General features: G+C 51.7%; 1 protein-coding gene across 1 annotated transcript; it reads left to right on the forward strand.

The window, feature by feature from the left end:
* Window positions 1–39,082: 39,082 nt before the first annotated feature.
* On the forward strand, window positions 39,083–49,272 carry SLCO4A1 (solute carrier organic anion transporter family member 4A1; the record flags this gene model as incomplete). Its single annotated transcript, XM_080924889.1, has 11 exons — window positions 39,083–39,884; window positions 40,880–40,970; window positions 42,296–42,417; window positions 42,794–42,905; window positions 46,323–46,477; window positions 47,171–47,366; window positions 47,507–47,672; window positions 47,763–47,935; window positions 48,170–48,234; window positions 48,576–48,724; window positions 49,132–49,272. The coding sequence occupies 11 exons, from the start codon at window positions 39,083–39,085 to the stop codon at window positions 49,270–49,272; spliced, it is 2,172 nt and encodes a 723-aa protein (XP_080781015.1).
* Between the last annotated feature and the right edge of the window lie 22,183 nt (window positions 49,273–71,455).

Raw genomic sequence — 71,455 nt, forward strand, 5'->3', positions numbered from 1 at the left:
AGGCTAGGATCAGTGGGGCGACTCCAGGAGAACCTTTCCCATGGTGCCTGCAGAAGGAAGAGGCAGAGCCAACACTTCAGTCCAAGGCCAACCTAGACCCGGGTTCAAAAACCAATTAAACAAGCAATCATAGATCCATAAGCCAGGAGTAAGCAGAGACGGGTAAGAAAAATTCAGTGTAAGCAGAAAGAAGGGACTAGCAATGATCAGAGTAGAAACCGGTGAGCTAGAAATCAGAAAACCACAGAGAAAAATCAGTTTGCTCACGATCTGGTTCTTTGAAAAGGTCAGTGAAGTGAGCTTGCAGTCTGTCTATGGAAGGAGCAGAGGGTGTAGGTGACAGGTACAGCAGCAGCTGGGGAGATGGCTGGAGGCTTTGAGGTAGGCCCTATGACTCTTACCAGGACCTTGGAGTTAAAAACAACACAAGGATTCCCTCTCCAGCTGAGCCTCCAGGTTTGGCTGGAGGTGTGAAAATTGGAAAAAGCAAATAAAGTGAGCAAGGTCAGCAGTGAGCAGGGTCAGTAGTGTAAGCAGGATGCTGGTTCCAACCTCACCGAATTAAAAAGGAGGTCCAGCCCAAGCGGTTTGTTTCTATGAGTTCCGAGACTCGAGGTGTCTGTTCCCTACGTGATGATTAACGTTTTGGTTCAACGAGGAAGTAGCCCTGTCTCTGGGATGTCTGGTTATGGTCCCTGTAATCAAGCCCCACTTCTTCAGCTCTTAGAAGCAGATATAGAAGGACTGGTGTGTGCGTGTGCATGTGTGTGTGTGTGTGTGTGTGTGTGTGTGTGTAGAAGCAGATAAAAAAGACTGGTGTGTGTGTGTGTGTGTGTCTGTCTGTCTGTCTGTCATTCATCACACGCACTCTTTCTTCTGAAAGGTGGTCACGTTTTCCTGGTTCTGGGTGTGCTTGAGCACTTGAAAGTCCAACACAGACAGAACTGGGTATGGCCTCTTTGGAGAACACCAAGAGTTCTGTTGGGATAATGGGTCATCCTGAATTCCAGTGTGTCTGAGATAGACTTTCCAACACCAGATTTGGTCTCAGAGCTTGTGCCGAGCCAAATGACCCTCCAAGAGCCCTGTATGGGTCCACGTGTAGACGTAGGGAACTACCTCCCAGCTCTCTCCTCTCCCAGGACCCCTCCTCTTGCCTGTGAGCTCCTCTGCTCAGCTCTGCGATGGGGATCTTATCAGATTTGTCTGTGGGTGCTGCCTGTCCCCTTGGTCTTCAGTTTCTCTGCCTCACGGTGTGCCTGCTGTAGAGACTTCTCAGGGGCCGTCAGCATCCTAGCCATTCCTTTGTCACACTGAGCGGCTCATACCACCTTGACAGAGTTTGCACCTAAGGATAAAATGCCACCATCCTTCTGAGGATTCCTGGTGCGGCCCTCCATGAAGCCAGGTCAACTGTTGCCCCAACTGTGTGCCAGACTGTAGGAAGTGACAAAGTGACAGGACCTGGGGATGCAGGGAAACGGCAATGGGCTCTGTGGGGTACAGGTTGACGCCGTGAGCAAAAAGGAGGGTCACTAGCTGATGGCAAACAGTCACACCCTGTGCAACAGGGAGTTTGTGCCCCTACAGTGACAACGGTGACTTCCTTTCTCATGTCAGTGGCAGGGAGACATACTCAGGCGCAGGCAGTGGTGGGGGCAGCTGCTCTCTTATTGTGTCTTGGAGCAGAGGTTGAGGCATCTCTGAGCCTTAGACCACTCTACCATCATGCAATTTGGCCACTTGGGCAGAACTGGAACCTGTACGGAATGCACCGAGCGCTCCTGAACCAGCTGAGCTGCCTTACATGGGAAAGTCCTTGTCAGATGTGAGTCTCCTCAGTGCCTTGTCCCTAAGGAAGAGCCGATGAGCTCAGACCTGGTGTGGGCAGTCTGGTCCGATGGGGGGACGTGACTGGATGGGATGGAGGCCCCTCACCCACACCCGCTGTCAAGCATCGACAGAAAGAGGCCTGATGCACAGAGACAGCTTAATGGTTTGGGGGTAAAGCGTCTTCAGAACATGCTGGTCTGGGAAAGACTCGGGGAACTGTGGTGTCCCTGCAGTGGCAGCCACTGGCTAGGGCTGCTGGACTAATAGTCACAACAGTGAGCACAGACTCAGATACCCCTCACCCAGCTCCCACCCAGCCCTCGGGGGACTATGGGTACTCTCTGAGGGAGGGCCCATCAAGCAAGGCCCCCAATGCTCTGCTTGGCCCCATGCCTCCTTACCTAGAGCCCACCTTCCTTCTGAGACCCTCCCAAGATCTGTAAGCAGGACCACCAGGAAATACTAGGCAGAGAGCTGAGGTACACTGGCCAGATCAGCCACAGGTCAACTTGGTTTGGCAGGTTCACACAGGGCTGAGGTTTTTCCTACAAGGAACCCAGAGAGAGAGCAACATGCCAGCCCGGCCTCTCAGGCAGCAGGAACTTAAGCAGGAGATGGCAGAGGAGAGGAGGGCTGTAGCCTTGGCCAGCTCCCCTTGGAGCTTGAAGCTTTCTGAGCTTGAAGTCCAAGTTTGCAGTTCCTGCCAGGTGTCTGTACCAGTGACAGAGAGGCGGCCCATTTCCAACCCATGAGGCAAGCAGACTCCCGGCCTGCCAGCCACTGTTCTGCCTCTTGATGAGGATGAGGAGGTTTGGAGTCAGCCAGTTTTGCCCAGATCTGTACACCATCCATAGGCCTGTGTACCTGTGTATCCCTCCCGCTGCCACGATTCTTTGAGACCATTGCTGTTCACTTTGGGGACAGGTGTCTGACAACGGGATGCAGGGCTAGGAGTTAGCTTGGGCAATGTCCACGTATAGAATGGTGGAGGGAGGAATGCCCTGAAGATGGGCTTCCCTGAAAGCCCATCACTTTGGATGACGATCCCTTCCCTAAATCAACGAAGGTTGTAATGCCAGGCTCGTTCGATTAGAGGCCATCTCTAGAAATTCTGGTGACCGGCCCAGGATGCAGACAGGGTCATGTCAAGATGAGACCCAGAACACGGAGTCTGCTTGTCTGCAGAGGGGGAGTTGGGGCATTATGGGGCCCTGGAGCTCTGGATGGTAGGAGGATGTGTCAGAGAACACAGTAACCCTGCAGCCCTTAACAAACACCGTGGGCACAGAGAGACTGCAGGTCTTCTCTGTAACTTCCTCATCAGGACAGTCCTGTTGAACTGGGAGCCACAGTGGAGGCCATGCTGAATAGCAGGGACCATGGAGGCCATGCTGACTATGACAAAAAGCACTAATTGCCTTGGCAGGTCCTTGACCAGCTGGGTGGTCTAGGAAATGTAACCATTCCTACTTACAAAGTTGCAAAGACGGTAGCTCTCAGAGGCGCCTTTATGTAGACGTGAGATGGAGCTAATTTTCATTTGTTTTGACAGGATCTTGTTATGCAGCTTAGGCTGGCCTAGAACTCAGGAAACCCATCTTGCTTCCGCCTTGTGTGCACTGGGATGACAGGTGTGTACCACATCTGGCTCCTCATTTGATTTTAAACAAATGGAAGACAGGATCTGGAATCCCAAGAGAAACAGGTATTGCTGGGTGTGACTGAGGCACACGCAGGCTGAAATGGGTGAGGAAGGTTCAGGGAGAAGAAGGAAGAGGGAACAAGTCACCGAATTAGCCATTAAGAAAGCTTTGTGGGGAACCCCCCAACACACATAAGAATAGCAGGCTACAGTGATCGGCACCTCATGATTCAGGTGGGTAGGTGATGTGTGGGTCCTGCTGTTACAGGGATCTTCCTCTCTCCCGAGCTGGGAAGTGCTGGGCTGGGGGCCAAGGAAACACTCTGGCCCTGACAGCAGTCATTTTTAACTGGTATTATTTCATTAGCAGCTTTACTCAGCCGGTTGGCAGCACCCCAACCCAACCACCAGCCGATGCGAGCCACAGACTCTGCATGAATCTCCCGTTTACACCCCCAGCCAGTGGCTTTAACTAAGCACCTCACCCTCCCAGGCTCAGCCCCAGGAGGGACATCAAACAGTTCCAACTCTGGGAACTTGGGTGCTGGGAGCCTGGAAACAGGGGGGGAGTGGCGGAGGGTGGCTATGCTTAGGCTGAGGTGGCTGACTGAGGGTTATGAGGCCTGTTTTCTGACAAGGAGAGATTCTCCAAGCCCAGCAAGCCAAAGGCCTCAAGGGCCTGCTCTCTGTTGGCCACTGACCACACTAATTTTAGGTGATATAACCAGCAAGTTGCCCCTCCTAAAACAAGTCTTAGATGCAAACCGGCCTCACATATACCACACTCTAAATTAACCATGAATGTGCCTGCTCAGATCCCAAACACAGGACCTGCCTGACGACCAAGGTGACAGGGCCCGTGGCACAAACTCACTGTCTGCTGTGTCCCTTCTCATCTGGCTGAAGGAGAGCAGCTCACAAACATCAGAAAGGACCTTTAGTGACATCTGTCCTAGCTACACAATAAAGGCCTGCGGCCATCAGGGAGATGGTGTCTGTCAGGACATTCGGCTGGAGGCGGTAGTCTAGGTTCTGTCTTAAAGGATGTAGACCCTGCTATACATATACATACACATACATTTATATATACATTATATACATATATATACATATACACATATACACATATTATATACATATACACATACATATACATACACATACATTTATATATACATTATATACATATACATATACATTATACACATATACACATATTATATACATATATACATACATATACATACACATACATTTATATATTATATACATATACATTATACACATATACACATACATATACATACACATACATTTATATATACATTATATACATATACATTATACACATATACACATATTATATACATATACACATATATATACATACACATATACATATACAGATACCCAGTCAGCCACGATACCTCTGAGGATATGGGGTGTCTGAATACCATGCGGGGTCCTGAGACAGGAAAAGGAAGCAGAAAAAGACACTTGATTCCTGCTATGCTGAGACATTCATGAACATGTCACTTGTTAATGTGGGGGTGACTACAGGTTTGTGAACTCTGCATTACTAATCTGAAATTATTCTAAATGAAAAGTGACCTTGGGATGAGGAGAGGGAGTGGAACAGTCTCTGTCCCACAGACTGAAGATCTGGGGCGGACGCCCTCAGGTTTCTTAATCCTGGAAGGGACCCTGAGGAAAGGCCTGTAAAATATGTAACACTCCACTAGGGGGCGCGGTGCTCAATGTCTGCTCCAGGAAAATGTCACAGACGCCTTTTCCTGAATTCTGTGAGTGGGTGGGTGTCAAGTCAAAGCCTGACAATTATCTGAATGAGGTACTGAAGAGTGTGGGGGCTCTGCAAGACAGGCAGCTGCCTCCCCCGCCTCTCCAGGGTCACAGAACAGCAGAATTCCCAGGCAGCCTTCAGCTCTGTAGCGGCTGGGTTTCACCAGACACCCTGGGACACTCAGCCACCTCGTCCTAGTGCCCACCGCCAAGGCTAAGCTCCTGGTTGGCTGTGGCCATCGGGCCTCCTTACAGTAATCGCTCAGATGATGCTAAATGTGTAGAGCGCTTTCCCGGAAAACTGCTGACATGCATGTCTGGGAAAGGGAGGGCTGGCAAGAGACAACCTGATCCACCGGACGCCCGATGGCTCAGACCTTAATCAATCTCTACTCTCGCAGCTAAAATAGTTGTGATTTATGAAATTCTGCGAGCCGGGTCCGTGCTGCCCATGCGATTCTGAGCAGCAAAGAGCAGCTCACTGGACACCTGCCTGCTGCGGTGTGTCCGCCACCTCCTCCTCCAAGTCTCTGAGGTCCCTGCTCTCCCTGGCCTCTCAGTCTCTGAGTGCACATGAGCACAGCATTCTGTATCCCCACTAAGATCTGCCACACCCTTGGCAGCCTTCAAGAGATCTACCTGCCTCTTGGCACTTCCGCCCTCTAGCAGACTCCTGACACAGGTTCACACGGTTTCCCTAGCCCCGGCTTATTCTCTACGCACAGCAAACTGCCAACGGAGGGAAGGGCTCCATTCATGGAGGACAAACATTTGTGTTAGAGTTTTGGTAAGAAGTTGACAGGAAATACCAGCTTTTATTCAACTTCATTATATCTCCTAAGGCTGTGTGTGTGTGTGTGTGTGTGTGTGTGTGTGTGTGTGTGTGTGTGTGGTGTGCATGGTGGGTGTGTGTATGTTGTATCTGTGAGTGGGGTATATGTGTGTTATATGTGTGGTGTGTGTCTATACGTGTGGTATGTATTTGTGTGTGGTGTGTATATGTTGTGTCTGTGAGTGGGGTATGTGTGTGTTGTCTGTGTGGTGTGTGATTATGTGTGTGGTATGTATGTGTGTGTTTTTGTGTGTGTGTTGTGCATGTGGTATGTGTTGTGTATGTTGTGTCTATGTGTGTGGTATGCATGTGTTGTGTGGTGCGTGTGTATGCATGTGGAGACCAGAGATCAATCCGGTGTCTTTTTCTATCAATCTCTACCTTATTCTTTGAGACAGGGTCTGTGGCTGAAGCTGGAGCTTGTCACTCTGGCGAGACTGACCGGCAGCAAGTCCAAGGGACTTTCCCTCCCAAGTGAGCTGCTGCTCCTGGCTGTTTAACTTGGGTGCTGAGAACACAGACCCTGATCCTCACACTTGCATGGCAAATACTTGGGTGAGCCATATCCCCAGCCCAGTGATGCATTTGATTTGAAGACAGGCACGATCGTAGGGAAATGAACAAAAGATTGGAAATAGGCCTTCTCACAAGCTGTGTGTGTGTGTGTGTGTGTGTGTGTGTGTGTATGAATGCATCCAAGGCACAGAGTCAGAGAATTTTCTCTGTCTTACTTAAATTATAACCCCAGGTTTGGTGACAGAACTGATGATGAGCCTTCTGGCAAGAAAATCAACTTCAGTATCTGTCTGGGGATTACACAGAAGGTTCTAAGGGTTCACATTGACTCAGTGCACCACAGTTCCATTAAAATCCCCAGAAACCATCCCCAAGGAAGTAAGTTCTGGCCCCAAGATCTGCACACAGGACCAGCCACTGAATTTAACATTCAGAACTGGGGATGACACACATGAGCTAAATAATTTATGGTAAGAATGTGGGTGGCAACAGATGTGATACACTAAGTGGGTGGGGCCGGGGATAGTGGGTGGGGCCGGGGATAGTGGGTGGGGCCGGGGATAGTGGGTGGGGCCGGGGATAGTTCAGTGGATTAAGGCACTGGCTGAGGAATCCCGGTGCACCTAGCTCTATCCCCGGAACCCACGTTCATGCTTCTTCGGGATTATCCTGAGTACTTTAATGGATATGAGAAGACCCATCTCAATTATAGATAGGGCTATTCTCTACCGTATAAGCAGAGAAGGGAAGCTAAGAATCACACGTGCATTTGTTGCTTTTTCCTTGTGACCAGCCACTTTAAGCTCTTACTGCCTTGACCTCCCTGCCATGCTGGACTGATTGCACCTGTGACAGAGATCGCTCCCTTCTCGATTTTGTTTTATCGCAGCGATAGGAAAGTAACTAAGACACAGACCAAAGGAGAACTGAATCTTAGCGCTCTGCATGAGTTCCTTACAGTGTAGCTCACAACAGCCCAGAGTCCGTCAGTGAGTGAGGAGACAACCAAGTATAGGGTCCACACAGAAGACTGTCTGAGAAGGAAGGGTGTCCTGACAACACAAGGGAGTGCCAAAGGGCGTGAGGAGGAGGGACATAAGCCAGTCACAGGAGGACAAACATTACGTGATCAGCAACTCTGAGTTCCCCAGAGCCACGTGTCCTGTGTGCAGATCTTGGGGCCAGAACTTACTTCCTTGGGGATGGTTTCTGGGGATTTTAATGGAACTGTGGTGCACTGATGGCCCAGCGACGGCTCCCAGGCTCTGGGGAGTGACACAGACTGGTGTCCGGTGGGGCCGAAGTCTTACCGGGGGAGCCAATCACTCTGAAGCTGAATGAATTAGCTGAGTACCATCAGCTGTGCGTTTGAAACATAAGCCTAATGTGTGTCTTCCCAGAATAAAAACCCCACACTGATGGCTTACCTACAACAAAAGCCAAGCACAGATATGACGCGTGACTGGTGCATTTCAGACCCAGGTTCAGCCGTGTTCTGGAAGGGACCACCGTTACCAAATCAGAACACCTGGTTCTGAGCCCAGCTATGGCTCTGGGTCAGATTTCTCAGCTCTCGGGGCATTGCTATCCATCTGCGTGGAGGAGGAGAGAGCACACACTACAGCTTGCTGTAAAGGTCAAAAACCAGACCGCATATGCAATGTGCTGAGCTTGGTAAGCCACAGCTTCCCTGCCCAGCTGTTCCCGCTGCTCTCCACGGCCCATCTGACCCTCGGACATGTGGGCTCCGGACCCTGTGACCTCACTCTACCAAGCAGGTAGAAGTCGGTAGGTTCTGCTCTGAGTCTGTGAACTTGGGTCTTAGGGATCATGGGAGCTGATCCTAGCATGTGCTTCCCATTCGCATGTTAAAACAGGACTTCCATACATGTCAGAGGGAGGCCAAGTATTGAGGGCCGTAGGCCAGCAGCTGCAAGCATCCCTACAACATGCTGAGCACCCAAGTGGTACCAAAGCAGAATTCCCACAGTGTTGGGGATCCCAAACTTTCCAGAAGAGTGAGAATGTGAGCCAGTGACATGGGAGCTGAATGTACAGACAGACAGACAGACAGTGAGATCATGCTGGGGTCCCTTGAAACTCACATGGATTTTTGACCTAGGCAGGCCCAGAATTAGCCTTTAAATCTAGGTCTCATCTAACCCAAACATGCCAACACAGATGTCTGGTGAGTGCTGTCCCAGGGATATACCCATTATTACCCAGAGGGGAGGCCAGGGCTTCCAAGGACCCCTCAAGCATGGCCAGGCCAATTGGGAGCCGGGGAAGGAGCTCTCATCTGAGACTTCTGAAGTACACTGGTCTTACAGACACTCTGGGGTCTCATTAGCCTGTGTACCAGGGTCTTGATATGTGCTGGGCTGGATTCTCTCTGTGTGTCTCTGTCTTTGTCTCTGTCTGTCTCTGCCTCCCTCCCTTCCTTCCTCCCTCCCTCCCTCCCTCCCTCTCTACTTTATATTCCCTCTGCTTAGCCTGTGCAGTGAGGTTCCTGAGGGCCACAGGTAATATAAGATATAAGACCGTCTCACTTCTCCTGGAGATGAAAGCTTCAAGAAGTGTCCTGAACGACTTCTGCCAGGTGCCCCGGATATCCACACAGTGTAGACACCCACATTGGCTCCTTCCAGCAAGGCCGGGTGCCTGGGCTCAGCTGAGACACTTCCGCCCTCTCCTGGCTGAGATGGGTACTACAAGGAGAGACTAGTGAGAAAACAGGTTAGGGACTGAGCGCCTGCAGGAGCCTTAAGGGTTTCCTTCACCAGGCCCTGCCCTGAGAAACCTATTGGGCCCAGGACCAGGAAAAGGAACTAGAACAGTTTACAGGGCCAGGATTTTCTGTGCCACGTAGAGTTCCATATTTTTATAAATGGGAATATGGGCAACATCATTTTCTAGTTGGAAAAACCGAGACTTTGAGAAGCAGACGCCTTCGTGGGTACTGAATTGACGCTCTGGGGCCTGTGACAGGCTTGGGGAGAAGCGTGACCAACAATAGCAGTTAAGCCGGGGACGAAGCTAGCTCGGGGCTGCTGCACTTAGGAACCACGTTCTAGGTGCTGTACCAGCAGCACAGGCCCAGCATGCCCTGCGCAGGGTCTGGCCATGCCCCCTTGATATCTGGAGTCCTTACCATCGAGACCAGGTGATATATAAAACATGCAAGTTTTAGGGTCCACCGTAGCCGTCTGGATGGTGGGGCTCACCTCCATGAAGTTCTCTCTAGGCTTTGCAGAGCACAGAGCCTCAGCTTGATCAGGACACGGCCCTGCACCTTAGAGCACAGGGCCGGTACTACACATGGCTACCAGTCCCTCCTCTGTAAACAAGCCTGGGTTTTAATTCGAGGGTTCCAGGTCATAAGCTCTGGCTAACATCCCTGACTCGATAGCTACTAAGAGAGTTGCCAACCAATGCACAGGATTCATCGCGTACCCAGCTTACTTCTGGAGCTGTGACGTGGTACATGCTTGCTTTGCCACCCACTTCTAGCCTTCCAGAGACGCCAGAGTTCTGAGAATCCCGAATTCTCGGAAGGAAGTGCTAATCACCGACTCCTACCGGTCCCAGATTTTCATACTATTAAAGCAAACCTGGGCCGGTATATAGTCTGCCTCGAGGGCCTCAGGATTCAGGACTAAACATATCCAGCTGTTGTACCCCAAACCCGGGTGTATGGTGGTAGTGTGAGACCCATATGGCTTCCCACTGTACAGAATTCAGGAGATTTAATTAAAATTGTTTTCTCCCCCCTCCCCCTCATGGTTCTGGAGTTAGATTCCAAGACAGCATGCCTGTGAACCAAGTGCTCTAGCACTGAGCCACATCCTGGGCTGAAAAGCTTTAGTATATCCCTAAATATCAGCTTCTATTACCATTCTTCCCCCAGTGAAGCAGACCCTTGAGAATGATTGAAAAACAGCTGGCAGGGAAGGTCCCGTCTCATCGGATCCCAGCTGAACCAGAAAACAGGGAAGATGTTCTTGGGATGGGCCTCAGCAGGAGTCTCCTTTGGTGGCCTTGCAGCCAACTCCATGGAACCCAAGCTGCCTGCTTCGGCTGTGAATCCACTCTGGACCTTCCTGCCGGGATTAGCCGGTGCTGATCACTCTTGCCCCAGCCTGAAAGGTGCCCTGTGTAGATACTGCCCATGTCTGAACTTGCTTTTTCCTCTTCCTAGACAATAGAAATGTGTGCTTCGAGGACCAAAGGGACCTGGACAGTGCCCCTTGTTCACAGAGGGCTGGAAGGGTGGAGCAGGGCCAAGCCAGGCCACTAGGGTATTTCTCTTTGTTCTTTCTCTTGCTGCCAAAGACGCCCTGGGTGTTTGTAGCTCCTGCTGAGGTTGCCTGCACAGGCTGGGATGAGCATAGGTATGGAGGAACAGAGAGATGCAGGATGGGAGAAGGGACAGCACGTGTTAGGTCCAGGGCCACCTGAAGCCCATACTGGCATAACAGAGCCCCGACAGGCAGCTCAGGCTGGGCCCAAGGAAGAACTGGTAGGAGCATCAGTCACTGAGATGCCCACATTCCAGATTCCTCTCAGTACCAAGACATGCTAACTGGTCACCACCTAAAATGCCAGGAGGCAACTCCCGAGTTCTGAAGTGAATAGGGAGAGGCACTGTCTCATGGGAAAGGGTGAGCTAGGATGAGAATTCACTGCCCAGCACTGAGGGCCTCTGGGTCACTGGACAATGATGTCATAGCAAAGAAGGTGATCAGACAGTCGCCCATCATGCATACGATGGCCAGTCTTCCTGTCATAGACAGGAGTACCAACACGTGCATATGGAGAAGGCCATGCCAAGGACGCCTCAAGCAGTTGGACCATTACCTTATGAAATGTTTTGGACAGGTCCCAGGAGACAGCTCAGCCAGCAAGGATACTTGCTGCCACAACCAATGACCTCAGTTCTATCCACAGGGCCTTCATGATAGAACAAGAAACAGACTTGTCCTCTGACATCCATGCTATGTGTGCGTATGTGGGGGCAGCTGTACATATGTGTGTGCAAGAGTGTGCATATGTGGGGGCAGCTGTACATATGCGTGTGCAAGAGTAGACCCGAGGCTGTTGGGTGTCTTTCTCAGTTCTTCTCTGCTTTGTATATTTGGGCATGGTCTCTAGTCCAGCTAGTCAGTTTGCTCTGGGATCCCCTGTTTCTGCCCCCTGAGTTTGTGGGATTTCAGGTGGGCCACCATGACTGCTCACCATTTACTCCTGCTAAAGATCAGAGCTCAGGGCCTTACACTTGCACGGCAAGTGTGTTACCTACTGAGCCATTTTCCCAGCCCCTGAATTCTATACTTTAAAATAGTCACTTGGGTCAAGCAGGGAGGTCGCACATTTGTAACCTCCCACTTAGGAGGTAGAGGTAAGAGGGTGGGGTTTCACTGTCATCCTTAGCCATGTGGCACATTTGGGGCCAGTCTAGACTGTAGGAGACTGTTTCAAAACAAATACAGACCAAACAAAAAGCGACAGCAACAACAAAACAAACTCTGGGCTGGAGGCAGTGCGCCTGGCATGGAGGAGGGCCTGGACTTCATCCCCCATCCCCCCCCCCCCCCCCGCTTCATCCCCCATCCCCCCCCGCTTCATCCCCCATCCCCCCCCCGCTTCATCCCCCCCAGCTTCATCCCCCCCGCTTCATCCCCCATCCCCCCCCCTGGGCTTCATCCCCACCCCCCCCACCCCACCCCACCCCGTGCCAGGTGGTAAAGTAGTAAACCTTTTGGTCCCTCTTATTTGTGACACTGAAACAGCAAGTCCATCCTTCAGTGGCTGATCTGAGGAGACCTGAAGACACAGGACTGTGGTGCCCACAGTAGTGGAAAGATTCCTGCATGAATGTGGGGTCAGGGCAGGTTTCAGCTTCCTTAACCCAAAACAAGCCAGGAACATTCCAAGCTCTGATCCGATTTAGACACACATCGCCAGTCTGGTAGTCTTGGGAAGCAGGCTGTGCGTTTCGTGAGCTGCTCCTGGTGGGCGTGTTTGTGTTTTAAGCATGCCAAGAGCCACTTAGCAAGGTAGTAGGGATGGATGAGGTCATAGGAACCCAAGATTTGGCCCCAAGTAACCTGGGTGGGCTGGGGGTGGGTCTTGCAGAGACTGGTGATGACCTGTGTGTGTGTTCCATGTGTGGGTGTTTAAATGTTTCCAGAACACAATAAAGCAGGAACTGGTGGACAGCACCCACAGGACTCCGTTTCCTCCTGGACCTGAGAGCTGGTCAACTCCAGGCACCCAAGTCTGTCTGTGAGCATTTTGTCAGTGACCCGTGGCACCATTCCTGCTGTGGCATGTTGGAAGCACATTCCTGGTGCCCAGAGAAACAGAATTATTTCTTCCACAGGGATCTGCTGTCTCCTACTGTGTTCCCTGTTGTGGTTTTTGTGGTCTGCAAAGCCTGGCTCATCCACAGGATTGTCCCAGCAAAAAGCAAGAACAGAGATGTGGAGGGGAGCCTGAGACCAGGGGTTCAGAGCCTCCCAGGACCAGAAAACCAAGGGTTTCTTCTGGGACCTGGAATTTTCCACAGGCACATCTGTCTCTCATGTGACTTAGCCACATCCTCATTGCTTGAGATGACTAGAGCTCCAATGCAGGAACGGGAGGAAGGGGTGTGTTCTTTGCCTTATCAGAGAACTTTTCCACTGTGGCATTTGGGCCCTTGGGCCCCTGATTGACACTCCCCCCAACTTCCTGTGGGAACCCACATTGAGCTTCACCACAAGTTTCTGAGACGGCAGCTCCTTCACCGTAGCCTAGAAAATGGGAGTGTCAGAGGTGGATTGCACACGCGAACCTGAGACCTGCGTCTCCTTCCCCCTCCCCATCAGAACCCAGGCCCAGTGTCAGCCCTCACAGAATTCTCATACCTATCCCCAGCTCCATGCTGAGTCCTGGGGAAATGCCCTGTGCACCCAGATGACAGGAAGTATCATTCAAGACCAGAATGAGTTTTCTAAGCGCTTCCTCTGTGACTTTCGTGACAGATCATGGTGGCCTTCAAACACGTCAGTTTTCCTTATGGGGGCCAGGCTCTGAATAATCCTGCCATCATGTAAAGTTTGACCTTCAGCCAGTCAAGCCAAGAGCAGTCAGAGAAGAGAACACCGCTACCCTAACAGAAGGGCAGGGGTGGGAGGGGGAATCACAGATGCCTCAGGTGGGGACATTAGGGGTCATTTTCCTTAGAGAACACTTTCTGCTCAAGGCTCCCATCCGCCCCTACACCCTGGCCTGGAGATTGCCATTCTTTGACCCTGAGAGCTAACACTTTGATCTCAGGAACTCGAATAGACCGCATAGACCGACTCCTCAGGACTCCACATCCTACTTGCTCCTTTGAAACTTCCCCATATCCTAACCACAGGGACCCCTGACACCAGGCTGACTGTGGGGCCCAGGAACTCCTCCAGGCTTCATCTGGTGGTACTGGAGAAGCTGAAACAGGGCCTTATTTCTCCATACAGAGGCCCACTTTTCCCCTGGTTCCTGGTTGCTGAACAGAGTCAGGGCTGCCCACACTGTCTCCAGACATCACACGTAGTTGGTCTGAAGCTTTCAGGTACAAAATTAACCCCCTGGGCACTATGCTGGGCACAGGAACATTTGCCTGTCCCTATGGTGATAAACACCACACCTGGTTGCTGCGCCCAGTGAGGCTGTCCCTGCATCACACCAGGGGTGCCCTAACCCACAGACTTTACACGTTGGGTGTGAGTACTTCTTCTCAGCAGTAAACATGGGAGCACACATGTGATTGTGCTCAGGAAACACACTAGAAAGACTAAAGGCCGTGAAGTCTGTCTCTGTGTGTCATCCAAGCTCCATCCGTGGGCCTCAAGCGTGCAAACACGTGTTCCATCTATAATTCCACCCTTCCTTTTACATTTAATTCAGAGTCAGGGACTCGCCAGTTTGCCCAGCCTGGTGTTTAGCTTACAATCCTCCTGCCGCAGCCCGCCAGGTAGTCAGGATTCTAAGCCTGTGCCACCAGGCCCAGCGTGAAGTTAATCTTGATGTCTCTTATTTAAATCTAACAGAATCATAAAATAAACCATCACGCCGATAAGGAAGCAATGTAAGGAATGACAGATACTCTGTTCTCTTTAGCTTCTACATCTCCAAATGTTTGTACTTTACATCCACTGCCCCTGTCAATTCAAATACTGAGATTTTTATTAGAAACACTGGGCGTGGAGAGCTGGCAAGATTTCTCAGTGGGTTAAGGCAATTGCTAACAAGCCTGGCCACCCCAGTTAAATCCCTAAGACCCACATGGTGGAAGAAGGGAACCAACTCCCACATCTTTTCTTCTGACCTCCACGTGTACATTGTGGCATGCACAAGCCTCACACAAGATGGATGGATGGATGGATGGGCAGATGGACAGACAGACAGATAATAGACAGATGAATGAGGGCTGAGGAGATGGCTCAGCAGTTAAGAGCACTGACTGCTCTTCCAGAGGTCCTGAGTCCAAATCCCAGCAACCACATGGTGGCTCACAACCATCTGTAATGAGATCTGATGCTCTCTTCTGGTGTGTCTGAAGACTGCTACAGTGTACTCACATAAAATAAATATACAAATTAAAAAAATAGACTGATGGATGGATGGATGGATGTACAGACAGATGGATGATAGATGTGGTGAAATTTAAAAAAAAAAAAAACAAATTCTGGACTGGACTTAGAATTCACAAAACCTAGCCAACAAACCACACTGGAACAGCTCAGCCAGGGAGTACTTGCCTTACAAGCACAGGGACCCACTTTAAATTCACAGAACTCACCTTAAAGGTGTGTGTGGGGGGGGGAGTGGGCACAGTGGCTCAGGTTTGTAATCGGGTCCTGCAGAAGCACAGACAGTACACCCTGGCGCTTGCGGCCTAGCTTGCTTGGTGTGCTCCAGGCAAGGAAGAACCCTTGTCTCAGAAATCCGAGGCAGGGAGCACCTGATGAGTGACGCCCAAGGTGGACTTCTGGCCGACACAAACATTTGCACATGTGCACCTTCTTACACAAGAATGCACACATAAATTAGACCCACGTGCCAAATGCGTACATAGATAATGACTGGTTTATTTAAAAAATTTTTGCTGTTTTTTTTTTTTTTGTGACGGAATCTGCCTCTAAGCCTTGTGACACGTGACCGTAGTTCTCGGTCATTTCTGAATGCACACTATCATAAGTCACTGGTCTTTGACGGTCCAGCCTTATCTGCAGGTGTCTAGTCTTCACGGAGCGCTCTGTGTGGCTCCATTGCAGCTACATGTGTACAGCATGTGGATGGAGTCAGACACCAGAGCAAAGGAAGGAGGCCCAAAGCCCCTCACTGAGAACCCCAACCAGGCTTCTGGGGGCTGGAGACAGTCTAGAATCCCCACATCCAGGCCTGCCTGCCACCAGGGGCTGGCACACTCCTTGGGTTGGTTGGTGGCCTCACCCACAGCCTGTGGTTCGTCATAGAGCTCCAGGGCAGTGTGGGGTGGTAAGAGGTAGGTAGGGAACCTATCTTTCTATGAGCTGAAACCCTGGGTCTCAGGTACTGGTCTGTGGAACTTGAGGGTATGGCAGGCCCTACCCTCAAGAGGGAACTAGAGGAGAGAGGGGGAGAGACCCCTGAGAGGAAGACTGAGGGGCTGTAGACTCTAAATGAGCCTAACATAGTGGCTCAGTCACAATCCCAGCACTCAGAAGACTGAGGCAGGAGGATTGACAAGAGGCCTTGTCTACCGGAGACTCCGGACAAAGAGCCAATAATGGCTTCCCCATCAGGCTGGGCAACTGTGTTGGGGGTGAGGGGTAGGAGAGGGTGGGGGTGGGGATTCAGGGTCTCTACTTAGCACTTGCAAGCTGGACATGGGCCTGTGCCCTGCTCCTGGCCCCCCGGACCTCTAGATTGGCACCAGCAGGAAGGCTGGCCAATTATGTCTTAGGCTTTAATGGCTTAGCTGGTACTTAACCCTCCCTCCCAGTTACCAGACTTCCAGGCACTTTGAAAGGAATTTACCCAGGTGAGGGTGTGGAATCTGCTGCCACCTAGGCAGACTGGACTACGGTGTTTTCTAGAAGGAGCTGGTGCGTCCTATAGACACACACTGCTGGAGTCTGCTCCTGACATTGTCACCAAGGGCCGTGCACCCTGACCGTGACCATGACCTTGCGTAACCAGGACAGCCTGGCCCAAGTATTCCTCACTGCCAGAGGCTCCCCAGAAATGGCGGCAGTAAAAGTCACTGGAGCCAGGCATCCATTCTCCTTGTAGGCTGAGACCAACCCAGGAAACTGATCTCCAACATCCCCAGGGCAGAAACTTCCCTCGTTTCCTGAATGTAATTTTCCAGAGTTGAAACTTTCCTCTCAAGTGGGGGAAGCACATTTATAAAGCCACACGCAGAACTATTTCTGTCCAATCAGAAGCCACCCCATCCCAGCCGAGGTCCCGGCACTAGCACAGGCAGAGATGGCATGAGCAGGAGTTGCCTAGGGAGTTCAAGGCCAGCATGGGACTCTGTCCCTAAATAAATAAGCGCTCTCTGAGTGACGGAAGTTTCAGTGCTGGGTGGTTATGGAGGAAGGCCAAGCTCTGGGAATGGTGGAATGCTGGATCTGCTTTTTTTCCTCCAGGTACAGGTCTGGGCACATGTGTGCAGCCCTTATAGGGTAGGGAAAGTTCTGGAGGAAGGAGGCCCACGGGGGGGGGGGGGGACACTTGTGGGGCAGATGCCTGCAGGGGCGCTGTACCTGGTCACAGAGGTGCAGAGGAGACAGATGTAAGGCTGTCATGTGATATGAACATCAGCCGATGGCTCCTTTCAGTGCCAGGCCCCAGGAGTTCAGTCCCTAGGGGAACGTATTGTGGCACATAGCATCCCTCAAAGGGAGCCTAACCAAACCAAAGCCAAAACGCCGAGCCTCTCGCTGGACCCAAATGCCTTCTTGGGGGTACAGGTGGCAAGATTTCACGGCAGCAGACCCATGTGGCTATCACCAACGGCAAGGAGGAGGGAGTGGTGTGCCTGGGATCTGGCAGCCCATCTGCTCAGACAGCAACAGCTCCGCACTCAGACCGTGCCCATGTGGGTAAAGGTCGTAACCTAGGCCTCTACTAACCAAGGAAACTGGTCAACGATGATGCTCTTCCTCCCAGGTGGGAAAGGACTGGAAACACCAAGAACCTAGTAGCTCTTCTCAACAACTGCAGGGCAGTTCTGTGTTGGGAGAGTTTTAGAAGGTCTTTACGACTATTTAGATATGTCGCTATCAGAGAAGGGAAGTAACCGACCCACAGACAACACCGCCCCAGGAAGAGCAGACCATGCCAAGCCAGTGCCCGAGGGAGCAGAACGACCCCTGCCATCTAGGCAGGCAGGAAGGCTGTCCCCTGGCCAGGGGACAGCTAATGGAGCTGGAGAACTCAAACACAACACACTGTGGCCTCAGCCTGAGGGCAGCAGGCAGGTGGGCTTGCAATTTCTCCTGGAACAGTCAGGTGGAGGCTGCCTTTGCCTCTGCAGAAAGAGGGGAGGGTTCACATCATTCCAGACTCCCTGAGCACCCTCCCTCTCTCTCTCTCTCTCTCTCTCTCTGGCTGTGAACCGTGAACAGCTAAGCCAGGGAGGTAAGGTAGATCCACGACAGTAACCCAGTTCACTCTGCTTGGGGCCTCAGTGTTTTTCTTCATAACCAGTAGTAGGAAATCCTCGTCATTCGTCAGGATGAAATTCCAAACATTCTTCATCCGCAGGGTGTTTATCAGTTAATGTTGCCTCCAGACAAACAACAGTAACCTTGACTGGAGAACAGAATCCAGGGCAGGCCATATTCCAAAAGGCCCAGGAAGCATCTGCTGGACCTAGCGCCTCACCAGGGCTGGTTAGGGTGGGGAAACCATTGTGTGTGGGGGTGGGGGACAAGCAGGAGATGCTAACTGTGCCCAATACTGACAAGGCATTGTGCATACAGCACATAGTAGGGCATCTGGGCTGGAGACATTGGCTTGTGAAGCAGGAGGTATAAGAAGGTGGGCCTCAGAGACATGGGAGTCTTGATGTGGTGTCGCCTGACAATCTGACCCAGAGCCTTTTGTGGACACCACAAGGCAGAACAGAGCTAGTCAGTTCAGAGCCAGGGATCTGGGGGCGAGCGGGGGCTGGAGTGGATGCTGCAGGTGCAGGGTAGCCCTCCCTGCAGCTCTCAGGAGGGATCCTGAGGTATGGACTGAGAGGGAGGGACGGCAGATGAGGGGCCCCTTCATGCTCTAACTGGACATGCCTGCTTTGTTAGGACTTCCACAGCCTCTCCGGCCCCCGGCTGCTGGTCCTCCACCATCCTCCCAGTCAGCACTGCCAGTCCTTACTGCTGTGACTTCGTGCCCAGCAGGCATCTGAGAGGATCTGTGATGCTCTCGGCTTCACCCACCGCTTGTGACCCAAAAGTGAGTCCTGGGCACAACCTTGGACGCACTACTGCCTCCTCCTCACTCTTTGTGCCCCATCACCACCATCACCACAACCACTGTCACTCTTATCACCAGCGTCACCCTCCTCACAATCTCCACCATCACCATATTTTTGCCTGCAAAGCAAGAGTGGATCTCAGCCCGGTAGAAACAGACTTCAGCTCCCCAAACTCATGGTCTGAACGTGCCCAGGAAGGAGAGACACCCTCCCCCGCAACCCCTTTACCACAAGGGAACTAAGACTTTTCAGGTCGTTTAGAAATATGGTTAATGAAGTTTATAAGGGAAACATTTATAAACCCTGTTGGGGTTTTTCCATTTCCCTGATTTGTCACGACCATCTGTGAGTCACTGGTCACCAACAGCTGAGTTAACCAAGCTGGGGCAACAGCTCCTACTCTCCTCAGCCAAGCATGAAACCTGCTGTGCAGAACCCCACCCGCCATAATAGCCCCGTGTCAACTTCTCAGCCAGGCACGACCAAGCGCCAAGCACAGGTGAGCGCTATTTATGGGATCTAGGCCCAGGGGCCCACCCGGGTGGGTCTAGCTGGCCCCACTTCCGGTGGCTCCAGCCACTGGTGAGCACTACTCACAGGAAGCCCAGGGGCCCACCCGGGCGCTGCGGGCCGCACTTCCGGTGGCTCCTGCCACTGCTTTGCCGCAGCTTGCCGTCCCAGCTCATACCTTGGCTATCCAACCGTGCTGGAGCCTACATCTGTCCCGCGGTCCTGCTGTATTTTGCAGTGTCGCCTCATCAGTGCCTTGAGTTGGTCCGAGTCTCTGTGGGAGACCCGCATTTCAAGAACCTAGGATCAGCCCAGAGCAAGGGGAGAAGCCTCTTGAATGACACACGCTGTGGCGCAGCATACTACTTGGCCCTGACCCTGGTGGTGACGAAGCCTTTCCATGTGCTATTTGATTATCACAGAGCTCTATAAATTCGAGGCGTTGAGATAGTTGCCCAAGGAAGCACAGTGGGTATCACTCAGATAACCCATCACGGGTCTGCTAAGCCAGATCCTGGGCTGCTAGTGACCGTGCACACCACCCCAGCCTACAGTGGTCACAATGTCTGCTGGACTCATTCCTTCAAAATTATCCTTAAAGTCACAGAATTCCCAGAGACTTCTGGTGACTGGGATCACATGACAAAGGTTCTCTTGTGACTGGTTCCCTCAAGGCCCAGCCAAACAGCTTCAGGGCAAACCTAATAGCCTGAGTCTGATCCAGATCCCTCAGCAGAAGGAGAAAAAGAAAGTCTGCCCTCTGATCTCCACATACACAGCACAGCATACACACTATGGCACATACGGCCACAGGTATATGGCCTACACCTACACAATGAGAATGCTGAGTATAAAAATAGATAAATAAAACTAGAGTCCTCTTGGCTTATTCATCTATGTATCCATTGAGAAATAGCGCTCTCTTTGCTCCAGCTATCATAAACACTGCTGCTATAAATAGAATTGTGTAAATCTTCTTGTGTGTGCCGTCTCCCGTGCTTTTTGCAATACGCCCCAAGTGAAATCGATAGGGGGCACAGAAATTCTATTTTTAATTTGAGGAACCACGGCGCCGCTTACACAGCAGCTGTCTTACACCCTCACCAGCAGCCAGCAGCGCCACAGGTGTATTTCCAAGGAAGCCCTGGGTGCACAAGCCTGCACGCGCACGTGGACAATAGCAAGAGTGGAGAAATGAGGCTGCAGGAAGTTAAAAGGGAAGAAACAACCTCCTGGGACCAGGAGGAAATCTCTGGCAGCTATGCAGACAAGCTGCGATCTGGCATAGCAAGGAGGTGGAGCAGGCACTGAGCGGAAACAAGCAACCCCAGTGAGAATGGGGAAGGACCTCTGTGGACAGTTCCCAGAAGAAAACACAGCCGGGGAAATGATAAAAGACTCACCAAGGAAATGCAAACCCAAACTGGCAACTAGCCTACACCTGCCAGGGCGGTGACAATGAAATGACACAGAAAACAAGTGTTGGTAAGGACTCAGACAAAAGAGAACTCTTGTATACTCGGGGCTGGATGCAAATTCCTACAGTCATTATGGAAAATTTTATGGAAGTTCCTCAGAAGAAACAAAAAACTCAACTACAGCCAGTCAACTACTATGTGGTCCCACTATCCCTTTCGATGAGCTCATATTGGAAGGAAATAAAACAATACACTACAGACCTCTGCCCTCTCATGCTTATAGACACATTATTCTCAGTAGCCAAGAAACGGAATCCAACAACAGATGATGGGGAGGGGGGTAGATATTACAATGGAATAGTATTTGACCTGAAAGGAGGAAATCCTGCCCTTGCCTAGTGACTTAAATGAACGCAGAGTACATTAGGCAAGTGGAAATAGCCAGATGCAGGATGACAAATGCTGAATAATTTCACTTATCTGAGGAATCTATTCAAGACAAAGTCCTAATGTGGTCGTTTCCAGAGTCAGAAGAGGGTGGAGCACCAGAGGATGTTGGAAGGGGAAAGGTTTCAGTTAAAAGATGGTGCAAGTTCCTGAGCCTGCTACTTCTGTGGCCAGATCCTTGGTAACAGTGTAGCATAAATTGTCTACTGCTGAGAGACTGGGCTCCGCACATTCCAGACACACAGACCAAGTGCTTCACAGATCTGTGGAGCTTCTTGCTTAATCCCCTCATGGTTTATCCATGTATCAAAACGCTATGTTCTACACTGTCAATCTATGAAGTGTTTGTAAGTTTTATTTCGCCATTTTATTTAAAAAAAAAAAAAAGAAATAAAGAAATGCCCGGAAGGACAAAGGCTCAGGGTCTGGAAGGAGGTCAGACGTATTCCAGATTCAATATGGAAAACCCTGAGGCATCCCGGAGACACAAGTCTATGCAGTACTTTGCTGTCTTGGTTATTTTTCTATTGCTGTGATAGAACGTTAAGACTGAAACCATCTTGAGGAAGAAAGGTAACAGTGTATCACTGAGGAGAGTCTGGAGGCAAGAACTCAAGGAAGGAACCTGGAGGCAGGAGCTGAAGCAGAGGCTATGGAAGGAGGCTAGTCACTGGTTGTTCCCCATATCACCCAGGACTACCTGCCCAGAGGTGGCATCACCTCCAGTGGGAAGGACTGAGGGGGGACTTCAGGTCTGAAGTTTGGGAAAAGAAGGCAGTTTCTTCTTGGTGATGTGGGGCTGGGCAAGCTTGGAACAAGCTTGGGGATAGCTCGTAGGAACTTCATGAGGGCTATAGCCATGGAGGATGAAGTAGGCTGAGAACCAGGAGCAGCAAGACCCTGTTGCTGGCAGAGAAGGAGCTGGGCACAGATTAGGGCAGGTAGAAGGCACTGAGGACCTGGGGCTAGAGAAGCCCAGGGGCTGATGATGGGGACCCCAGCTGATGTCTGGCTGCAAGACCTGGACACTGTGTGAAGCCCCCTGTAATAGTCAATGCCAAGCTATTCTCTCAAAAGGCCATGGAGGTGAATGCTACCCACCTTTGCTGGTGTGTCCTATACCAGCTCCTTCTGGAGCCTCTGCCCCAGGTTAACAGTACTTTAGAAGATATAATCTGCACTGACTGAAAAATCAGCCCAAGCCATGTGTCTCCACAGGGTCACAGCCCTCCAGGAGAGCATGGTGATGAACAGAGAGAGATGTAGAAATATGCACAAGCCTACAGGGGAACAGCCTGCCTGTTACTTCTACCTCAGCATGGTGTCACAGCTCAGACAGAGGGAAGTATAGGATCTAGGGGGAATGTCCTGCATGTTCCTGTCACACACCACAAGCCCTGTTATAATGTGACCGTTGCAATAAATACAATTTCTGGGATAAAAACAGAAGGCAGAAATGGAGAGAAATGAAGGACACTGGCAGAGATAGAGGGACAGATGCATGAAGTGGGAGGGGGAAGGGAGGAGGGGAGGGAATGGGGAGGAGGGAGAAGGGAGGAGGGGAGGGAAGGGGAGGAGGAGGGGGAAGGGAGGAAGGGAGGAAAAGGGGGAGGAGGGGGAAGGGAGGAGGGGGAGGGAAGGGGAGGAGGGGAGGGAAAGGGGAGGAGGGGAGGGAAAGGGGAGGAGGAGGGGGAAGGCAGGAGGGGAGGGAAAGGGGAGGAGGGAGAAGGGAGGAAAAGGGAGGAGGGGAGGAAAAGGAGAGGAGGAGGGGGAAGGGAGGAGGGGAGGGAAAGGGGAAGAGGGAGAAGGGAGGAGGGGGAGAGCTGCAGCTGCTCACAGGCAGAGAAGGAAGATCCTGGGCGTGAGAGGATGCTCAGGGCCCAGCCAGCAGAGGAGTGAGACAGATTGGGAATGGGGCTTACAGGAGAGGATCAGTGAGCTGAGGCTGTGCCATTGAGTGCCCGCTGGTCACTCAAGTGAGCTGATTACTGATTAAACTCAAGGTGTTAGTATTGTGAGCTGCAACTCTTGCCTCACAGGTAAGTAAGTCTTCATGGGCTCCTGGGGCAAGCAACTCTGTGCAGCTGATATACAAGAGACATGGGGGTCTTCGAGGAGAGACAGAGAAATGATCAGGAGAGGCTGAGAGCCCCTGGCTGGGCCTAGCCTAGGTGAGCAGGACAACCCTGTGAAGATGTGTGCAGACATGGGGCAAAGGCACGAGGTGGGTGTACCAGTGACCAACCGGTCAGGAGGCCATGTCATCTTGGATTTTAAGTATAGTCCTTAGCAGGGCTGGTGAAGAGGTTTGTCCTTCCGTCTTGAGTCAGAAGTTCATGGCCAGGGGCTGGAGAGATGGCTCAGTAGTAAGAGCTCCACCAGATGACCCGGGTTTAATTCCCAGCACCCAGATGGCAATTCAATTCACAGATGTCTGTAACTCCTCTTCCAGGGTCCCAACACACACACACAGACAAGCATGTAGTCAGACAGCAATGTGCATAAAATAATAAATTATTTTTAAAAGTTTAAAGCCAGCCTGGGCTACATAACAGCTTCAAAGTTAGTCTGGGAAATGGAGCCAGATCCTTTATCAAAATAAAAACTTTCAGAAACTATAGGGTTGTGTGGCTCAATGGTACAATTTACCTGGTTCTCACAAAGTCCTCAGTAGCATCGAGGTTGGGGAGAGAGGAAGGAGGGGAGGAGAAGCAGGGGAGGGAGAAGGAGAAAGGAGAGGGCACAGACTTCATTCTTTCACTTAGCCACTGCCACAGCCAGTCTGAGAAAGCTTGCTGCTCTATGGATATACTAGGCTTTGAGCAGATGAGCAAGGCCAGGAGATTGGCTAGGATGGCTAGGGAGAGGTACCGAGCTGCAACTTCGGAGCAGAGGAGGTGGAGAACAGACAGAGAGTCCTGTAGATGCTACAGAAAGTGGTCTCCATATCCATGAAGATGGGGAACTGGGGTGCACCTAAGCTTGAGAGAGAGCAAGACAGTTGACAAGGAATATTTGGGCTGCAGTGTGGTTTGGGGGGTAGATCTGAGACCCATGACCCTCATAGCAGACACAGATGTCTATGCAGGCCAGGTTGTGAAACGGTCCCTGTTGGTCACATGGATAGAAAAGAGACTGTTAGGGCTTTTTCACAGCAGCACCTGCCCCGAGGCTGTAAGAGGAAGTTCTAGAGGCATTGCTGTACTGGGCACCTGGAGGGTGGAGGCAAAGGAAAGCCAGGTAACCAGTAAAGGTTGTAGCATTTTAGAAAGGGAACTGGGGAGTAGGGGTGGTGAAGTTGTGTCTTAAGGGCAAGGGCAAAGGTCTGCTTAGAGGTAAAGGTGATAACCCCAGCTCCTGAGGTACCCAGGTTAAAACAAGCTCTCCGACACAGCTGGACCACCAAGAGCATACAGAAGACTCAAGGAGCCATTTCTAAGGTGTGGGGCATGGTGGGAGGTGGTGCCGGGCCTGGGGCAAGTGATGGGGGGGACAAGGGAGAAGAGGGGCAGACACCGGCCATATTGAATGCCCAGAGGAGGCCCAGTCATGACCCTCAGATCTGGATCTATCCTGATGCCCTGCAGCCCTGGCAAAGCCACGAGCCACTCTCCTTCCTGTGGAGTGGGCAGGCCTCCTCTACAGGAAATTGAGCGTACTTTTCATTCCTTTTTTTTTTTTTTTTTTTTTTTTTGGACCATCTAGCCCCTTGTTTAGCCAAATCCATTTCTGCTCAGGTTAAAGAATTGAAAGGTGACTCTCTCACAGAAAAGATGTTTGTTATCTCTGCCAGCTAACCCTTGGGGCAGCATCTTCTAGGTCAGATTAAGTTGGCACAAGCTGGTCCTGGCTTCCTGCAGGGTGCCTGGGTCTTGGGCACAGCCTGCGATTGTGAAGAAGGAATCTCAGATGCTAGGGAATGCTGTGTGTAGTCAGAGATCTCTGCATACAACCAGGGAGCTGTGCCTACTGCCAGGAAGCCCTTCACAGAGCCAGGGAACCTCTGAAGGACAGGATAAGTCTTCCTCTCTTATACAAGGCAGGGGTCTTCAACAGCGAGAAGGCTAGGAGAATAATGGGAATGTCACCATCTTCTGGTACCTCTGGGGCTTATCCTGAGAGGGGAAGATGCCGTGGCAAGAGCCTTGAAGACAAGACCAAGACCTGCCTGCTGACATCTGCTCAGACCCCCGGCAAAGTAGCCCATGAAGAAATGACTAAAGAACTGCAAGAAACTGCTGATAATTTGAGTATTTATAGTTGATGTTTTTAACATAATAGCATCCCGATGCACTCTAAGCTTGCCTGTCACAAGGCTGGTGCAGGAAGGTGGCTGGGGAAGAAAGCCACCTGCCAACCAAGGAAGGCCTGACGAGGCCTGTCAACAGCACACACATTTGGAAGCTAAGGTAATCACTCACTAAATTTGAGGTTCTCACCCACCTCTACTCTAGGCAGGCAAGAGCTGGGCAGGCTCAGACAGTCTGAATGCCTCCAGCTGGCAAGGACATTTGCTTCTGTGAAAGCTATGCAGAAGACCACACAAGTGGATCCGCAGAGATTCAACTGGAGCAGGGCTTCTAAGGCTCAGGGACTAGAACAGTTGTGCAGGGCATGGAATGCCCACAGCCACCACTGTGGCATGCCCTCCCCCTTACCTTGAAGTTTAGGGTACCCCATGTGGCTACTGTGAGTCCTGTCTGTCCAGCTAGGAAGGTGGGGGCTCCTTCAGTCTCCTCCAAACCTAATTTCTAGCATCAGCCCTCAGCACTGAGCTTCTTTTTCATTTGTGGGTAGTGCTGAGATATCACACTGTAACTCTGGCTAGCCTTGAACTCATGGCAATCCTCCTGCCTCACTCTTCCCAGGGCTATGATGATAGACATGAGCCACAACACTCAGGCCAAATCCTTCTTGTGTGTGTGTGTGTGTGTGTGTGTGTGTATCAAACTTGAGGCTTGCCCAAGGTCTTACATCAAAGCAAAATACATGCCTAGGTGGGTACTAGAGCACAGTACATTATGCCTAGGTGGGTACTAGAGCACAGTACATTATGCCTAGGTGGGTACTAGAGCACAGTACATTATGCCTAGGTGGGTACTAGAGCACAGTACATTATGCCTAGGTGGGTACTAGAGCACAGTACATTATGCCTAGGTGGGTACTGGCTTCTGGCTACATGATGAGAGAAACTGACCTAATGCTCGCACATGTTCTCCTTTGGCAAAGCTTCCACTGCCATCCCAGTAGCCTGAGATCTGCTTCCTGAAATACTGTCTGAGTGGGTCATCTGCACATCTACCTCAGAGCAAGACTCAACCGGTGTCACCAGCCTTTAGGAGGAGGGACAGCTCCAGTGTGCCAGCTCTGAGCTCCTTGCAGCTGCTTCATGCAGTGCAGTCTCTGGAACAAAGATGGAACTGAAGCTTGCCTCTTGGTCATCTCTCTCCAGGAGACACAGAACAGGGACAGTAGGGGTCTGTTGCCTGGAGTGGGCTGCTCACGGCTGCCTGTCACGCTCACCCAGGCTAGTCAACGGCGTTAGTACGGAAGTGGTGACACTCCTGGCAAGAGAGTTTCTCACTTCACATTGACGGATTAGCAGAGTAGCCAGGAAAGAAAATGGGAAGATGGCAGTTCACACAGACAGCTTGCTGTGTGCCTGGCATAAGACCCTGAGAGAAGAAACAAAACCAAGGCTTGGGGTTGCCAATGCAGTGTCTGAGGGCAGGGCCGTCGAGGCAGAATTTTCAGCCCTACCCCTATGCTCCACTGGTGCTCCAGGATGGAATTAGAACTCTGAGGACAGACAACACCTTAAATTTTGCCACCAAAGCCTTTCACGTCACCAGTAGCTGTTCCTCACACCACAGTGTGTCATCCTCCAGACAACTCTGGACTGCTTTTTTTTTTTTTTTTTCCTAATAATTCCAACCCTGAGAGTCTCTTCTCTGGCTTGGCCCCCTGAGGGCCGTGCCTTACTTAAGCACAGCTCCTTATCAAATACAGCAAGGTGTGATCCCACACACCTGGCTGTCAACATCCCCAAGGCTAGGCTTCACCTTTGACCTTGGTCCCCTTCAACCTTCCGCAAGATCTACTTTCTAGTTCAAAATTTTGAGTGGAGCCCTGTAGTTGGATCTGGTGCCTCGGTATAATCCCAGTGTCTGGGAGGCCGCAGGATCGTGAATTCAAGTTTACCCTCCACTTTAAAGCAAATTTAGGGGCACCTGTCTCAGAAAGCAAAACAAACCTGAGGAAAAGCCAGAAAACAACCAAAAACAAAAACAGTCAAGTATTAACTATTTATTTATTTTGCCTTTTTTTTTTTTTTCTTGAGACAAGGTTTCATACTGTAACCCAGGCTGCCTTTGAACTCATGGCAAATCTCTTGCCTCAGCCTCTCGAGTGTTGAGATTGTGGGTGTGCACTATCCCAAACAGTTTAGAAGCCTTAACTTTAACCATTTAACAGGGACTCTGGGGCATGCCACAGCCCACAGCTTGGCTGCCATGTGTCATCATTTCCTAGGAATGGGTCAACTGTCACTAGGTTGCCTCAACCCTTTTATAATGAAAAAGGAAGAAATATATATGCAAAGTCCACCAGAACAGCACCTCAGTGAACATGGTGGGGGAAAATCGCTCGCTCCCATCAAAGTATCAGGAGCAGACCTAGGCCTTTGAGGTTGGCTGCCATCCTGCTGGTGCCCTGAAAAAGATTTCTCTCGGCTGCCTGCCCCTTCCTTGCCCTGTCCTTTCTCTTTCTAATGTGGAGATCAGGTGCCTGACACTGGCTGTGTCTACAGAACAGCAACACTGGGGGAGAAAAGGACATGTACAACGTGAGTTTATGTTTCAGCATTTCAGGGTCCTTCCCAACACTATGACAGGGGACAGTGATTGCTCATAATCACCACCCCCGCAGCATGCAGCGACGCCCTCCTCTGGAACCATGGGTGCCCAGCAGGACTTGGGTTACTTGGATTATTTTCCTCTTGGTTACTTCCTCTCCAAAAACCCCGCTGGGATAGAACTTACTGAGAGCAGAATGTTCCAGGGCTCATAAGCAGCCAGTTCTTGTTCCAAGCTGCTGTGGTACCCTGGGGTTGACCTCGTTAGGGCTCCACCCTGGACCTCCCAATTTTTCCCAGCAAGATGAAGGGGGAAGTAGCTATTTGAAAGGAGGCTGCCACTGGACCCCACGTGCCACATCTCTGTCCCTTTTGTGAAAGGAGAGAAAGGCACAGACAGCTCCCAGGGCTGCAAGCTGTGTCACCAGCAGTGGTTTCAGACAGTCAAGGCCCAATGCAGCTGACTGAGAGGCGAAGTTGGTTAATGCTAACCGCCTTCGGTGTCCTTATAAAGACACTTGGCAAAAATGCTAATTCTCATTCAGTATCTGACACCACATTCAAGACCCCACACAAGGACAAGAATGGGGAAATTTCAACTCATTTATGGAATTCCCCATATCACCCACCACTTTAACTCATGAGTAATCATCCCTCCATTACGTTTGCATTACTCTAGGCTTCTGGCTGATACATGTTCCTCAAAATACATGAATTCTCTCTGCAATAAAACTTTCTCCCAATTCCTTATTTAGTCTGGTGTCTGAATTCTTTCTCTGCTGGTGAAAGGAACCTGGATATACACTGGGTCTCTGGAACTTCCTAATCTTTAGTCACATACCAAGAGCCCTGAGGAGCCAGGCTGAGAAAATGGGGGTCTTCAGACACACAGGTACCTTGAGGGCCCCAGAGAGCCTGGATATGTGATTTGGTTTCTGAGGGCAGGACAGGGCCTGTGTCTTGTATTAATACCTGGATGTTTACTCTAAAGTCATCTTTAGATGGCATCTCAAGAAGAAGGCTAATTCCTGTTTGAACTTGAGGCTGTCTTAAAGTTCAGGCCTCTCAGCAAGCAGCTCTATTTGTCTAGAACTTAATATCACTGTGTTACTTTTTATCTATTTTTGTGGTGACCTCTCTGTAGTAATCAACTCTGGTTACCTTCTTTTAAAACAAACTTACCCTTTTCATAAGATACATCAGATGTTTAAAGGAAAAATATTGTACCAATATTGGTTTCAGGGACGTACCCAAAATTAAGTTTTGGAAGCATGGTGTCCAAGCCTGCTCCTGACATTTGGAACACTTTCGTGAGTTCCCTTTAGAAGCAGGTAAGTTCTGCTCACACATCCTGAAGTGGAGGACTCGAAATCTCTCAAATTTGTGTTCAGCCTGCTCTGGCTTCAGATCTGAGCCAGGTCCATGTACCTGAGGGAGGTAGAGATGGGGGCGGGGATGGAGGGGGGGTCCTATTTGTTCTAGTAAGGCTATGTATCCCCCCCACCCCATCCCACCCCACCCCACCCCCCCCCCACCGCCATGGTGCCTGGCTGCCTGTTCTTCCCAGATGTCTTCTCTGACCAGAGGCAGGCTCAGATATGGAGGTCAACATCTGGGGCAGCTGAAGTGAAATTAGTTTTCTGGAGCAGAGACTCACATGTGGACAAGTAGACCCTGGACCTCGAAGTCACCACCAGAGGTTCCCAGGACAAAACGTAAGTAGGTACTGGCCACACCCACTCCAGAAAGACATGTTCATAAATCACAAGTTAGGCCCCAAGCCCAGCAGCCAGTCTCTTCTCTACACACAAAGGAAGAGCCCTAGCTCCCGAGTCTGCATGGACGCTGGGGTTGTCACCAAGCACCCTTGTGCCCAGTCATGTCCTCATGAGCTGGCTGCAGGATCCACACACTAACTTTATTTTTGGAAGAGTCTTGCCGTGTAGCCAAGCCGGTCACAGCTCTGATTTGCTTCCCTGGTCCAGATTATAAACTCATGATGTCTTTGGGGGGGGGGGGGTATTTTGTTTTGTTTTGTTGTTGGTGGTTTGGCTTTGTTTTTATTTTTTAAATTCAGACAGGATTTTATTAGGTAGTCCAGTCTGGCCCTCCCACTAGAGATCCTCCTGCCTCAGCCTCAGGATTATCAGTGAATATCGCCACACCTGGCTCACATGTCTTTTCAATGAAATATAATACACCCAAAAGGGAGACACCTGTGGAGAGTTTCTGCCACCGGCTGTCGATATGATGTCAGTGGTTCGTCATCAATGGCCAGTGGCTGTCAGCTGTTATTTGGCCAAACTCAGACCAGCTACTGTTTTCCACTTCCTTTCCTAATGTGTTGGGATCTTTTTTCTGAGACGGGGTTTCTTTTTTAGCCCAGGCTGGCCTATGAAACCAGGAGCCTTCTTGGGCCCCAGCCTGCTGAGTATATACTGGCTTACAAGTATGAGTCATCACACTCGAATGGCTAATTATCTTGGTTTTACAGATGCAGAAACTGGCCCAGAGGGGTTCAGAAATGCGTTCAAGATCCGCACTGCAAAGAACGCCTCTGTCTGAAGGTGAGTGGTATATTCCCTCTCTGTCTCACGTTCCCGGGGCTGGAACCCTGTGGGCTCCCCTAGTGAGGGTGCAGTTTGGTCCAAAGTCTGGTTGAACTGAACCCACAGAAGGAACGTGCACTGACTGACGTGAGCGGAGAGTGGAGAGCTCACTTTGCCGGGCTACAGCCACACCCCACGCCTGAGGGCATCGCCACTCGCGCCCTCCAACGCCTCGGTTTGAGTGCGAACCCCGGAGCAGGTGGCACCTACGACGCAGTGAGACCTGAGCCGCTGTAACTTCCTATCCTGGCACCGCCTTTCCTAGCCTGCAACCTCCAGAGTGCTCCCCAGCAGAAAGAAATCACCGCGTGCAAAGCACCGGCTCGGTCCCGCCCACTGTGCTGTCCCTGTCCCGCCCCTCCGGTCGGCCCCGCCCCAGCGCTCTCCCGCTAATGTCACCTCCGGCCTGGGCCCGCCCGAACCTCGCTGCCATTGGTGGCGGTGGTGAGGCCACTACCCCCATCCCTGCGGGAGCGGCTTGGGCGATGAATGAAGCGCGAATGGGCTGCGCGCGAAGGCCAGAGTGCAGGACGCAGCGCGGCGGCCCGGTTCGTGGGAAGGTGAGTGCTCTGGAAACCGGACTGCTTTGAAGACTCGGACCGGGATGGGGACAGGGTCTGGCGCCACACGGGATGCCTCCTAGGTATGCCAGACTCCGACCTGCTGACGTCAGGAACGCGGCAGGTGTTTGCAAAGGCTAGACTAAAGCGCGACAGCGTGCGGGGTGCGATGTCTGGCGACACATCCCGGGGCCCCTGTACGGGGACAGAGTGAGGCCAAGAAAGCCGGATGTAGAATTCACCCCTTCTCACTGCCAGCTGCACATGAGGGAAACTGCGAGTCTGCAGACGGGTGTGGAGACGGGGGAGGCAGAGCCACTGCGCCAGAGCCAGAGGAAAGATGGGAGAGGGCTGGGGCGCGGGAGAGCATGACAGGGGACCGCTTGAGCCGTTGGCCCAGGTTAAAGGTCTGCGCGTATACGCAGGTGCGAGCCTCTGCGGATCTAGTCGGTGGCAGATCCAGTGGCTGCGGTGACTGTTGCTAAGAACCAGGAAAACGTGGAGCACGGAAGTTGCTCACGGGTGGCGGGCTTTGTCCCTACGAGGAGCGCGGATGCCCGGGTCCCTGAGGCCCGGCACCTTCACGCAGCTCTCGGGCGCCCCCGGACGCAGGTGTACACCACAGAGAGTTCGGGCTGCCTTGCTGCCTGATTGGCACGCTTGGCTCTAAACCTGGGAACCTCCTTCTCAGGAGAGGTTAGCATCTGTAGAAAGAACGAGATAGAGACACAGTCGCACCGTGTAGCTTGGGGCCCCAGGCGCAGTGACTTGAGTTTAGGGTGATGAGGATTGCTGGCCTCCCCGAGACACGGCCGTGGGGTGTTTTTTCTCCGGAGGTGTTGAAACTGCCTTTTTGTGATGGAACCAGCTCTTCAATTCCTACTTCGGGACAGTGGCTTTTCTAGTTTAGTAAACCAAGGTAGCTTGTCTAGTCAGCTGTTGTTAAGGGGCAGGTGGATGACAGGGAACACCTGGTGTTGAGCCGAATTATTTATAAATCTTAGCTGTGGTAATGGGGACACCCAGGCAGTTTGCTGATCCTGGCATTTGCTGGCTAGAGAGGGCTTTAGACAAGGGCAGTCCCAGGCAGCATTTTAAAGTCCCCTGGTACAGAGGAGCAACCTGGGGCACCAGGATGTTTGGCTTGCCTAGAATGACAGGGGGAGTGTGGGGGTGGGGCGGGGGGGGGGGGGTTAGGCCGGAGGTTTGTATCTTTCGCCAGCCATTCTCTCCTCAAGAAGAGAGGAGAGCCAGGTCAGAGAATCAGCAGTTACCAGGGCAGGACTGTGCCGGTGGCCAAAGGTACCTGTTGGCTGTCATACCGGGACTTGCCTTGCCTGCCAACTAGTAGAGACCAACAGGTACTACCTGGAAAAATTCTTCCTGGATGATCTAAGTGTAGCTCATTGGGTGTGGTCCCCGAAGCAGGTGCTGGACAAGTCCCAACCAGAACCTTCCCCAATGCTGCAGAGGTGCAGGCAAAAAGGAGGCTTGTGACTGGGCTAAGAGAGGGGCAGGGCCGGCAGGATAAAGACCTTGTAAATGGGCCCAGCCGGAGGAGTAACCAGTTTGTAGCAGTTTGGACTCTATGCCCTGCTTCCAGAAGCCTGAGTTTTTCTCAGTTCAGACATCTGGAGCCTTTTGTCCTGAGTCCCCCGAGTCCCCTCTCTATCACTGAAGTCTCCCGACTCAACCTACTTCCCAGGTGGGTGCTGTTGTGTTGTGTGAATTCATATCATTGTGATCTAAAGTGGAACAGGTTGAGTTCCCAACCAGCTGGCCCGCTGCAGGATGAAGCATCTGAGGCGCAGAGTGCCAACTCTGGAGCTCTTGGACACCCATGCTTCCTCTTGAGATACACTCAATGCCTCATGGGTGCCACCTTCCTGATCCCCGTGGTCACTGAGAAAGATTATGGGCTAATCCTTGGAACCTCACCACAGACCTTGTTTGGAGGTTCTGGTGAAAGTCTGACCTTAGTGTGGTCTTGATGAACAAGCGGGACAGGGGGTCACAACTCTAGTTCTCAGTCACTGGGAGAAACCGGACAGGCCCTCGGGGATTGTGTCCCATGTGCCCAGTGGCCAGAGCCTGGAAGTCTTGCTGGTGGGGAGCGGAGGAAATGTACCCGCATTGCTACACCCGGGTCATATCCTGTTGTGGGTCACTGCAGAGGTAGCAGCTGATCCTCCTCCAAATGTGCCGCTCCGGTGGAGGTTCTCTGGTTTTCCCAGCACCGGGTCCCTGTGGACAGCTATTGTGACCTCACTCTTGTTAAGCATTACAAAGAATCAGCTGGGTGTGGTGGCTCAGGAGGCAGAAACAGCCCCTAGCTCTGTGAGTTCAAGGCCAGCCTGGTCTATATGGTGAGTTCCAGGACAGCCAGCACTACATAGCAAGACTTGAGAATACAAAACCGAACAAAAGAAGAATTAGAAATCTGGACCATTTCCATAGATGTAGGGTGGTGCTTTCTCAAACCACTGGCCTTTTAAAAAGCTCGTTTGTGGCTCAGAAACCGGGGGCTGCGGGTAGGATGGCACTTGCAGCCATTGTTCAAGATTACCCAAAACTCTGGGAGCTGAGGGACCTCTAATACACCCTTTCTTCTCCACCCCCCACCCAAGTGCTACCAAGCTCCCCTTTCATATGCCCAGGCTCTGCCTTCGCCTTGTAACTTTTAAACGTGCAAGCTTTGGGGCATGCCTCAGACATTGCCCCTTGGACCCAAGCCACCGAGAACACTTAGGGCTCTCCCCACTCCACCCACACCTACTTGGGACCCTCCAGTTTTGTACATGGGGTCCTAGGATACTCTGCAGGTATTTTCACACTCTAGAGGCAGTGGTCTGGCTATGCCAGGCAGGTCTCTTATCTAACTAGAGCTGCCTCCCTCTGAACCTAAGAGGACCAGAAAACCACGAAGGCTGCCTGTCACTAGACTCCTTCACTGTCCCCCAGAGTGGAGAAGAGCCATCACACCAACAGTCAGCAATGAGCAGGGACAAAGGAAGCTACTTTTGTCCCCAGCTCTCAGATGAGCTGAGGGACATCAAATGAGGTATAGGGACCTTCTTGAAGTCCAGGAGTGCCATGCCGCAGAAGTTGTGGTTACTGATCCCGGTACTGCAGGTTTGTTTCCCATGAGACTTAGTGGCAGCTGGGCCCGTTGGGCAGAGGGCTGAATCCTGTACCTCATGACTTACTGCAGGAGGGAAACTGTGACTTGCCAAAGAGGAACACCTGCCTGGCTTGGAGGCAGCCTCTACCTGGCTCTCTGCTTCTCAAATACACCTTGACTAGCAAGGGTTCGATTCCCCTCCAGAGCATGGTGCATGACAGGAACTTTCTGGATCCCTATGTGTTCCTGGATCCCTAGATCACCAGATCCAGACAGGGTGGGAGCAAACCTGCCTAGCTGAGACAGCAGACCTGTGTGGGACATGTCCTTCTGGTGCCAGCCCTCGGGTCACTGGCTTAAGTTCACTTGTCAGTCAGTCCATGGCAGCTTCTGTGCAAAGCCGCAGGTTTCCTAGACTTTATGCTGAACATGGCTACCAGGTGCACATTCGGGGTTGTAACTAGGTGCTTTGGTGGCTAGCCGATACACTGTGCCCCTTGTGTGAGAGCCTTATCCTGAAGAGGCAAAAACACACTCCACTTGTCTGTAAGAAGGGATACCTGGGAGAAATGAAGAGTCAGAGAAAAGTCCCAAGGCCTTGGGGTCACTGCTGACGAGGGAGAGAAGTAGGCTTAGTTTGCTGGTGGCCCCAGAGCAGTTGGGCGCAGAGAACAGACCATTGCTTTTGCCTCCTCCTTCTGGCTGGGGGTGAGGGGGGTTGGGAGTGGGGAGAGGAGAGACAGGAAGAGAAATGAATCTGTGGTTTGTGAGCTGCCAAGGTCTGAGGAGGTTCTAGGATTTGGGCCTCAAAGTGTCTCCAAACAAGGACAGAATTGAACTTTACGATGTCCAGGGAACATCCAGCAGAGATCCAGGTAGAAGGGATCTGGGGCAGATGCCTACTCTGAAATCTTTCTTACAAACTGCAGTGTGGGCTGAGAGACCTTAGCGTCTGCTCTAGCTGGGAGTTCAGTCAATGGATAAGGAAATGAGCAGGCAGAAAGGAGTGTGCAGCCATGCGGAGGCCTGAGACCTTTTCTCACAGATTAGGCTGTGGCAGGCTGCCTCTGGCACTGACCTTTCTGGGAGACTCTGGGAAGACAGCCACAGCTGGATTCTTCCAGAATTAGAAAACATCATCAGCTAAAGGCAGCAACTGCAGCCCTGAAGACTGTGGGGGACTCATAAAGGAATGGTTACCTGTGGCCTCCTAAAATAGCTCACATGCATTACCCACCCCCGTGCACGCGCCCACCCTTCCCACAGTGCTCCTGTGTGGTGTTGTCAGCTGCCAGAGGCCCCAGGGCTTCCATCATCCTGGGCTAATCAGCTTGGCCTAATCCCACAGGGCTGGGCTGTCTGGGTGGAGCCAACCTGGTGGGCTGAGACAGGAACCGGGAAGTTTGTCTTCCTAGAGTGTAGGCTATGTCACAGAGCCACATCCCTGCTCCTCTTCGCCTGCTCAGGCTGAGAAAGCTCCTCCAGGTCTGGTGCCAGTTTCTCCCGGCCTCAACTATTTTTCTTCCCTACTGTGTAGCTGCTAGAAATGGAAGCAGATGCAGGAGCCGGGGCTGGCACAAAGTCAGGCTCTACTTCAGTACGTTGTCCCTCCCATGAAATAGCCATTTAGTGGTGATGGTGGCTGGAATCCCAGTGGGGGAAAGGTCTCTGTCCTCGAATACTTTCAGGAGTACAGAGCCCAGGTGAGTAAAGGAATGGACCTGCCTTCCTATAAATTGGATCAGTGAGCGCATGTGTCCGGGAGACCCAGGCAGTCCCCATTTGGTCACGCACACTCAGGGATGTTGGATGTCCTGTGAAAGACTCTCCTCCCATCAGCAGTGAGCGAACAAGTCCCAGCTGCAAGTGTTTTGTCCCCTGATATTCTGCTGAATGACAGCCACATATGGCCTGCCAGGATCCCTTAAGGACCGCTCAGGTATAGTGGCTGTGGGATCCTGGTAACGATTTCTGCATGGTGGGGGCGGATCCTTGAACGCCGGTGCCTAGCAGAGACCCCACTTATAACAGTGTCAAAGAAATGGAATGGCCTCAAATGAAAAATGGTTTTCCAGAGAAGGAAGCCAAGGAGAAAAGTAAGGGGATTTACTATCAGGAACTGAGTAATGAGATTATGAAAGTAAAGACGTCCCAAGATCCTGAGGACGGTGAGCTGAGAGGCCAGGGTTGCTTCCATGAAGTCAGGCCCTCCAGACAGTGGCTCCTGTAGACTTGACATTTTCTTATCCAGAAACCCCTCACTGGCATGCTCATGGTGACATATGACAAATGCGCCTATGGTCTAACACTCAGTCTATTCCAGACACCTCAGAACCAACCTACCAGAACCTAGGAAGAAACTTGAAAGCTAGTGAGTTGTCCGTACCTCAGCAGCGCTGTCCTGCTGAAACAATAGCAACTGTGGGTGTGGACAGCGAGACTCGGGAAGTTGATGTTCATGCCATGAGGTTGTTTTATCGGTGGTGATAGTGAGGTGTGTGTTTGTGTTATTGCTCAGTGTGTGCACATGCACATGGTGTGCACGTATGTGAAGGCCAGAGGACACCCTCAGCTGTTGTTTTTTAGAAGTAGGGTCTCTCATTAACTTGAGAAGTAGACTAAGCCAGCTAGTGCCAGGAATGAGCCTGGCTTCACCTCCCAGTGCTGGGAACTGTAAACATGAACCATGAGATCCAGCCTAGAAAAAAAATCGACAACAACCAAAGGACCATGAGTTCCAGGTCGTGGAACTCAGGTGCAGCTGCTTTTAAGGCCAACACTTTACCAGCTGAGCTCTGGCCCGGTTCTCAATTCATTTTTTATTTATGCAGCTGGGTGGAGTCTTTCCTGTGTGGGAGTGCCCGCAGAGGACCGAAAAGGTCATTTGATCTCCTGGAGCTGAAGTTATACGGGTGCTGGGAACAGAACTCGGGTCCTCTAGGATTTACTGCCTTACTGCTCCATCTGTCTTGAGTCAGAATCTCCAGCTTAGGTTGGTCTTGAACTTATAACCCTTCTCAGTCTCTCCACATACCAGTATGTGCCACAGACCTGGTCAGCTTTGCCGTCCTACAATGGAAAAGGCAGCAAACATCAGAGAGGCACGTGACCAATATTTGCAGTAGGGTTCCAAATGGCTCATAGAATATATATGGCTGTAGAATATAGATAAGGCTAGTTTTAGATTGTGCTTCAAATATTTGTCAGTGTTCTTAGCTCCCATATGTAGAATTCTTGGGTGGTGGCTTTCGTTTTCAGGGGAGAAATCCTTCTGTTTCCTTCTGTCTGGTGCTGATCACAAAACTGCTGTCCGAGCTGCATTATGCCCTATGTATACCCGATCTGCCCGCGTACAGTCCTGTGCAGTCACTAGCGGTTGTTCCGGGATAGGGTGGAGAGAGTGCAGTGGGGTGTGAGACAAAAACAAACAGCACTCTGGCGACCTTGAGTCTTTTCCTTCTGATTCTCTCTGTGCTCACAGAGTCTGCTGTCTGCTTCAACCCCAAGTTCCAAGGCTGGCGTACAGTATGGCTCCCCTTTATCTGGCCCTACGCTCTTCCTCTTCGTCTCTCTTCTCTCCTGTTCTGCTGCGGTTTGAGAAAGTGGACTAAATGTGCTTGCTTCAGGACCGGGGAAATGACTCAAGCAGGGAAGAGCTTTCTGCTCAAGCTTGAGGACCTGGGCTGGATCCCCACTATGTATGTAAGAGAACACTCATGGGGGCACATGCCTGTAACCTCAGAATAAGGGAAACAGGCAAGCCAAGATCCCTAGGACTTGCTTAGACACACCAGTGAGCTCCAGATCTGGTTAGAGACCCTGTGATTAAAAAAATTTAAGGTGGAGATGGCTTGGCCCATGAAGTCACGTGACACCATTTCTGATTATCTAAGTTCAATCTCTAGAGCCTACACAGGGGAAGAAGAGAGTGGGCTAGGTGGTGGGTCACAGGGTCCTTCAGAAGATGTTTGTTGGCTGTATTGTACTGTCTGGATTCTGGAACCAGCCGTGTGGTTCTGGTTTGAATTACTGCTCATACAGAAAGCAGCCCAGGCAGGCAAGACAGAGGACATGGGGTGTAGGTCAGGGGACCCAGGGTGCCTATGAGCCCCTCCATGTCTTAGCACTGTTCACTGCTTGGTGGCTCCATCCAGTAACTGTCTTCAGTGCCTTTAGGTGTGGTCTGCTGGAATCCAGTCCGTGGGACCAGTCTGGGTGTGACCCAGTGGCAGCGTCGAGGAACATGGCACGGGGAAGGCTGATCCCAGTGATGGACTAAGTGGGAAACGAATGTTCATGCAGGGATTTCAGCAGATTGGGGAACAGGTAAAGGTTTACTAACAAACTCTTTTCACAGGTAGACCCAGTGACAAGACAGTCCCTCGGCCACCTCTACTGCCCTTACCTGCTGTGCCGCCAAAGCCTTCCCCACGAGGCTGGAGATGCCCCAGCACGCAATGGGGGACAAGCATTTCCTCTCCCTCCCGAAGCACCTCCTTACCGGCACATCCTCAGCCACAGACAGCGGGTGTGATACTCCGCCCAGCAGCCGAGCTTCCCCGGCCTCCCTGCGCTCTGCGCATGGCACCCTGGGCTCCTCCAGCCAGCCCCTGTTCGAGCCCCAGGTGGAGAAGCGGAGCAGCCAGCCGGCCCGTGGGGTGCAGTACGTGTCTTCGGGACCACAGAGCACACTGTGCGGCTGGCAAGCCTTCACTCCCAAGTGCCTGCAAGTCTTCAACACCCCCAAGGGCTTCCTCTTCTTCCTGTGTGCAGCCTCCTTCCTCCAGGGCATGACGGTGAACGGCTTCATCAATACCGTCATCACCTCCATCGAACGCCGCTTCGATCTGCACAGCTACCAGAGCGGGCTCATCGCCAGCTCCTATGACATCGCTGCCTGCCTCTGCCTTACCTTCGTCAGCTACTTTGGGGGCAATGGGCACAAACCGCGCTGGCTGGGCTGGGGTGTGCTGGTCCTGGGAATCGGCTCCCTGGTATTTGCGCTGCCCCATTTCACTGCTGGCCACTATGAGGTGGAGATGAACGAGGGGCTGGGGGCTGGGACATGCCTGACTAATCAGAGTCACTCGGAGTGTGAAGACAGCGCCTCAGGCCTGTCCAACTACCGGCTGATCTTCATGCTGGGCCAGCTCCTGCATGGGGTGGGTGCTACACCACTCTACACACTAGGTGTCACGTACCTGGATGAGAATGTTAAGTCAAGCTACTCGCCCATCTATATTGGTGAGTGGGATTTGCCAGAGTCAGGGCGGGTAGGCAGAAGGGACCAGCTGGAGACATGGAATAAAAGAACCCGTCTAGGTGATCTTACATCCCTCCCTTGGTCATATGACCTAAGCGTCCCTAGGTTACTACTTACAACCATCAGGGCTGTTGCCAAAAGACAGGAGAGTGGATGTCAACTTTCCTAAGAAGCCCCTTAAGGGTTCAGGCCAGAGATCTCAGCACAGCCCCACACTAGGTAGGGCCTGCTCACATGGCTCAGGGACCCCAAGTCCTCAGGCAGGGCTAGGGCAGGGTTAGCTGGCAGCCAGCCTCACTGTAGTTTGGAAAAAGTCCTGTGCAAAAGCAGGGAGGCGGGGGAGAACAGAGACCAGCTCCTGGTGTACCGTGTGTGTACTCTGCCTGGTCAAAGTACATTTTTTTCCTGTTTTTAAAAAAATTGGATGTATTTTATTTACATTTCAAATGTTTTCCCCTCCATAAGCCCCCTATCCCATACCCCAGCTTCTATGAGGGTGCTTCCCACCCACCCACCCCTCCCTTCTTCCTGCCCTGACATTACCCTATACTGGGGCATCGAGTCTTGGCAGGACCAAGGGTTTCTCCTCCCATTGATGCCCCGACAAGGCCATCCTCTGGTACATGTGCAGCTGAAGCCATGGGTCCATCCATGTGTGCTCTTTGGATAGTGGTTTAGTCTCTGGGAGCTCTGGTTGGTTGATATTGATCAAACCCCTTCAGCTCCTTCAATCCTTTCTCTAGCTCCTCCTTCGGGGACCCTGTTCTCAGTCCCAATGGTTGGCTGTGACCATCCAAAGTGCATTTTGAGGGACATTTTTAAAGCTGATGTGTCCAGGTGCTGGCCCCAGTTATAAGCTACACCTGACCTAAAGTGGTCTACCACGGGGCTACAGGCGCAAGGACACAGTGGAGGCACCTCTCAGGAGGGCCCACTAAGTGGCCTGTGACGACTGCCTGCTCTCTTTGCTTTCCAGCCATCTTCTACACAGCAGCTATCCTTGGACCTGCGGCGGGCTATCTGATTGGAGGAGCCATGCTAAATGTTTACACAGAAGTGGGCCAACGGTGAGTAACGGGACATTCCCACCCGCCTGCCCCAGTATCTGGGATGCTGTGCCCCGCCCCCAAAGAATAGTTCTTGATAATACAACCTGGAGGTGGAGTGGGGGAAATCTGGGTTAGTCTTGGATACAGGACTGGAGGTGTTCAGAGAGACTCAAGGTCTATGAGGGGCTTTGAGGGGATAACCAGAGTAAGGTGAGAGATGGGGTAAGGGGGTGTGTGGATTCAAGTTCACACGATTCTGCATCTTCGGCCGTGTGTCTCCAAAGCTCTTGAAGTGACAGGCAACATGCGATGCTAACCTTTGTCAATGTAACGGAAGAGTGGAGAAGTGGGAGGGATGGGGTGCAGAGCTGGGAGGATGGCGCGGCTTTTGCCGAATACTGTCCAGCAAGAGTGTGCAGGTGGCCTTGCCCTGTGTCCTACTGTGGAAGGGTAGCTCTCGAGTTTTCCGTGGCTGTGCTGGGTTTGGGGGCACCACTCCACCTTGGGACTCTCTCTGCAGATGGCACCGGCGAGGTTTCTAAGCGCTCTGCCCTCTCACTTGCTGCCTCTAGCCCTGGGTTGATACTATGGGGTCAAGGGTGCGTGTTCTATGCAGAGCCCGAGGTAGGTTGAGGCTCGAGTCTTTGCATCTGGATGTGTTGTGCTCCTTGGGCTCCGGGTTCTGAGTTGATCTGCACATGGGGGCGGGAGCATGGTCCTAGGTCCCTGGGGCAGCTTCTTACTGTTCCAGAAGGTGTGCGAGCTCTGCTCTCCTGGCCTGGCCACCTAAAGTCCTTTTTCCATTCTTCCTGACCCTTGTCCCGCCATCCTACCATTCCTCACTCCCTCTGCACCCTCTGCTTCCCAAGTATGGCCAGCTGCTACCTTCCCATGGCTTCTGTTCTATTTGAGAGCCCCTCTCTCCTGTGCAGATGGCAGTTGGACGCCTAATGGTCCCTGTGTGAGTAGCTCATTGAACTCCAGCTGAGTCTTCTGTCCCCTGAGCCCTGTGGCCCTGAGGATGACAGCTGGTGTGGGGAGGGACACCAGCTGTTACTTGGAGCTTCTATCCCCAATGCCCCCAAGGTCTCAGTCTGAGGCCCAGTTGCAGCTTCCCAGTGTCTAGATGTCAGGGTCGGAGTGAGGGATTGCTCTCTGGGGGAGTGACCACATTAGAAGGCTCCTTCATTCTGAAGAGATGTGAACACAGGGATGTGGCCCCAGAGTCTCTGTTGCCCTCTGTGAAGAGATCCTAGGAGAATGAGTGGGCTAACCCATGCAGGTACTGGAAGAGACATGGGGGCGCTGATCAGTAACCCAACGACCATCGCTTCTTCCACCAGGACGGATTTGACCACTGACAGCCCGCTGTGGGTTGGTGCCTGGTGGATCGGCTTCCTGGGAGCCGGGATTGCTGCATTCCTTGTCGCCATCCCCATCCTTGGCTATCCCAGGCAGCTACCAGGTGGGTTCCCTGCCCTGCCACACAGGTCCGACCCAGGAGGCGGGAGATATCCTTTCCTATCCTGTTCCTTCTCCCTGTCCTTTCAACTAGTGAGAAATGGAGGCTTAGGTCTCAGTCTTCACACTATGTGGAGAGTGAAACCGATCAAGCAGCCTGCTATCCCGTCTGTGTCTATGCCAGAATGACCCCTCCATGCCCACTGGATCCACATGGCGACAACTTCACCTTTTCTGGCCACACCCCTAGGCCTTAGACTGTAGTACTGCATGTGGATATGTTGTTCCCAGGTCCTGAGGGGTGGAGGAGTTAGGGTGGGCCAACCTCCACGGTGACATCCTCTGGAAGCCATAGCTGTCGACTGATTCTGTCCCTCCAGGCTCCCAGCGTTATGTCGTTATGAGGACGGCTGAAACGCAGCAGTTGAGAAACCACAGCCGCGGAGCAGTGAGCAACCCAGCTTTTGGCAAGACTGTCAGAGACCTGCCCCTGTAAGGAATGTGTGTGGGTGTGTGCACGTGTGTGTTGTGTGTTATTTTGTGTGTGTTATGTGTATGCATTGTGTTTGTGTGGGTGTTGTGTGTTGTATTGTGTTGTGTTCTCTGTGTGTTGTGTGTGTTGTGTTGTGTGTATGTGTTGTGTTTGTGTGGGTGTTGTGTATTGTGTATGTTGTGTGTATATTGTGCTGTGTTATTGTGTTGTATGTTGTGTAGTGTGTGGTGTAGTGTGTGTGTGTGTTGTTGTGCGTATATTGTGTTGTGTGTTATGCCATTGTGTTGTGTGTGTGATACAGTGTATGTATGTGTTGTGCATTATGGGTCCCACATGGGGTCCGAGCACAGCCCTTTAACCCTCTTCTTGACCCACCAAGCACCCTGAGACAGGGGCAGCAGAAGCTCCTGGCTGAGGCCAGAACCACTGTGTGAAGCCCCACAGAGCAGATGCCTCCCGTGTACCTGCAGGCCCTGAGGGCCTCCTCAGAGAGCCCCTCAGGCAGCATAAACCACCGTTGTCTTTTTTTGGTTATCTTGCTATCAGAAGCTCCAAGGAGGTGCAGTTCTGGACCCCCCCCCCCACAGGACAGAGAGCCACAGGAGGCCTCTTCCAGCTCTTGCCTTTCTTGCTGACTGTTGTCCTGCCCTGGGGTAGTCCTTTTTTGTGCTTACTGTCTTCACTCCAACACCTCTTTTTTGTCTGTCCTAGCTCTGCTATCCTTATAGATCAAAGGACAGACTGGGGTCTTAGGGGACAGTTTAGATTCTAGGAGTTCATACGGTGTCTTCCTTCACAACTGAAATTTCCAAAGATCTAGACGGGGCGGCCCTTAGAACGTGTTGCAACCCCATCACTTGTCCTGATCTTATGAGTGCTGGCATCTAATGGACCACTTGGGAAGGCTCTTGTGGGTGGGGCTGAGTTCCACCTTAACACAGAGAAGGAAGGATAGCCCCCAGGGATCCCAGAATAAATCTAGGCTGGTGAAAGTGGAGGTGCAAGCTCTCACAGGCTTTCTATTTCATTACTGCTCACCCAGGAGAGCCAGGACCTGCCTACCTAAGAGGGATGAGCCCCAGGCATGACTGAGTTGGCTGGGAACCTACAAGCCATGGTCTGGAATTCGTCTTAAAGCTGGTCTCCCCTCACCACAACAGAGCTGTCTGGTGTTAAGCTATCCAGGGTAGCATGGCATGGCATGAGCTTTGCCCGATGAGAACCTCTTACTGTGTATTATCCAGCAGGAGGTTCATGCCCGGGGCTAGCGTCTGAAACTAGGCACTGGAACTGAGCAAGCCCACAAATGTGTTCCTCCCTTAAGATCAGGAAGGTCATGACAGTCCTCAGTGCAAACTCAGGAATCCCAGCCAGCCAACCTTCAGAGGGATTATGTAACACGGGTAACATGTTCCACGTGGCAGAGCTGCCCTTGTCCTCAACCACCACAGCCTGAAGCTAAGCAAGTCTAGGCAATACCTTGGGAACGAACCAGCCTGTTCACGGCTAGCCCGTGCCAGATGTATCCATGGAACCAGCAGGGGAAGAGCTGAGATTGGCCAGCGCTCTGAGCCCGTAGGGCTCTGTTAGTGTCAGGGCTCCTCCACACCCGCTTTTCCCTGTCAGAACACGGAGCTGAGCAATTAACTGGAAAGATTTTTCAACCCCCAAGGAGTAAAATTTAAAAGAACTGAGTGTACCCTGCCTCAGAAGGGATCCTGTGAGTGTCTCGCGAGGGCCAGTCTGACTGCCCGATGACCCCGGTTCATTGTGTAGGAAGCGGTAGGTTCTTGCCAGTACACACACACACTCATAAACCCTGCTGATGGCAGGGCTGGGACTAATCCCGGCTTCTCTTTAGAGCATGGTATATTTGGGCCCATATTCTGCCCTTACAGAGCTTGAGTGTGAAGCTGTGTGCGGCCACCTCGGCTGATGCTCAGGACTATCATGACCTAGGTCTAGTTTGGACGAAGCGAGTGAGTCTTAAAGGGCAAGGCTGTGTGGTGGCCACTCACAGGAGGCAGGAGCAGGCACCAGCTCTCCAAGCCTCCATAAGCTAAAGGTGTAAACCAGACACAGCACAGCATAGAAGCTGTGGCACTCACACCACCCCCTGGAGCCGATCCTCCTCCCAGGCGTCTGGAAACTTTAGAGTGCAGAAGCCAGAGTAGCTACTGCACCATGAGTTGGCTTCAAAGAACACCCTGGCCTTGTGTGACCTGGCGCTGAGATAGGTGACTGTAGGGGACAGTGACAATCTGTGCTCTCTAGGCTTAAGGTGGCAGCTGCCCCAGAAGGTTCTAGTTCAGGCTCTGCTCCCAAGAGCTGTGTGGTATCATGCCCAACCTCACAGCACGAAGTCCTCATTCACCCCACGGAAGCTAGAGCCCAACTCCTAGCCAGCAGGCAGGTGGAGCTTTTAGAATCACCCACCTCTCAGCGGGCTGTGCAATCTTGGCCAGGGCCTGTGCTGCCACACCCGGCTTACTCTGCCTTCTGGAAGGCAAGTCAGTCAAGACCGACCTCACCGTGTGGCTGGTGTCTTTGACATCCCAGACAGTGCAGCAGATGGAAGGAAAGAGCCACGTGAGGGAACCCAGGGCTGACAGTGCCAGGGCTTGGATCCTTAGGACTCCAGGCCAAAGTCACCATGGGATTAGCAGACAGTGTCTGACCACCGATCCTAGTGTCACCCCTACAGCCACTGTCCAGAGAAAGGGAGCTAGCCAGATCCACTCAGCGCTCCTTGGAGGCCCCTGTTTCCAAACCCAGAAGATGGCTCCCTCTTCTCCCTATAGCTTTTGGTTGGGAACCTGTACCTCCCTTGGTGACTCCTATCCATACTAGGTCCCTACTCCTTGGTCACATCTTACCCCTTGGTGGTCCATCTTTTGGTGAGCCCCATCCCATTAGAGACCTCAGCCCCTTGGTGAGTCCTACCTCCAAGAGACCCCATTCTTTTGATGACCTAGCTCCTTGGTGTGACTTCCATCTTTAGTAGCACCCTCCCTAGCCCTGTCCAGCCCTGAACCTGGTGGTCACCACCTCTCTAGCCCTTGCTCAGACACTCTGCTAGTTTGTTCCGGTGCCTACCAGATGTGATTACCATCTTCATCCAGTCAGGATCTGTCCGAACTGGAAATTGGCCACAGCAGTGTCATAGTCTCTGGAATCGGTTTTGGTAGCTTTGTGGGCAGGGGTTCCAAAGGCTTATGGTGGGGCCACCATTTCACTACCTGCCAAGCCCAGCTTTTCACCCCCCCTCCTGGTGTCTCTGGGATAGATGTGACTACCACTTCACCCTCTCAAAACCAGGGCCACAGGTGTGTGGATAACCTCAGAAACGGCAGGGTCCTTGGAGTGTAAGTCTGGCCTATTCTGAGTATTTTTCTGGTCTCTTGCTTTTCACCCAGCTCCATCTGGCTCCTGCTAAGAAACCCCACATTCATCCTGCTCTGCCTGGCCGGGGCCACTGAGGCCACACTTATTGCTGGCATGTCCACATTTGGTCCCAAGTTCTTCGAGGCCCAGTTCAGCTTGAGTGCCTCCGAGGCTGCCACCCTGTTCGGTAAGGAGACCCTGAGTGTTGGAGCGCTCTGCAGAGACAGTGCAAGCTCCTGCAAACTCCAAGTGGACGGTGCTCCGAGAGGGGAGGGGAGGTCAACCTCTACGTGCAAGCCACTTCACCTACCACTACCACCCATTACAGAAAGGGTTTGAGTCCCCCCCCCCCCCGCCTTCGTGACAGAACTCTGTGGCAGGCTGGCCTTGCAGGGATCACCTAGAGCCCTTACTCTACAGCTCATGGCCTCCCTATGCTGAGGTCAAGGCACAGCCTTGCTGATCACACCTTTGACTTGGGGTTGTCACCCACGTGCTGGCCATTGTGGGTAGAAGCCATTGGCTGCAGCACACCTCGCAGGTGTCTGGGTAGCGAGAGGGTGTCGTATTGGTGACTCTCTCCCCGGACACATTCTTACCTAGCCCAGTTGCTCACACCTGATGGCTCCCTCCCATTCTTTGCACTTTCCTGGCTGACACACTCATTCCTCTTATGCCACCATACCTACGCCTTTTTCACTGAGTGCTAGGCTTCCGGGTGCCCTGCACAGCCTGAGAGAACCCACCCTATTGCCACAGCTATCCCTGAGCGCCCTCGGGCAGGGACTGTTCTCTCCATTCCTCAGTGTTCACACTAATGTTGCAGAAATGACAGGATTGGGCTGGGGGGGGGTTGGCCCTCACTGAGTTCCTTCCTCAGGATACCTGGTGGTGCCAGCAGGCGGTGGTGGCACACTCCTAGGTGGCTTCCTGGTGAACAAGTTCAAGCTCCGTGGCTCTGGGATCATCAGGTTCTGTCTGTTCTGCACCTTGACCAGCTTACTGGCCTTCTTTGTCTTCCTCATGCACTGTCCCAACGCGCACATGGCAGGTGTGACAACTGGCTACATTGGGAGGTGAGCCCGCTAGAGGCCCCACACCTTGGGGGCCCTGCGTTCCTGAGGACGGGGTGCCGGTCATAGTAACATGGGCAGGGAAACACGCCAGGAAGCCTGAACATCTGCTAACAACACCACCCAACCATCCATTTCTGTAGCCTCTTGCCTAAGGGACAGCTGGATCTGAAGGCGGCTTGCAACGCCATTTACTGTTGCCAACCAAAGCACTACAGCCCCCTGTGTGGCTCCGATGGCACCATGTACTACTCTCCCTGCTACGCAGGCTGCCCTGCGGATGCAGCGACAAGCCTGGGTGGCCAGAAGGTGAGTGTGGCCACGCCCACTTCCCCCGCTCTGGCTGGGACCCGGAAGCCTCTGCCTTTGAGTGACCAGCACTGTTGTTGGGCTCCCCAGGTATACCGAGGCTGTAGCTGTATCCTTGAGAAGGCTTCCTCTGGCTGGGGCAATGCTACCGCAGGGAAGTGCGCTTCCGCCTGTCAGAGCAAACCCCTCTTTCTGGTTCTCGTGTTCGTTGTAATTATCTTTACATTCCTCAGCAGCATTCCTGCGCTAACTGCTACTCTACGGTAAGAAGCTCTCTCACCGCATTTTCTCTTGCAGTACCAGCAGGTGGCGCTCAACAGATGCTGCTGTGGCCCTCTGGTAGCCGCAGGCCCAGCTAGTGGCATCGGAGTTGACCGTCTCTGGTCCCCAACGAGGTGCTTGGCACCTAGGGAGGTGGTGATGTGGACTGCTGGTGTATGGTTATGAGGTGCACAGCCAAGCTTTCATGGGCTCGACATTGCAATTTTTCATTGCAGGTGTGTCTGTGATCGGCAAAGGTCCTTTGCCCTGGGCATCCAGTGGATCGTCGTAAGAACACTAGGTACTGCGTGGGGGTGAGGAAGCCATGTACGGTTGTGCTGCGTCTTCGAGCGTAAGGAACCTAGAGGTGTTCTGTGGCGACACTGGGAAGGACCTTTTCCCTCACTGCCCACTAGAGGGCCACATTGTCCCTCTGTATACCCAGTAGGTTTCTTTGCCCTCACAAAAGGCCCTCCTGAGAAACCATGGCACTCCTGACCATGCTGGTTCTGCAGAAAAGGGGGTTAAGTCCCCCTTTTGCCCCTGAGAACACAAATGACAATGTGGCTTTGCAAGGGTCTTCCCCTATGAGCTTCCTTTTCTTGCCCATTAGGGTATTAAGTGAACTCTCTCCTTTGGCAGGAAGTATCCCAGGGCCCATCGCCTTCGGCTGGGTGATTGACAAGGCCTGCCTGCTGTGGCAAGCCCAGTGTGGTCAGCAGGGCTCCTGCTTCGTGTACGAGAATGAAGCCATGAGTCGGTACATGCTCATCGCAGGGCTCGCTTTCAAGGTGAGATGACCCTCTGGTGTCTGCCTCCACTTCTGCCACCGCCCCCTGTCCCCCAACCTTCTACCTCGGCTTACACAAACACTCAGCCATGGCGTCAGGCTGCCCTGAATTCAGGAGACTTCATCCTGAGGTCTTTCCTCAGCCCTACAGAGACTGTTGTTCTCAGTTTCTAAGGACAGGAGTGGCTCATGTCTTTTAGGGGACCCTGTGTAGCCTGTGTCAGGTCCTTACACCTTGCCTTGGCCCCTACTTTTAACCAAGGGTGGTTCTCATTGAAGTACTGGTGTCTCGTGCAGAAAGGGTGTGTCTCTGTGCTAGAGAGAATGGGGCAGGGTATTATACCAGCGGCCCTCGGCTGGGCAGAGTCCCCAGGCTGCCTCGGGCCAACGTCACCTCCTGTCCCCCAGGTGTTGGGCTTCCTCTTCTTTGTCGCTGCCTACTTTCTCTACAAGTCCCCTTCAGTGTCCTCAGATGGCCTGGAGGCCTCCCTGCCCAGCCAGTCTTCTGCCTCCGACAGCCCCACAGAACACCTCCAGAGCAATGTCTGACACCACTGGCTCCTCCACACTTCCAGAGGACTCTTCCTGGAAACCCTGACCCACCCTCACTGGGTGCTAACTCTGAGGACCTTATAAAACCTCACACTGCATTCTGGGATCTCGCGCTGCCCCACACTGTGACTGAGCAGCCTCCGAGACTTTAAGGAGGAAGTCACGAGTGTCATGTAAGAGTCATGTATGAACCACATACATTCCCCAAGCCCTGGAGTCTCTAAGGGGTCACTACATTTCATAGACCATCACCTGGTCCTGACTTCCTGTGTCTACTGAGAAGCCCTGTGCAGGGCAGCGGGGCCCTGGGCATGCCCCTATGGAGCCAGCTATTTGGTATTTTGCTTGAATCTGCTTACTGCCTGTCCTGGAAGCCTGGTGGCCTCCGTGCGGGGCGGGAGCAACTTGAATCATTATGTCCAGACGTATATTTTGCACTGAATGGTGTTTATTGGATCAGTTTTGTACCTGATCATGTGACTCGTGTCCAAGCATACTGCAGAGAGGGTGTGACCCCATCTGAGGTGCCATGCAGCTTGCGTGGACAATGTATTTCTATGTTTTTGGTTAGAGTGTGTGCATAATATATTTTAATATTTAAACCAATGATCCTTGTGTGATGTTTTATGTCTATGATTCAGCAGGTTCTTCTGCCCATCTTTGATATAGGTTTCCATAGTAATAGGGTGTCCCAGGCATTAGCTGGGACTATAACACTCCTAGGGGTGGGTTATCCCCACTGCTTTTGTGACCAGAAGCAAGGCTATAATGGTGCAGGCTCCTGTCCCTGGACCCAAGTAGACAGGCTTTAGCCACACCTCCTGTCCTCACCCACTTTCTTAATGACTCAGACCCCATCTGCAAACCTTGGGGTTGGGGACATGGTAGCCAGATACTACTGCTGTCAGTGAGGTGTGAGATGCATATGCGACCGTATGTGTGCTGTACGGATGCCGGGTCTGGCGTGGGGGTGTGCGTACAGAGTTGCATGCACACAGGCACACAGAGATGACAACCCAACTCCAGAGGAATGAGGAGGGCAGGGCCTCTGCCCCCTCATAGCCAAGCCCCCACCTCTGCTGAGGAAATTCCAACATGCTATGTTTGGGGTGTCAGAAGCCTGTGTGGTGGTGGGGAGCTAGAGAAGAGGTGCATGTGTAAACTCACGCATGTAGAGGTCAGAGGACAGCCCCCACGATCATCCCTCAATCCCCATCTACCTTGTTTGTGAGGTAAGGTCTCTCACTGGCCAAAAACTAACCAAGAAGACTAGGCTGTGTGCCCAAGGGATGTGCATCTCTCCCTAGCACCAGGATTTTGAGCAAGAGCTGTCATGTCTGGCTTTTCACACTAGTGCCAGGGATCGACCTCATGTCCTCACATCTTCACTACAAGCACATCTCCGACTGAGCTGTCCCCCCAGCCCATGATTGTCATTTTGAAAGGCTGGCCCCTCCACCGTGACCAGGACCACCCTACCTCTTATCACCAGTAGACATGTGGGTCACAGCACCTAAGGGCCAGAGCTCAGGTTGTCTCGGATTCCTGTCTGGAGAAGTGATGGGCCCTTCAGGAGGACACAAGGTGCCTTAGGGTTTTACTGCTGTGAGCAGACACCATGATTAAGGCAAGTCTTATAAAGGACAGCTTTAATTGTGGCTGGCTTACAGGTTCAGAGGTTCAGTCCGTTATCATCTTGGCAGCATCCAGGCAGGCATGGTGCAGGAGCTGAGAGTTCTACATCTTCATCTGAAGGCTGCTAGCAGATACTGACTTCCAGCCAGCTAGGAGGAGGGTCTTAAAGCCCACCCCCATAGTGACACACCCACTCCAACAAGGCCACACCCACTCCAACAAGGCCACACCCACTCCAACAGGGACCCACATCTTTTAATAATGCTACTCCCTGGGCTGAGCATATACAAACCATCACACAAGGCATCACCCTATCACAGAGAGCAACACAAACACTCAGGCCCACAGACTCACAGAGAGAAGAAACGGGACACCACCTCACTCCCTGAGCTGGCACTCCAGCTCAACCCACAGCTGTCAGCACCCTGGGGGATTGTGGAGGATGGGGACGGGAGGCTCTTTGTACGGGCTGATGCCCAGGTGGGGCCACCTGACTTTAGAGCCTGGTGGCTTCTACCAGCTGAGAGGCAAGGCACGTGGGCCTCTGATCAAAGTCTTGTCTTCTGGTCTCAGAGAAGCCCATCCACTGGCTGAATGACCCTCAAACAGCCTGCTTGGCTTTTCTGTTGCCTTGATCTCATCTTCTGCAGAATTCCTGTCCCTTTGGGGCAGTGGACTGTGCCACCAGACAGAATGGGTAAGGTAGTAGCCAAAGCTCAGAACCCCGAAGTCCCTTAATTGAGAGTTCACTAGCTCCTGTCCAAATTCCTGCCCTGGAGCAGGGGACCACAACACCCCACTAAGAGGACCATGATAACTGGTCATGTAGCATAGCAACCCAGAGTTCTTCATGCTAATGTGTCTAACGGACACCAAGGGTTTAGCCAGTAAGCTTCCTCCCTGGGCATGCCCTCCTGCAAAGGTATTTAATCTCTGGTTCACCCCAAGTAAGCCGTACACATCCTTTTCTGCCATGAATCAATAGTTTGGGCAAGCAAGAACTGTCTCAATCAAGAACTGCCATGGGGGGAGGCCTTCATCATACAGAGCCATGCCTGTTTCCCACAGAAGGCCTCTTTGCACTCCTGACACTCACCCTAAGCTAAACCAGGTTACCCCACCCAGGTTCATCTCAGGCCCACGCTTCCCCTCCCCTCTGGTTCTCAACACTTCACAGTTTCCAGCAGTGTCTGGAAGCACAGGAGTTTGGGAGCCACAGCCTCTGTCCCAACCCATGCCTTTTCTCACCCAGAGAAACATGAACTGGGGACCCTATCTTTAAGCTGGGTTTCATTTCCCCCGAGTGGTGAGTGTCCCACCAGCTGGGCACCGCAACAGAGAGAAAGTAATGTAGCCTAGCACCCTTGCATTTTGCCTCCCCAAGCAGTGTCTCAGCAGCCGACACTCCAGCCGCAGAGCTAAATGCAGAACACATGGCCCCTCTCCCAGAAAGGCCAGCTGTTGCTCATATAGGCTGCTGCAATGTGACCAGATGCCTGGTACTCATGTTGGGGTCTACTAAATACTGCTCCTGACCATACGTCACACCTGACAGCCTCCTTGTACCCACACAGAGAGGCTGACAGAATCCACAGCAGCCTTTTCTGGCTGTATCCCTGGTCACCTCACTCTGTTTTCTGGACACTTTGATATCATTTTCACATTTGAGACACTGATATTCTGCTGACCCCACCTAGAGGAGACACATTACAGGAATTCCACCAGATGAATGACTGGTCCTTCCATGACACACAAGTTAAGATGTTTACTCCTTTTCGGAGATTTTACAGTTAACTGCATGTCTTAGTTAGGGGTTTACTGCTGTGAGCAGACACCATGACCAAGGCAACTCTTACAAGGACAGAATTTAATTGGGGCTGGTTTACAGGTTCAGAGGTTCAGTCCATTATCATCATGGCAGGAAGTATGGCAACATCCAGGCAGGAATGGTGCTGGAGGAGCTGAGAGTTCTACATCTTGTTATGAAGATAAACAAGAGAAGACTAACTTCCAGGATGCTAGGAGGAAGCTAGCACTCAAAACCCACCCACACAGTGGCACACTTCCTCCAAGAAGCCCACACCTATTTCAAGAAGGCCACACCTCCTAATAGTGCCATTCCCTGGGCCAAATGTATTCAAACCACCACACTGTGTGTATTATTATCTGCTATGTCTCATTATCCTTAATGTGGGTGTGATGGTTTCATATGCTTGGCCCAGGGAGCGGCACTATTTGAAGGTGTGCTCTTGTTGGAGAAAGTATGTTACTGTGGGGGTGGGCTTTGAGACCCTCCTCCTAGCTGCCTAAGGATGCCCAGTCTGTTCTTGGCTTCCTTCAGATAAAGAAGTAAAAAACTCTCAGGTTCTCCTGCACCATGCCTGCCTAGAGGCTGCCATGCTCCCCATCTTGACTGAACCTCTGAACCTGTAAGCCAGTCCCAAATATATGTTGTTCTTTATAAGACTTGCCTTGGTCATGGTGTCTATTCACAGCAGTAAAACCCTAACTAAGACAGTGGGCATCCAGGCACAGAGTGTCCTCAACCCAGAAAAGATTCCTTCTGACGCCACTCAGGTGACACCTGAGGAAGGAGACAAGAATCACCAATTCTGGGACAAGGTGCCTCCCCCAGTACCTTCCCAGGTGTGCCTGAGCTACCAGGACTCTGATCATTCATTCTTTGTCCCTTGTCGTTTGCCTCCCAAGACAGGGTCCCAGGATCTCAGGGACTTGTCTTTCAGTGACTCACACTATGAAAAGCACACAGGGCTAGTGTGCAGGAACGTCTGTGGAGTCCAAGGACCCATGCGACCACTGAAGGTGACCTTGTGCCTTCCCCTGCTAGTCATCACAAGGGGAAGAAATTAACATACCAGGACAGGAACCTTGTGTCCCTGATCTGAGAGGCAGTCTGAAAGCAAATTGCTGTTCATGGTGGTACCTTCACCAGAACCTGAACCCCCAGACTGTGAGCTTTTGAACCTTTGGTATGTCATGAGGGTGATGGAAAGACTCCTGGTTCCAACTGAAGAGGAAGGCACCCCAGGGCCCCAATGATGGCTGAAGCAATGACCCCACGCAGACCTGGGAGAGGGGATGTTTTACATAGAGATGAAACAACCCCTTCTGCCAGTGATGGGCATACACGCCACAACAGAGTTTGAAACAATAGCCAGAGAACTCCCACGAACCGAAGCCAGAGCAAAGGTTCCAGAACGAGCTAAGAGAAGATCGCACAGCTCTGCGATCTCAGCCAATCCTGCTGTGGATAAGCCTGCAACACATCAGCCTGTGGAAAACCCCTGGCAAGTGGAGCCCGAGACAGGCAGAGGGTTAGGGAAGAGGCAGGCATTGCAAGTGCTCCAAGGATGGAGAAGAAGGATGCTGTTCAGAGTGGGGAACTCCCGGAAACGGAGGCCATCTGGTGGCCAAGCAAGCCACAGGCTGTGCAGCAAGTCCCACCTCCATGACTATGGCCGGGAGTGGCTTGGAGAAGAACAGCATTCTACCAGCTGAGTTCTGCCACAGCCTGAGGTGACCACCAAGCCTGGTGTGACATCTGCCCTTGTTCTTCTAGTCACACCCATCCCCAGCCCCTCCAGAATCACTCTGCTCTGGCCACACACACACACACACACACACACACACACAAAGGCATGTGCACATACAGGTCTATGCACAAATATGAGCTTACAAACACCTAAATATACACTTATTCATATATACAAACCAGTATGCAGATATACATTTTTGGCCCCTACCCCGGGGCCTTTGCACAAGTACTTCTAGCTCCTCCAGGACACCCCTCAGTGACTGACAATCTGTGACTTTTCTGGTTCTAACTCCCCTGGCTATACCTGACTATCTAGACTTCCAGAGAATGTACCGTGACTGTTGTGCCCACTGCAGGGAATCTTTTATTAATATCTACAACGGTGCCTGGCATACAGTAGGTGCTCAATGAGTGTTTACTGGGTGCTGATGGGACCAGGAACCATCAGCTAATGCTACCCATGATCAGGAATGCAGAGAAAACTGTTGGCAAACGAGCTGGTCACCTCAACAGTGTCACAGACACACATCTGAGGACAAGCAATCGGGCCAGCTCAATCCTAGGACCTTTTCATCCGAAGACCAGTAGGTGGCCCTTTGTGGGTGGAAGCTGGAAGTCCATGGTCCCCAAAGTCATGTACGAATCAGTCAGAGGATTTCAGGAGCTCTCTCGGCATGCTCTGTGAGGACCCAAGATGAGCTGAATACAACCCCATGAGATGATCATTTGTGCTAGGATTGACTTTAATCAGCAACACATTAGAGCCGCTCATGAGGTAACAATTTAATGACGGTTACAGGGATAATCTATTTTATTCTCAGCCGGCTCCCGTGGTAATTACATTTCTGTTGTGTTTAATTCATAACTTGATCATTTATTCCAAGTTGTGTTGGCCTTGGACTACAGGCTCTTGGGAACTTCCTCAGAAGGAGCTCAGACTGAGTGATTCCTCTCTGCCTCTGCCTCATCTCTCCCTCCTTCCCTCTTCCCTCCCTTTTTCCCCCTTCTCTCCTTTTCTCCCTCCTCCCTCCCCCCTCTCTTTAATGGAGGCAGTTGAGGTTGGCTGTCCCAGATCATGGCCTCACAGGCTCTTTAACGCATGCCTCAGTTTCCCTACTTCCAGAAAAGGGTGATACCAAGGCCTGGCTTCACCAAGGCCTCCTTTTTAATGAGTGCAGATTTTATTTAAAAAAATCAAAGACACCCTCATCCTGGTTCGACAGAGAAAGAAATGGCACGGAGTGGCTGACCTGCAGTGGCCACGCATGCCACCAAGTGACGCCTGCCAGGCATGTAGCCTCCTCTTGGAACCTCAATCTTCCCGAACACCCATCTGTTGTGCTGGTGTATCTTCAATGCTTGATACCAACATCTCCAAGCAGATTGAGAGCAACCCACTTCTAACAACCATAGCTAGCCACCCTCATGCCCCTTCAGGATAGTCCCGGGTACCCCAGGTCCTCGGATTGTCACTGAAGCTAAGGCCTCTGATATACACCTCTCCTAGGGATCCACCCCCATTCCAGGAGAGCAGTTTGATTTTGGGGGGACTGGAGGGAGCAGTTGAGGAGCCCTCAGTGATTAACTGGCAGCAGCCCAGCTGCTGGGCAATTACCACACCTGGAAGTCACTAATTAGGAGCCTGATTAGCCCCAGGCCCCTTCTTCACCCCATGACCAAGTGGATGTAGATTGTATCTCATGACCATTGAGGAAACACAATAAGAAAGTTGCTGTTAATTTCCCAGAAGCTTCTGTGAGCTCCTGCAGAGGACTGAGGGACAAACAGTAATAGGTCGGCCAGGGGACAGGACCTGTCAGAACAGGGGCAAGAGGAGCAGAAACAGGGGGAGAGGATGGGGCATGAAGGGGCTCTGAGGCAGCTTGGTGCAAGCTCCTTTGCTCCTTTTTTGCTTGTCTGAGGCGCGGGGGGGGGGGGGTCTCCTTTGGTCTTGATTGCTCTTAAGAAAGAAGAGAATAAATTCAGAAAGATATACGCCGCAGTTTGTGTCTCACAAACAGTTCCTCTCTAATTGGATTTTGACCAAGATCATGATAAATGCCTAAGAACGCCCATTGCCACGATGGTTCTGCTCTGGAGAAAGCACCAGGGCTGAGGCTAGGCATCCTTCACACAGGTTCTGGGTCACCTGGGAGGAGCTGTCCAGGTTTTCCCAAGAGTCAGAGCTGACCCTCCCTCTTCCCCCCTTCTACTCACTTCTGCCAGGGCTTCCTACTTCTGCTCTCTCTCCTTGTCCCTCCCCTCCCCCTCCTCCCTCCTTTTTCTCCAGCCTCTCTTGCCCTCTTTCTTCTTCTCTTCCTCCTTACCGCCCCCCCGCCCCACACGCACCATTTCTCTCCTCCTCTTTTCTTCCCCCGTCTGTAGTTATGGAGCCCATAAAAGGGACCTCTGGCCTTTTTATTCTCTCAGCTCCGTGGCTGAGAAAGTCCTAAGGCCTCCAAGCTAAGGAATTAGGAAGAGAGCTCGGTGGGGGAGCTCTTCCGGGTGGGCGGTGGTTCCTGGGCCCAGAGCCTCCCTCTATGGCTGGGTGATCTTGGTCCCCTCGTGTGGGTAGAGCTGGCTCGGTGCTCAGGCAGAGCCGCCCACTGACTCTTTCTGAGAAAAAACGAGCTTTGCATCTCTATAAATCTCCCGCACCCCTGTGCGCAGCTTCCTGGCCAGGATGACAGGTGATGGCTAAATAGCTATTCACGAGGCATTATCTCCAAGCACCAGCTCAAATGAGGCTTTTCTCGGCGCGCAGCTGAGACAGGCGCGTCCCTCTGTTTGCTGAGGACAGCAGTCGACCGTGGAGAGGCGTGCAGCCTATTACCCGACTAATACCACAGTTGTGACTGAACGTCATGTTCTACAGCTCCGGAATGACGAAAATTCAGCCATGCTGAAAAGCAGGGAGGGGAGACCGGGAGGAAAGTCTGGTAAGGAGAATGAGGCACAAAGAGAGGAAGAGGCCACTGGACAAAGGGGACACCCCTCCACCCATTCCCTCCACCGAGGAACCTTTGTCATGTAGTTGCCTCGAGCCAGGCAACTCCCAAAGGCTTTTCTCTACTACCCACAAACCCTCTCAGTCCAGTGGTTCTCAACCCGTGGGTCTCGACCCCTTTGGGGGGTCAGATGACTTTTTCACAGGGGTCACCTACGACCCTCTGCATAGCAGATGTTTACAGTAGCAAAATGACAGTTATGAAGAAGCAACAAAATAATTGTATGGGGGGGTGGTCACCACAACTGGAACTGTGTTAACGGTTGCAACATTAGGACTGTTGAGAACCACCCTGTCCCAAATAGAAACTCTTGCTCCTCACCCAATATACATTAGGATTTTTGGGTTTGTTTTGTTTTCCCTTAGGGGAGAGGGGAGCTGAACACATTGTGTAGCCTTGGCTGCCCTGAGATAAGTAAACCAGGCTGTCTTCAAACTCACAGAGACCGCCTTCCTCTGTCTGAGTGTTAAGATTAAAGGTGTGCACCACCACTGCCCTGCTGAGCATTAGGTTTGTGAGTGTGTCCCTGCCTAAAAGCTGTGTGACCAAAATGCTTCCTCTGTGTAGCCTTGACACTGCATGCCCCTAAGCCTGCTTATCCCTTCCTCAGTCTCAATGCTGCTCACCCCTGACCCTGGTTACCCCTGACCCCTGACCCCTCAACCCTCACCCTGCTCACCCCCTGCTCAGTTCTGACCTCTGCTTACCTTTGGTTACATTAAACCTTGACCCCACTCACTGCTGACCTTGTTGACCCCTGACCCTGCTCATCTCTAACCACACCTTCCCTCCCGAAACCCCATCAGCTTCCCAGGCAAGCCTGGTCTACACACACACACACACACACACACACAGGTGTGTGCACACACACAGAGAGAGACAGAGACAGAGAGCAGCTCTACTTCTGTTTCCTGAGTTTCTTGTGGGCACACATGAACCTCTGCAGGCAAGCAGAATGGCTTAGGCTTTGAAGGAAAGCCCAGGGCTCTAAATCTTTGAAGGCTGGGCTCCAACTTCACATGGAGGCTGACCCCAGGGGATGGGATGGGTCGGGGACGGCTATAACCCCTACCCTACACCAGCAGATTTTGAAGGCAGTAGCTTGCTGTGGTGCAGCTTGCTGGGTAGCAGCCATGGCCCAGCCACGTGGCGGCACCTCAGACACATGGGCTACAGAACTGGTTGTGGAGACTTCAGGATCTGGACAGGCTGGGTTCCCCGGCTAACAGAAAGAGGACTTTGTGAGAGACGCATTAAATTCTTCAAAGAAGCAACATTAGCACCTGTCTCAAAGGGAGCCCACATTACTTTAGTTTGGAAAGGCAGGTTCACCACAAAAGCCCCTGAAGTTAATTCCTCAGCCAGGTGTAGCAGTGTACACCCCCTTGCACCCCCACCCAGCCCCACTCCCGCAATATCATTGCTCAGAGGCACAGGCAAAGGCCAGCAGTGGTCCAGCCAACCTGTGATCTTTCTCTGCATGGATGAGCATAAGGTTTATGGATATACACTAGGCTTTCCACCATCCTTGCTGATTAAGGTGGACTGTGCTCTGTGCCTCCTGCCTGTCTCCTGGACTTTATTTGCCATCCTGTCTTCTCCCATTGCATGTGGCTTTGTGGGAAAGCCAGCGCTGGAAAAGGTTATCCTATCTCTAAGGAGGCCAGACACACAAGTGGATACCTGCAGCTTGATGGACCATGACTCTGTGGCCTCTAGGACTGGGTGAATGTGGTAGAAGGGACTATTGGGTCCCAGCACCATGGTCTCTCAAGTGTCTCAATCCTACACTCACTCATTCTGGGATGATTCTTTTTCAGAAATGTCCTGGCCGTCTCCAGCCCTTTAAGATGATCTGGAAGGTGGTAGTCATGCCTAAAACTCCACAGAGGTTGAGAAGGCAAGACTGGCACCTGACTACTACAGGAGTGGGGGCCTTGGTGAGTAGAGAGGATCTTGGCTATCCCAAAGAATTGTGTTCTTGCTGATTAGAGATTAGAAGCTAGGGAATGGAAAACAAGCAAAGACTGTGGCTGTGGGGGAGCTAACCTGACAGAAGCCCTGTGTGAGAAGCTGATGTGGGGGAAGGAGAGTTAAAGCGACTGACTTTACTCATCTGCTGACCTCACCTCTTCCATGTGGAGGCCACACCCCTCAGCTGCTGTGGCTGCTGTGGCTGCTGTACACCTGTGTCCTGAAGGACAGCCCTCTGGATTCCTGGCAGAGCAGACAGAGCCCTTGGCTGAACTGTGCTTGGGAATGAGGTGGTGACCAGTTTGTTCTCCCCTGGGCCATTCTCCCTGCCCCACCTCACCTCCCTTCCCCTGTTGCTTCCTAAGCCTCATTCCAATGTGTCATGGGTCTCAAGGTCCACAAAGGTCTGCAGGACCTCATAAGTCTCAGGATCGATATCCAACCACCTCGGGGGGGGGGGGGGGGGACACCTTCAGAGGGCATGGCCTGGTGACCTGCTCCCTCCCTGCTCAGGGGGGCTGGAGTCCCCACAGGAAAGTAGAGAAACAAAAGAGATGCTCATGGAATCCCACCAACACATGGAGCCCCAGGCATTCCCCTCTCCTATGCCTCCACTTGCTGTTTATCTCACAGCAGAGGGGCTGTGGGGACATTAGCATTCATGTTCGCAGCACCATGCAGAAGCTTCAGAGAGGATTCCTGCCGGCTCCCAGTGCTCTGACTGGCTGTTTCATGGAGCCCAGGCTGGAGAAAACAGCTCCATCAATTGGTTTTGGTTTACTGATTGCCCTGTTGGCTCTGCTGGTGTGGCGTCAGATTGGTGCCTTGACCCCCAAGAGCCTCTGCTGGCTCCAGCATTTTCCAGCTCACGGCCAACCTCACTGTGTCCTTTCTATCTATTATTTATGGTACAAAACGGAGAATCTCTCCTCGGTGCACAGGCAGGTTCAGGATGGCACTCAGAGACAGTCCAGGGGCCTCCCTCAGCACTGTTGAAGAACTGGATGCCGGTGGCTTCTGGGCCCAGAAGAGTCGAGCATTGCATATCCCAGACTGGGATCTCTTTTATGAGTTTTTCTGAGGAGACGCAAACATCTTCCCACCTCAGACAAATACTGGCAACACACCTAAGAAACAGTCCCACTCAAGATCAGCATAGCAAACCAGAGAACCTTTAGGGGGGTTCTTTCTCCCTTCCTTCCTTTTTAAAAATATGTATTATTTATTGTATGCATATTAGTACACTGTAGCTGTCTCCAGACACATCAGAAGAGGGCATCAGATCCCATTACAGATGGTTGTGAGCCACCATGTAGTTGCTGTGAATTGAACTCAGGACCTCTGGGAAAGCAGCCAGTACTCTTAACCCCTGAGCCATCTTGCAGCCCTTTGGTGATTTCTGACAGGAGCATGCATGACTGTGATATGTATCCACTCTTGAGAAGCCTACAGAGAGCTGCATCCCATGGCCTTACCGCACAATATGTAGGCAGCTCCATCCTTTTAAAGAATCTTCTCTCCCCAGCCACTGTTACTGTGGGCCTTGGGGACCTTGTAAACTTCAGGAGCTTCCTATGTCTTGTATGTTTTGTTTACTTCCTGAATATTACAGGCCTCCTTCCTCTTTCCAGGGGTTTCAATTTGGAGGAAATCATTAGATAACAAATGTGCTCAGGCCCACAGGACTGTTCAGCCAGATCTTATGCACAGGTCTGAAAGACCAAAGGCTGGGAGACTGTATTACTAGATGCAGTCCTTTTGACTGTGTGTCTGTGAGATGTCCTTCACAGGATTACATGCTTGAACACTGTCTCTAAGCTGGAAGTACTGTTCAGAGAGACTGTGGAATCTTGGGGTAGTAGGGCCTAGCTGGCAGTCATAAGCTACTAGGAGCAGGCCTCGAGGGTTCCAACCCTACCCTTTGTCTGGTCTCAACTCTGTTTTCTGGTTGTTAGCGGGTGAGAGGCTGCCACTACCTTGAGCAGACCTGATGGACCTGCCACCATGGGGGACTATATCCATGAACTGTGAGCCAAAATAAACCCTTCCTCCCTTTGGTCACAACAAGGAGAAAGGTTAACTGAGTCCTCAAAATCCTCTTCAAGTAGCAGGCCATGCAGAGGTGGCCTGCTGTGGGTGGAGAGTTGCATGCCCACGTAGTCAGCGGTGGTCTGCTGCGGGGGAGCCGACACAGGAAGAAGCAAATGCCCTCCAGTCTGCTATCACACACCCAGAGAAGCTCAGGACAGTCATCTCCGTTATCCAGCCTTGGGATTTGCAGAGAAAAGAGACATTATTCACCTGTGACACTGTCAAGATTTTCCAGCTGGTCATGGACCGTGGGTCATGAGTCTGCTCCTGCCCCCTGCCCTTTCTTCTGTTCAGGGTCTCGTGCTTGTCACCATCCAAGGTGCCCATCTGAGCTCAAGTGCACACAGCCACCAAGTCAGACACCAAAGAGGGGAATCAAGAGTCAGAGCATCTCAGGGAACACGGGTGCTGTGGGACTCGGGGCTTAGAGCATTACCATTAAAACTCCAAGCTTCCTGCCACCCTGACTCTTCCCTGGGCTACCAGAAACCCAGAGAAGTGCCTGTGAGCCTGGACCGTTCCTGAGGTGTTCCTAATTGCCTGGCAGGGAAGAATAGAGAGAGCCAGTCCACTCTAGGTCCTGCAGGCCTGGCTACAGGGAACAGAAACCTTGGGACCCCACGGTAAGTCTCAAAACAAAGGGACCTTTTCTGGTCTGGGTAGGCAGAGGAGGACTTCTGGTGTAGTGAAGGTTCACAAAGGGCTAGTGGGCTACGCCAGAGGGCATTTGGGAAGAGGCTACAGATTTATCATGGACCTGCAAGAGGACTCAGAGGGTAAAGGTATCAAGCTGCTGAACCAGACAGCCTGAGATCAATTCCCCTGGTCCATTGTGGATGGAAACTACTAACTCCTCATACACATTATGGTATGTGTGTGAAAACACACACACACACACACACTCAAATAAAAAGGGCTCTATCACTTAACTACAACCCTGGGACTCTAAGGCTTCTGTAGGAAAAGTAAACATCACACCACCTCTGTTTGCTACTGTACTTACTATAGATGGTTGTGCACTCAACACATCCCACTGAGTACGTGAAGATGGAGAGAAGGAACGAGGAAGGAAGGGAGGGGGAGAAAGGGGGAGGGAGGAATGGAAGGAGGGAGGGGGAAGAAAGATGAACACACAAGGGCTTAGATTCCTGCAAGATTTCCTCCATTGTGACGATCATGATGTTTGAGTCTCCCAGACAAGCACTGGTGAGTGTGTTGGAGGGAAGTGTGATTTCTATGGGACATCATAATCTGATTTTGTTTTAACTGCTCATTTATTCAGGAACATAGTTTTCTCAGGTGCACTAATGTTTCACTTCCCCTCCACGGTGATATTTTTCAGAGCCAGATTGTAGAGCCCCGTGGTACAGAGCCTTGGGGTGCACTCAGAGATTTCTGGGGGAAACAAGCAGCCGGCACCAGCATCTGCTGCTACCCCAGAGAATGGGGGGATGACAATGAAATCTGACAAACTTGGGCTTTTTGGACATGTAACTGCAGCCCCTTGCTCCAACAGGTTGGGTTCTTCCTGGGTCCGGAACCGAGAAAGGTCCATCTTACCCCTTGGCACTGCAAGCTGTTCCCTGTTTAACCTGCACTGGAAGATGGAAAAACGGATTAGATGAAGAAATGTACAGACACAGAAGCTCCTGGCTGGCTTGAACTATCCAGTTAGAAAAATTGTCACCAACCACACGAAGATCTAGCAACAGCTCTGGTAGCTCAACAGCCCCTCGAGGGCAGTCACTGGAGGGGGTCTACTGTGATGAAACGCCCAAGTTCTTTGTGAGTCTCAGAAGTAACTACTCATCTCTGGGCCCAGGGACTTGTACTTACACAGGGAAGGGAGTGGGTCCATGAAGGGCAGCCCTTTCCTGTACTAATTAGCTGACTGACATCCATGGGTTATATCACATTATATTTACTGTGCATAAACCATCCCGTGATCCCGCATTAGGACCATCTTTTCCTTAGTGCACACGTGAATCTCAACGGGATTCCCCACTGGGTTTCCCAACTGTGGTTGGATTTACTTGTTTGCTGAGGGGAGTCTGTACAGTTCGAGGGTCAATCGAACAGAATACAAGGTGGGGGTCTTTTTATTATTTTGGGCTGTGTGATTGTGTTTCAAAACAGGGTTTCTCTATGTAGCCCTAGTCTGTCCTGGAACTCACTCTGTAGACCAGGCTGGCCTCGAGTACTGGGATTAAGGGCGTATACCACTACCACCCCCATAGAAAGTCTTTTCCAATGGCTGGGTCCTAGGGTTAACTTTCATCTATTTTCCAATCATGTTAGTCTGACTCTTCCTTCCTGCCTCAAGCCCATCCTGGTTGGTGCTAGTCTCCAACACCATTAATATAAATATTTTGAGTTTGCTCGCTTGGCCACCTTTGGCAGGGAGTCCTCTAAGGTTGCCGGGTTCTTTGATGTTTCTTGGTTGGTTGGTTGTTTTTCTGAGATTGCTTTGGCTGGCTCTGGACTCTTGGCACCCTTCTGCCTCGGCCTCTTAAGTTCTGGGATTATATAGATGAGGGCTTCTATACCCAGCTTCTTGTGTTGTAAACTCATCCAACAAGGCTGCTAGACTTCACTGTTGTAGCCCCGAGATGGTCCCCTGGGAGCTGCTGAGCAGCCTGTGAGAGCAGGAATTAAAAAAAAAAAAAAAAGTTGGGCGGGGCCAGCAGGGGAGCAGTCCTGCAAAGGTTAGTCAGGGACTCATCAGCCTGGAGCAACAGACCTCAACCAACGTTGGCCAGTACCTAGGCAGGGTAGGGTGACTCTAAGGACAGTCTTGTTGAGGTATTGGCTATATTAGCAGGATTCCCACACTACTGACCCACAAGAATGGAGAGCCTCAGTCGCCTGTCACACAGCACTATTGCTCACGAGTGGGATGTACGTGTCCTGCGCAGACACAAATCTGAGGATAGAGGGCAGTCACTAACCTTCCCATCCTCTATGTCATCATCCTGTGTGCTGGAAGAAAGAAAAAAGATTGGACAGAGACACTGTAATAGAAAGGATGATGTAGTGGCTCTTCCTGGTTGTCAGCTTGTCTCTATCTGAATGAACCACAAACCAGAACTGGAAGGCTCACCTGTGATCCTGATCTTGAGGCTGGGAGATACAAGTTTCTGCCTGGATCTTGGCATGGAGATCTTGAGGCAGAGTGGCTAAGAATCCCAGGACACTAAGTCAAGGAGATCTCTGAGTTCAAGATCATCTTGGACAAAGCAAGTCCCAGATCCAGGTGTGGGGGTGCACACCTTTATCTGGGACACACCTTCTGCTGGAGACCTACGTAAGGACATCGGAACAAGGAAGGCTCTCTCTCTTCGCCTTTCATCTGCAAAATCTTTGGACTTCCATTCACAGCTGCTGCCGACCACTGTTGGGGAGCTGGACTATAGACTGTAAGTCACCAACAAATTCCCTTACTATATAGAGACTTCCATAAGTTCTGTGACTCTAGAGAACCACGAATAATACAAATAATATTTTTTAAAGATTTATTTATTTATATGAGTACACTGTGGCTGTCTTCAGACACACCAGAAGAGGGCATCAGATCTCACTACAGATGGTTGTGAACCAACATGTGGTTGCTGGGATTTGAACTTAGGACCACTGGAAGAGCAGTCAGTGCTCTTAACCACTGAGCCATCTCTCCAGCCCAACAGATGATTTATTTAAAATTTTATTTATTGTATGTATTTTATGAGTACTCTTGCGTACCAGAAGACCATCAGATCCCAGTGCAGATGGTTGTGAGCCACCACAGGGTTGCTGGGAATTGAACTCAGGGATTCTGGAAGAGCAGATAGTGCTCTTAACTGCCAAGTCTGGAAGATAGTTTCTTGAGGGAGAAAAACATTTTTAACTTGGAAATGGGTCTGAGCTAGAGAGAGGCCAAGGCTCCAGAGAGGCCATATGATCTTTCTATGAGCATACTTGAGAATATGAGATGTTCATAGGAACATCCGTGTGGATGATATTTGCATATTATTCAAGTTTTCTCGGATGCCCTGTTTTGTCCAGGCCCTAATTATAGGACTGTTTCCCAAATACAGATGTTCTGGTTACCCAGGTTACTCCATGTGGAAAACCCGCACCAAAGTTCAAAGTTTAAATCAAAGGCTCTCTTGGTGTCTCCATCACTGGGAAGTTACATGGGACTTAGGAGTTCTATGTCAGGCACTGTGGGGCTGGAGACCAAACTCAGGTTTCTTACTGCATCACAGTGCCATGATGTGTCAATGTGATAGGCTATTTTAGGCTTACAGTTTGGGAGAGTACAGTCCATCTCAGTTGGGAAGCCTTGCAGAATTCACAGCATGGTAGCTGCTGGCTATGTGTCTCTGAACTTGGCCCAGAAACTGCAGCACTGGAACCCTCAAACTTCTTCCAGCCCCCAACCCACCCGGACCCAGAAGCAACCTCCCAAAAACACAACTAATGTTCCACAACCTCCCAAAACATGACCATCAGCTGGGAACAATGTATTCAAACACAGGAGCCTGTGGGGACATTTCACATGTAGACCTAAATGTCCTGGCTTACGGGGTGGGTTACAGTCACAAAAGCCCCTTAAGGTAAAGAGCCTCCTCGCTGCTGTCAGGTGATGGAGGAGTCGAGGAGGGTCACGTCAGTGTGCAGTGTTGCTGCTGGCACTGAGCTGGTCCTGGGTCAGGATGGGCTGAGTGTTGGCATGGTAATCAACAACAGGCAGGGATAGCATCGCACTCATGCATCTCCTGAAGCAGCTCGTTACTTCTGGAGATAAGAGCAGGACAAGCAGACACCGTAAACCTCCAGCCTGTGGGCTAAGCTGTTTCACTCCACAACCCGAGCCATATCCGAGGGCTTAAGGTGCCTTGATAAAGTTGGGCATTCTGAAGCTCGCTGCGGATGTGTGAGGTGACTTCTTAGTGGTGGCAAGTGGAACCTTGTGGCTCTGAATCCTGTTCCCCCAAAAGACTCCCAGGAAGGAAAAGTCAAAGAAGTAAGTATAGGGCTCCCAAGAGTCCTCTTTGATAAGCTACAATTTTCCTTATTTTTGGAAGCAGCTATTTCCATGAGAGAGTTCCAGGAGGTTGTCAAATGGCAGTCTGTTCACCTAGAGCCACATATTTGACCACGGCTTTGCAAACATATCCCATGGCTTTCTCTTATCAGTGTCTAGTGAAAACTTCTCTGTCTGCATGCCAGAAAGCCTGTTCAGTTCCTCCCCTCCATAGAAAGACTGGGGTGTGGCAGCCCGTGCTGTCTGCCCCAGGCTTTGGTCACAGATAGTAGTGTGGGTGATAGGGGTCAGCTCAGTTCCCAGCCATGTCGTACATGTCTCAGGACAGAGCTCTCTAGGTCCTATACACTCATGGAGGGGACAAGACCCACCTCTTGGAGGTTTGTTCAAAGTGTAAGAATGCTATGAGTACATCCACCAAATGGTCTCCCCTCAGAAATAGTAAAAGGCAAATGTTCAAATGAGGTGAAATGGAAACAAAGTAATGTGGATGGATACACGGAATGGATACAGGGATAGATACAGGGATGGATACAAGGATAGATACAGGGATGGATACAGGGATGGATACAGGGATGGATACAGGGATGGATACAGGGATGGATACATTGAGATTCAGTCAGTATGGTGGTCTGACTCAGCTCCTGTGCGAAAGGACCAATCCTTATTTACACAACTGCTGCAGTGCCACAGCTTAGCTTAATCACACAGTTGCGGCAGTGCACAGGTACCAGAACTGGTCAGAAGACTGATGAGCCAGTCAGCTGGACTCTAATGACCTCACCTGGCCTGGCTTCCCTGGGATCAGCAGCATGGGAAGATGGACCTAGTTTGCTGGCATTGATACATAGACCAACCGTACCTAGAGAAAGGACTGTGTGGAGCAGACTCCTGGGAGGTGGCTGGAAACCTTCCCTTCCCCGCTGGCCTGTCTGATAAGCTGGTCTGGTGTGCCTGGGGTGTCAGACACTGCATCATCTCTGTTAATAATGGGGTTTGTGGTAGGCTACATGACAACAGTCTGGTCTCAAAAGGGGTTAGAAACTACAATTAGCCATGTGGGTGGTTGCCCCTGCCTCTATGACTGACCCCTATAAAGGGTCTGGACACCCGAACTTATAGTCACTTGGGAGAAATTAGTGCTGTCTAGACTCCACTAGTAGAGGAAACAGGACTGTGTTTGGTCTCCCTGGAACTCAGTCCCATAGTCCCAAAGACATGTCCATGTTATAGTGACCTGGCTTCTCTGTATGTGAAGATTAACATATGTGATTTGTCCCCCAAGGTCCTTAGCTATTTAACAAGTGACAGTTGTGACTGGTGTTCCTGGACCACAAAGACAATCTTATTTTAAGTATCAGGCAGAACCTACAACCTGGAATACACACAATATGGAGTCCAGGCAGGATCCACATCCCGGGCACAACCAAGGCTGCGTCCACACACACCGTCCCTCACCCTCACGCCCCAGACAAACCCAGCTGGCCCCTGCAAAGGGACCAAGAGGAGTCAAAGAGCCTGGACAGACAGCTCGGATCTTTCTTTCTCCCCCTGGAAGGCATGGGAAGAGACGGCCCACGGGGCTTAGCACCTGCACATTATTTTTAGAGAAAGTTTTACACTCAATTATCTGTGTTAACTCAACACAATTCATCCTCTGAACAGAAAACATGCAAAAACTAGACATACCAGCCCCTGAGCATTGCTTAGGTCAGGCTGAGTCAGAAGAGACCCCAGTGTGTGTTCTGGAAGGTGGGAGACAGTGTCCTCTGGGTGGGGCTGCTGTGTTGTGCCAGGAACAGATGCCTGTCACTTTTATTGTTTGTTTTTATCCCAGGGGATGGAACTCAGAGCACCTGCACATCAGACAAGGGTTCTATCACTGAGCCTCACTCATCAGGGTAACCCCTGAGTCTGTCACAGGCTCTTCGTCTTCCTGAGAACAGCCCCTTCCCTCACCATCCTGAGACCTCTAAACATCTCAGTCCCACATAGGTGGAGAACTGACTGTTAAGTTACCGTTAAATTAAATGTCTCTTGGGACATTCTGGGGCAAGTGACCAAAACTGAACTCAAAACATAGTGAGAAAAACAGGGCTCGTGTAAGCATAGAGTCCATGGGGTCGGCTAGACAGGACAAGCACCTGCACTGGGAAGCTTCAGCTCCATTTCACCCCACAAGTGGGTCCAGGAAATAAGAATCTCAATGACCAAGGGGGGCTTGAGCAATAAGAGATTTTGGGGAGAAAGGTGTTGTTAAAAGATGACGTCCCGGGTTTTGGCACCAATGTTAGGAAAAGGATGAAGAGAGTGGGGGAGATATGGCCCATGGAGGTGCGGCGAGGCCTGGGGGCAAGGGAGATGCCTCTGGGGGCCCATGTTGGGAATCCCTTCCCCCTGAGGGACCAGCCACATGATGGTATAGTACAGAATAGAGTTTATGGGAGAGTTAAGAGGATAGTAGAGGCAGAGAGAGAGAGAAGAGAGAGAGAGAAGGGAGGAGTAGAGACTGGCCATGAGCACATGGAGGGAGGGGGGAAGGGAAGGGGAAGAGGAGGGGTAAGAGGGGGGAGCAAGGCTGTAAGAGCACAAGAGAGAGAGGAGAGGGCAAGCAGCCCCTTTTATAGTGTCAGGTCACTGGGGCAGAGCATACCTTGCTATTGCCAGGTAACTGAGGGGTGGGGTTTACAGAATTCCAACAAAAGGAGTCCCAGGAAAACATGTGGTTGAGAACCAGGGGGTCTCCTCCAAATTATGTGTGAAAACCCAAGGAGGTAGTGTAGGGGAGCATTTTTTGCAGGGTGCTTAGGCTTCGAGGGTTCACCTCCTGCCAAGCACTAATGCTCCTACACAAACACACTTATAAAAACCCTGATCCCTCCTACAAAGTGAGGACCAGTAACAAGTACCATTCACAGAGCAGAAGTCCCCTCACTGGACAGAGAATCTGCCTTGCCCTTGGACTTGGAGCATTTTTAAACTATCCAGCTTTTAACCTTGTGTCACGGCTCATATGGCCTAAGATAGATTCCTCCTCTCGAGTTGGAATTTTTGTCTTATGACTGCCACCACAAATAGATGTTACCCATGGCAGCCAAAAAAGTAAAAGATGCCTGAAAATGTATACCCTTTTCACATATCCTCGACCAGAAGTAAGCTGGCACACCCCGGCAAGAAATGGAGAATTCTCTGACCCACGATGAAGGGGGTGGAGGATTTAGGGCCCCACCGACTCTATGCAGGCCTTCTCCCTGACAGACACTAGCAACAGCTCTGATCATTGTGTGGACTGGATCAGCACCGGCTCAAAGACCGGTCACCTCCCACCTCCCTCTGGGCATCCAACAGAAACTGCCACCTGGATGCTAGCTTCCTCTATGTCTGTTCCTGTCAGGACTGGTCCTTGGAGCTTCCTACCTGCTCCCTGCCCCCAACCCTGGTCCTCTCACCACCAAGCATGGCCTGGAGTTGACATCGACCACCCTCCATGATGGGCAGAGGCAAGAGCTGGGTGAGCCTAGAGCCCCCCAACCCCTCATTCACCCATGATCTACTCTTCCAGCGAGGCTGGGGACAGAAAATTGGGGGCCTCCAGGCTCATCACTGCTCTTCTGTAATCAGCATAGCAGGCCCCAGGGGAGCATCCTTCCTGTCACATCCTACCCAGACCATATCCTTCCCCATCCCAGCTACCCTCTCATCCAACCACACCCCAGCCACACCCCACAGCAGCAGTGGTCCTCTTCTGCCAATGGCTCTTCCTGCTCGGTGCACTTACCGTGGTGCACACACACTGCTGGTGATGAAGGGCCAAGAAGAAGAGTGGTGTGTGTGTGCACTCGCAGTTGATCCAATCGGCTCTATCAAAATCTCTCACTGTTGTGGGGTTTTAAATGGAGTCTCTTTGTGTAGTTCAGCGGGACCTTGATCTCCTGATCCACCTACCTCGGCCTTCTGTGCACCACTCCCAGCTTCGGAGCTTCAGTCTGGGTGGAGAGTGTGCTGCGTGCTGGCACGAGCTTGCTTTGCTAAAGTATCTGTTTCCTTACTCTCAGAAACAAGCTTCTCACAGATGCATCTGCTGCTTTGTAATTCTGCAATCACAGCCCTGAATAGACCGCCCTATTCTAGAATCAGGATGGTAGTGAGTCTGGTCCCTTCTGGAGACCCCATTGGCTCCCAAAGTGGTTGATGGGAGTGGCTTCCACAGATGCCTTCTCCTTGGTTGTGCCCTATCTTCCCCACATAGAAACCCTTCGCTTGGTTTGTTTGTTTGGGGGGATGGGTTGTTTCTGACAACACAGGCTAAACTCTTATGTTAAGGCAGTTAGCAAGCAGCTGCCTCACAGGTCTTTGGGTGTCTGGAGCCCATCATTTTCATGCCTGCATCCCACTGTCCCGAGATAATAGGGCCAGTTCACAAACAACAGGCAGTTGGCACTGCTACTTTGCAGATAAGGAAACCATAGCTCCAGGTACCCAGAAATTCACCCAGTGGAGGTAACCAAGACTGAAGCCATTAGGTCAGACCCTGACCACTTTGCCTGACCAAGTAGAGAAAGCTAGCCCAGGAGGCAGTGCCAGCCTTAGGTGGTGAGGGTCCCCAAGCTCCAGCCAAGGGGAGACACTCTCTCCAAAACAGTAGAAAAACAAAACAAAACGAGACAAAACCAAGGAGGATAGATATGGTGTTCCATGCTTGCAATTCTAAGAATGCTGTCAGGAGGATCTGCATAAGGTTGAGCCCCACTTCACTCACATGATAAAGGGCTTTGTCTGAAATAAAAATAACAAAGCAAGAACTTCAAGTGTCTGCAGATGGTGCCGATGACAGAAGGGGCTCCTCTCCCTCTCAGCTCCGGTTATTGTTGTGGGCAAAGCCAGTGCCCA

The sequence above is a fragment of the Micromys minutus genome (assembly GCF_963924665.1).
Source record: "Micromys minutus genome assembly, chromosome: 11".
Taxonomy (NCBI): Eukaryota; Metazoa; Chordata; class Mammalia; order Rodentia; family Muridae; genus Micromys; species Micromys minutus.